The following is a 72089-nucleotide window of genomic DNA, read 5'->3' as shown; positions in this document are numbered from 1 at the left end:
AAGGGGGTGAGAACCATGAGACTCCTAGGTTTTGTATTTTTAGTAAATGTACCCAGAGGAGGATGGAAGCTAGCTGTCCTCCAGCTACACCATGGTGCTAGCCTATGGAGTGCTGTTGAGGCTACCAAAGACCATTGTAAAACAGTGTGTTTTAATCAATTATTTGGTGACGTGAAGAACTTTAGTATAGTTTTATCTAAAAACGATAACTTTTTAAATGTTTTACAATTTTTTATGAAATTCATTGAGGAGGTTGGGCCTCCCCATCTCCACTGCTCTGCACTGTTTTAAGAAAAAGTTGTTCACTGCAGCTGCATTGATGTGCTTTCCATGAAGATAGCCAGCTTTCCCTCCAGCTCCCAGGCATATGCAGGGTCCTAAAGTCAGCTCGCTAATACTGCTAAACTGCATTAGCCTTTTAATCGGGATTGGAATGATTTTATTAGCCTATTTTAAATGGTTGGTGTTGAGCTAGAGTATGACTGCCATACCCAATTGACGCCCCTGGGTACCTGAGTCAGCATAGGATCAGTCAGCTTAGGAATCTGTAGGACAGTGGGAGTGTCACTCAACGAAATATAAATACTAGTCACTGACAAAAAGTGGCATAATCTATCCTCCTAATGTGTTCAGAGTGATTTTGTTCTGTAACCTAATTGTGTTTAGACTGATTCATTTCACATAGCAAGACAGATGGAGTGAAGTTTGGCATGACCAACAAACTTCCCAATGTCTCAAGTTACTTCCATATTTTAAAATAGTACATTATTCTCTGTGGAAGCTATGATGGACAGAGTGGCATATCGCCTTGAGTGCACACCAGAATGCAGTATGCATTTAGAAATGTAGACCCCCCTTTAGTCGCTGAAACGGCGGGAAGGCTTGAGATATCACAATTATGGTGGAAAGTCTATTTTGCACTTCCACCTTCAAACAAATATCTGAATGCCAAAAATACAGTTGGAGTGTCAACTGAGACTGTGAGGATGTCAAGTCAGTTAGTGTTATGGTGGTGTGTTCAACGTTACTGTTAGTGTGACAGAGTTGTTTTACTTCCACCTGAGCAATGTTTGAAATGATTGACTTCTGCCGAACTTCAGTTCTTCCAATGGATCCTGTATGCAGGAGGCATAAGGAGTGCCAAATCAACCCCTAGATCCCTATGTATTTGTGGACATCGCAGAGGATTTGACAGGTGTAAGCTATATGCTAATAGCTCAAACTTGCCCTCTGATAGGCTAGGTGGAAGTTTCACTACATTGCTTCAATACCAATAAAATGGTACTAGATCTCCACAAATACATAGCGCATAGGGCCTAGTGGTTGATTTGGGATTGGGTGTAGAATAAGTAGCCTACACTTCCCAGTCCCTCCTGACCTCCATGCCACGACCTGTTGCAGGACAGGTTGTTACCGTGGATGGGAGCTCATCTTACGAAATATTTTAAGGCTAACATATTTGGACAACTGCACTTGTTGTAACCTCAATAGGCCCTATCTAATCATGGATAAGGGCACTACATAGTAATGGCTTCATTCTTGCCAGCTTTCTCTAACCTAAACAAACAGTGCAACACACCACTGGTACATAACTTAAATGATATACCAGTGGTACCCTATGCTTGTCTAGTATGTCTACTGCCATAAAGGCCATGTCTAGACTTGACAGTTCATGCAGCTTTAGTGTTCTGATCATGGAATTCCAAATATGTCATGCATCTACACCACAGTGTGTCTGGATTCCCTTTTCCTGCTCTATATTCAAATGCCAGTATGCATTCTACAAACGGTGGAATAGGCTAAATATGATAATAACACATCAACAACCTCTGTAGCTAGCCAGCAAGCTAGCAAGCAATGCTAAAGTGATTGCAAATGGATTAGCATAACTCTAGCCAAACATTTTTTTTCTTCTAAATATTAGTTAGCTGGCTAGATGGTAGACCACAGCAGGTACAGCTGGGTTCACAGTAAATGCCCACACCGGAAGTTGGACAGAATCTTCACAACATTCAAGTTTGCACTCAGCAGACCTTAAATTTGATCGTTGCCCCCAAAAAATTGAGGGAACATTGGTCTGGACCCATCTTTTCAATGCGATCTTCGTATTTTGATAGTAGAAATCACATGTAAATGTCAAGTGTAGAAACGACTAAAGACTGCCTGGTTTGGCATAACGCCAAGAGTATATTAATAGTAAATGATGAAGTGATAGTAAATCATGATACAAACAAATACTGAAATATGAATCTCATCATGGACATGGTATCTTGTATGTGGTTTGGAAACACAGCTCTGTCTGATTGACAGGAGAATCACAGTACCTGGGTAAAATTAGGTATTGGATGTGATTTTAATCTGTTCAATGGAAAGTTCCAAATGTAACAGGGATATTATGGACTTGTAGATATGTTTTCCACTTCAATTCCTTGAATTGACATTGGGCCAGTGTAAATAGATTTTCTAATCAACTCTAATATTAAAATGTTGTACGCCAAGTGATTATTCTGTGATCATGACAAAAATGTTGTTCATGATTTTCTTAACGTTTGTATTCATTCTTGACATTTTTTGTTATCCTAACAGGTACATACCAGGGGCAATGGACAGGAGGAATGCGACACGGATACGGTGTGAGACAAAGTGTGCCTTACGGGATGGCTACGGTTATTCGTTCCCCTCTCCGAACCTCGATGGCCTCGCTTCGCAGCGAACAGAGCAATGGCACCGTCCTCCATGCCAACCTTGACCTGTCAGACAGTCCAGCCGGCATTAGAGGAGGCTTTGTTCTCAACTTCCACAGTGAAGGCGAAGGTGAGAAGAAAAAGGGCCTGTTTCGTAGAGGGTCCCTGTTCGGAAGCCTCAGAAACCTCCGAAAGTCAGACTCCAGGTCGTCCATATCGAGCAAACGCAGCTCTGCCCCCAGTGATGCCGCCAGCTCCATCAGCCGAATCAGCTCCAGTGATGCCAACTCCACCATCAGCTTTGGAGATGGAGTTGATGAGTACATGCCCCTGGAGGACAATGTAGATGCCACCACCACAGAGTCCTACATGGGGGAGTGGAAGAACGACAAGCGGAACGGCTTTGGTGTCAGCGAGCGTACCAACGGGATGAAGTATGAGGGTGAGTGGATGAACAACAAACGCCATGGCTATGGATGCACAATGTTCCCAGACGGCATCAAAGAAGAGGGGAAGTATAAAAACAATGTGTTGGCGCGAGGCATCAAGAAGCAGCTCATTCCTCTCAAAAACACCAAAACTAAACAGAAAGTGGATCGGGCTGTGGAAGGAGCCATACGGGCAGCAGCTATTGCCAGAACAAAAGTAGAAATAGCCACATCAAGGTAATCAGTTTCTCAATGTGTATGGTTGCATCCAAATTGACACCATATTTCCTATACTGCTCTACCAAGCAAAAAGGCAGTAACTGCTCATTTGGTCGAAAATTAGTTAGTCATTTTTGCTACATTAAATACATGCTTTAATCATGTGGAAAAGTATCCTGCCTCTATTGTTTTGTGTTTTTGGAGAAAATGGGGGAAAATGGGGAAAAAGGTAATGTTAGCAGTAACTACATGAAGTTACTGTAAAACCAAGGTAAATAGAAGCCATTTTTCTCAGTTCCACGCTATGAGCAGTTACTGCCTTTTTGTTTGGTAGGGCAGTATATAGTTGATAACTTTTGACTAGAGCCTTGTTGGCCCTGGTCAAAAGTAGTGCACTATATGGGGAAGGTTAGTGCTATCTGGGATTCTTGGGACATACTTACCCTAAACCCTAGCCATAACCCTTCCCTAACCTTAATCCTTACCTTAACCGTTTTAAATGTCAACTTCAATGGGATGAAGGCAGAGTTGGGACATCCCAAGAATCCCTTTCAGACTTTTCCATATGGGGAATTGGATGCCATTTTGGACACCAATGTTGTGGTGTTGTTGGTGGTAAATAATCCTACTGCTGCATGGGTTTCCAGGTTAGGTCTGCTGATTGGGTTAAGTTGAATGGCTGACAGGTTGGAATTCTCAATGAGGGGTCAGGTTTTTATTGGTGTCACCTCATCCTACCTCTCCCATCTCTCTCCAACATTCTCCAACTCTTTCTCTCACTCACTCTTTCTCTGCCTCTCTCTCAAGCACACACACTAGAACCTAATTGTGTTTAGACTGATTAATTTCACATAGCAAGACAGATGGAGATATGTTTGGCTTGACCAACAAACTTCCAGATCAGATCTGCTGATTGGGTTCAATTTAACCCGATCAGCCAAATAATACACAAAATAATAACATTGGTCAGGAGCCCGTAAAACTGCCGCCAATCCCTCCAACGCCATTGTTTGCCCAATTACGCGCTGGTGAGGATATTTAAGACAACCCGAAAGCTGGTTTTTGCGATAACGCAGTTAACGCAGCATAGATTATGACAAAGGAAGCGCAGCCTATCCAGCCGTGAGGCACAGTGCCCATATGCACATAGAACAAGAGATATGTGCTTTTTGTGATTGTAAACCTCGTATTTAGAAACGTAAAAAAACTAATGTTTTTTTCCCCATTTCGTTTTATTTGATTAAAAACCAAGCATAGCCTATCCTAGCTGTTTTTTGTCATCCCCAATGCATTCGCCAAGTTGTCAAGACTATCGACAAATGGTTTGGTTTATGAGACCACTGAAATTAATTTTAATCACAAAAGTTTTATAAAAAGTTTGGCAGCAACAAAACAGTGAGCAATGAACCCTTTTTATCCATGTAGACTATTACATTTTTTGGGATGTACGTTAAAAAAAAAATCCATGTAGGCTATATGCCTATTATGGTATCTTTTGGTATCTTTCTTATCATGGCCATGCGTTAGCCAAGTAGCCTATTTATAAAAGGTTACTAAATGGTCTACTCTTGAGGCTTTTGCCGATATGCTTTTGCATTATTCACATTTCACATAGACCTGCCTGCAGTGCATACTCCATTCTGCTTGTAGCCATCCCCATTTCTAAAAACGCGCTCCTCCAAACATAAGCAAATACATTTTGTCAGTCCTATAACGCCATATAAACGGTAGGCCTAGGCTAGATCTTGCTTATTGAGAATGTGCCTCACACATACAATTGAATTTACGGGAGCCTAGTATTTTTTTATTTGAGAAGTGCGATGTGTAAAGGCGCATACTGGTTGAAGCCAATTACAACAATGTTTGTTGACTGTTAACTAGGGCTGACCCCAATTAGTTGACTAGTCGATTGTTTGGTTGTTAGGCTGTTGGTTGATCGAGAGTGTTTTAGTTGAGCACTAACAAATATATATACACTAATCAGGCCACTTACATACATATATATATATGCTCCCATCTCAGTGAACTAATAATTTCAGAGGCCTAGACTAAAGGCAAATTTATCCTTGATTCGAAAATGTGGTCGAAGGCTTTGCATGGAGTCATGCAGAGGCCACATCGAGCCCTGTACTGCACCGCCATGCGCCTCCCAAATGTTGTAACAATGCAGAGGGCTCTGTATAGCTCCGTATTGATATGATTGGTTGAGGGTAGGTGGGGGCGCTACATCCTATATAAACACAAACTCACTTTCTTGACAACAGCTCTGCACGTTCTGCGAAGCGCAAGAAGTATGAATGCCCTGACTTTTGCTGATTCCATTCTTGCCCTGACTTCTGCTGAGGCCATATCACCGTAAATGCTGCATGGCCAATGCAGAAGTCGGGTTGACCATTCGCCCAGACGCAAAATGCACTTCTCTCTCCAGAATGCGCTCTCTCTTGCCATTTTGTGCACATTCATTATTTCATAACTTCATTGTGTGAATTGCTTGCGTTTGATTGTTAGTATATATCAATTTTCCATTACATATATCACCAGTAGTACATTTACCGTTAATTCCTATCATTTCTAATCTACAATGTTTGTTACTTTGGTTACGGTCATTTCTATTAATACATTCAATATTATTATTCAAATCTTCCTGTTCTCATTGTCGAAGTGGACACATTGTTTGCAGTGCGCACAAACTATGCTACACTTGTGAGAAACAAGTTTTTGTTTATTTAATTCCATTTACGAGTTCTGTCAATTTAGTCATTGTCTTTTGTTTGGAGCGCTCCTGTCAATGTTGAGTAAGGAAGCGCAAGCATCGAAGTAGGCCTATAGGCTACCTGGTCTGCGCGCAAATATAAGCATATACATTTGCCCATTTGGATATCTGATATTATTTCCGATTGGCTTAACGCACTACCACTAGTGACCTGTGGAGCCAAAGTAATGTAATGTTTTCTTCACCTCAAATAGCAAGCAAACAAAGTCCGTTTTGTATGTATTTAAAAATCTTTCCAGCGCTATCCCTTTCGATAACCACTCAGCATGAAAGGGGAAAATGTCTTGCTCTGAACCAGTGGAAACGTCATAGAATAGGCTTCTTATCAGCGCTTGACTTGGACTAAAATAGGTTCCGGTACTCATTTTGGGTGCTGGTACTGTTTATATTTATTTAGGTGCAGGAGCTCCACAATACTTTTGAGCTAATATTCTATCAGAGGGAAAGGCCCCCAGCCGAATTGGAGTTGATGACAACGCAAAAGTCTTCGATAACCTACATAACTTGAGGAAAACCACATGCCGTATTTAGCCATGGAACACCTTGAGTGGCCAGCCCTACACCTACAACTTGTTTATTCATCAAAACCCAGGCCTTTAGAGCTATACCGCTAACTATTGCTCTCATTATAATGGCTGTGAACATAGCACAAATATTTCTGACACCCCTCCGGACCTATGGCACTACTGCCAGCGCTTAGATTTACCATTGCATTAGGTTTGTTAAAATAGAGCCCATGTCTAAAAAGTCGTCATGACATGCCGTGGACTTGGAATTATTCCAAATTAAATTAAAGTTGAATTCGACATAAAGACTCACTTGGAGAGAAAACAATCATATTGTTAGTAGCCTATCTTGTCTATCACTTGGACAACAGTAAATTATGTTTTCTTTCAACGCTACATTAAACAACAACATTGATTTACTGTTTTATTGTCCTTTTATAGCATGGGGGTTGCATTATTTTCCTATAACGCACGGTATATCAGCACGGTATAATTCAATGGCTAAGAAGTTCATTCTTACATGTTCTATTTTTGAGCTGCTTTTGAAAGTAAAGGTCGAATTAAAAACAGTATTGGCATTGTTGAATTCGATTTTCATAATAGCAAGCTAGGATGATGGTTTGGTTAGCTAAGCTGGCAAGTCTGGTTGGTTACCAAGGCAACTACTGTAGCTATCTAGCTAGATAGTAAGCTTAATTGCTACTTCAGTGGATGTTGTCAAATTTATACTGGCAAATTAATACATTTCTAGAGGCAAATATGTTAATTCATAGCCATGGTATAAAAGGGATAATCAACTCAGGGCTCCATGCATTCTCTGGAAAATAATACAACTCCATGGCATGGTGGAACACACCTTCCACATTGTGCATTATTTTCCTGAAAATACATAGCCCCTCGTCTCACTGAATGCAATGCACAGAGATTAAATTATATACTACCATGTAAAACACCCACCCATATATGTTTAAAGTATCAAAATAGAGACTTTATTGCGATATCATGCCCACCCATCCCCCTTTCCTCATAATCTTCTTCTCTGATGAGAACCACTCATTAGCATATTCTTTATCCTGATTTTCTGGCATCTGTATGAATTGTAATGAGGGCTCTCATATGTCACTACCACAACAACTCCTCCCATCATGAAATATAAATGTGTCAGAGGCAGAATGTCTAAAATTAAGGTTTCGGTCTTTGAAGACTGTGTCTGAGTTGATACGTGTGGTAAGAGCTTTGGAAAGTGCAGACTGGGTTCGGTTTGCGTCACTTTTCCCATCATCTGGGAGGAAGCCCAGGGGAGCCAAGAAGGGAGGGAGTAGAGAGAGAGATGGAGAGGGGGGTGAAGGAGGGCAAGCAGTTCCTAGACCAGACCGGACGGTGTGTACTAACTGTGCCCTGCTCACATGTGAGGCCAGCAGCCACTAGTGTGTCAGTCAGCACTGAGCTCTGACTAAATAAGGCAAGGCAGGACTTGGCTTATCAACAGTTTACAGGAATACAGCAGCAGCTGAGCTGATACATTAGCCCATCTCTGTCCTACCATTGACTATCATCTGTTGGACTAATCAGTATATCTGGTTGGGACTAGGTGTTGGAGAGTTTATCACTCACCTTTCCTCAGAACTCTCCTTACACTTGCTAACAAGCTTCCAGTAAAGTTTCTTAAACTTGGTTTAAGTCACCTTTTTTCAATGTGCCCTCGCTCGCTATATTTTCTCCCCAAGCCACGTGATGTAGTATAGCCTATGCTCACAGGCTTCAAAGCTTTAAAGAAGCCCACATTAAATCGTATCATGACTCCATGATGATAATGATATGAGTATGGGATAGTGGGGTAAGTTAAGCCTATTTTTACATTCAGCATCACAAAGGAAATATAGCATTCTTTCTGAAAAAGATACCTACATATATTTCAGAATGTTATGTATACCTGGAAAAAAACATCAGAATTCATGTAAACGTTACAGTTTTGAAAACATAGTTTGTTCAAAAAAAGTGATCTCTTGGCACAACTTACCCTGGGTATGGGGTTAGTTGTGCTGCGAGACAGGGTAAGTTAAGCCGCCTACACATTTCTTTAACTTAACACCAGGGCCTAGCCTATCTCATGTCCCAGAGATAATCCCTTGCATTACACCTGGGAAGAAAACACTTCAATTTGCTCAACTTACCCCAAGGCAAACATTTTGACTATATTAGCCCACACAGCTACAAGGATGCACTTTGATGCTAGGTTTAGGACCTCACATTGAAGTGTATAGAGATCCCAACTAACGTATAGAACAATCTTCAAATTATTTACTTTGGTTTAGATACAAGCATCATGAAACCTCTAACACAAATTCATTTGACTTGGTGATTTTTTTTGGTGGTGGGGGGGGGGACCTAAATTACTTAGGACTTTTCCCATGTGGTTTCTTCCTTCACAGACTATGAAATGATGACAGCTTCCTAAATATTTTGTCAAATTATCAATTTTGTGTATGATTTCCTAGAATCAAGGGTTTGCTCAATTTACCCCACTCTCCCTTACAACTGTTGTACTCCTCATTGTAACTATGTAAGTATTGGTACAATATAACATAGTTCTACCATGATTCATTCAACAGCACAACGACTCTATATGCATATGAAGTTCTCATTATTCACAATGATTCACTGTCTGCGAGACTGTCAGCTGTTTACAGGCAGCAAAGCCAATTGCACATACAGTAATAAAGACTCCTCAATGCACACTAAGGTTCATGTGCACCCTACATTTGGTGAAATGCACTTTCATAGTCAATAGTTGAAAAAGAGAAGATCCACAATCTTGAAGTCTTTGTGAGCTTCATCGGTGTCAAACATGTCTGAAGTAAAACTTTAAATTATATCCACCTTAATTCAAAAAGTGAACACCTCAAAGATGTTGAAAGGATACATTCAGTTCAAGAGACATAGTGTGAATCCTCCTGCGCTCTGTACTCAGAGGCCCTGAAGGACACTTATGCAAACAGATGTAAAACCAACTACCTCTTATTGAGCTGTTTATAAAGAAACACCATTGAACTAACCTTGAAGGTCTTGTATCACTGTACCATTGAAATAAATCATGATAAATATAAAGAAGTGTATTATGGTGTTCCGTATGTCATCGCATGTAAATGGTTTGTTTTGAAAAAACATTTACTTGAGAGAAAGTGAATGCAACACATACACTACATGACCAAAAGTATGTAGACACCTGCTCTCGAACATCTTATTCCAAAATCATGGGCATTAATATGGAGTTGGTCCCCCCCTTGCTGCAAAAACAGCCTCCACTCTTCTGGGAAGGCTTTCCACTAGTTGTTGGAACATTGCTGTGGGGACTTGCTTCCATTCAGCCACAAGAGCATTAGTGAGGTCAGACACTGATGTTGGGCAATTAGGTCTGTCATGCTGAAACAGGAAAGGGCCTTTCGCAAACTGTTGCAATAAAATGGAAGTATTTAATCGTCTAGAATGTTATTGTATGCTGCAGCATTAAGATTTCCTTTCACTGGAACTAAGGGTCCTGAACCATGAAAAACAGTCCCAGACCATTATTCCTCCTCCACCAAACTTTACAGTTGGCACTATGCATTCGGGTAGGTAGCATTCTCCTGGCATCCGCCAAACCCAGATTTGTCCGTCAGACTGCCAGATGGTGAAGCGTGATTCATCACTCCAGAGAACACATTTCCACTGCTCCAGAGTCCAATGGCGGTGAGCTTTACACCACTCCAGCCGGCACTTGGCATTGTGCATGGTGACCTTAGGCTTGTGTGCGGCTGCTCGGCCATGGAAACCCATTTCATGAAATCTCCCGACGAACAGTTCTTGTGCTGACGTTGCTTCCAGAGGCAGTTTGGAACTCGGTAGTGAGTGTTGCAACCGAGGGCGGACAATTTATAAGCACTATGCACTTCAGCACTCTGCGGTCCCATTCTGTGAGCTTGTGAGGCCTACCACTTCGCGGCTGAACCGTTGTTGCTCCTAGACATTTCCACTTCACAAAAACAGCACTTGCAGTTGACCGGGGAAGCTCTAGAGGGCAGAAATTTGACGAACTGACTTGGCATCCTATGACTGTGCCACATTGAAAGTCACTTAGCTTTTCAGTACGAGCTACTCTACTGCCAATGTTTGTATAAGGAGAATGCATGGCTGTGTGCTCGATTTTATACACGTCAGCAACGGTTGTGGCTGAAATAGCCGAATCCCCTAATTTGAAGGGGTGGTCACATACTTTTGTATATATAGTGTATACAGTGCCTTCGGAAAGTATTCAACCAAATCAAATCAAATCAAATCAAATTTATTTATATAGCCCTTCGTACATCAGCTGATATCTCAAAGTGCTGTACAGAAACCCAGCCTAAAACCCCAAACAGCAAGCAATGCAGGTGTAGAAGCACGGTGGCTAGGAAAAACTCCCTAGAAAGGCCAAAACCTAGGAAGAAACCTAGAGAGGAACCAGGCTATGTGGGGTGGCCAGTCCTCTTCTGGCTGTGCCGGGTGGAGATTATAACAGAACATGGCCAAGATGTTCAAATGTTCATAAATGACCAGCATGGTCGAATAATAATAAGGCAGAACAGTTGAAACTGGAGCAGCAGCACAGTCAGGTGGAAGTTGAAACTGGAGCAGCAGCATGGCCAGGTGGACTGGGGACAGCAAGGAGTCATCATGTCAGGTAGTCCTGGGGCATGGTCCTAGGGCTCAGGTCAGTTGAAACTGGAACAGCAGCATGGCCAGGTGGACTGGGGACAGCAAGGAGTCATCATGTCAGGTAGTCCTGGGGCATGGTCCTAGGGCTCAGGTCCTCCGAGAGAGAGAAAGAAAGAGAGAAGGAGAGAATTAGAGAATGCACACTTAGATTCACACAGGACACCGAATAGGACAGGAGAAGTACTCCAGATATAACAAACTGACCCCAGCCCCCGACACATAAACTACTGCAGCATAAATACTGGAGGCTGAGACAGGAGGGGTCAGGAGACACTGTGGCCCCATCCGAGGACACCCCGGACAGGGCCAAACAGGAAGGATATAACCCCACCCACTTTGCCAAAGCACAGCCCCCACACCACTAGAGGGATATCTTCAACCACCAACTTACCATCCTGAGACAAGGCTGAGTATAGCCCACAAAGATCTCCGCCACGGCACAACCCAAGGGGGGCGCCAACCCAGACAGGATGACCACAACAGTGAATCAACCCACTCAGGTGACGCACCCTCCAGGGACGGCATGAGAGAGCCCCAGTAAGCCAGTGACTCAGCCCCTGTAATAGGGTTAGAGGCAGAGAATCCCAGTGGAAAGAGGGGAACCGGCCAGGCAGAGACAGCAAGGGCGGTTCGTTGCTCCAGAGCCTTTCCGTTCACCTTCCCACTCCTGGGCCAGACTACACTCAATCATATGACCCACTGAAGAGATGAGTCTTCAGTAAAGACTTAAAGGTTGAGACCGAGTTTGCGTCTCTGACATGGGTAGGCAGACCGTTCCATAAAAATGGAGCTCTATAGGAGAAAGCCCTGCCTCCAGCTGTTTGCTTAGAAATTCTAGGGACAATTAGGAGGCCTGCGTCTTGTGACCGTAGCGTACGTGTAGGTATGTACGGCAGGACCAAATCAGAGAGATAGGTAGGAGCAAGCCCATGTAATGCTTTGTAGGTTAGCAGTAAAACCTTGAAATCAGCCCTTGCTTTGACAGGACGCCAGTGTAGAGAGGCTAGCACTGGAGTAATATGATCAAATTTTTTGGTTCTAGTCAGGATTCTAGCAGCCGTATTTAGCACTAACTGAAGTTTATTTAGTGCTTTATCTGGGTACCCGGAAAATAGAGCATTGCAGTAGTCTAACCTAGAAGTGACAAAAGCATGGATTAATTTTTCTGCATCATTTTTGGACAGAAAGTTTCTGATTTTTGCAATGTTACGTAGATGGAAAAAAGCTGTCCTCGAAATGGTCTTGATATGTTCTTCAAAAGAGAGATCAGGGTCCAGAGTAACGCCGAGGTCCTTCACAGTTTTATTTGAGACGACTGTACAACCATTAAGATTAATTGTCAGATTCAACAGAAGATCTCTTTGTTTCTTGGGACCTAGAACAAGCATCTCTGTTTTGTCCGAGTTTAATAGTAGAAAGTTTGCAGCCATCCACTTCCTTATGTCTGAAACACATGCTTCTAGCGAGGGCAATTTTGGGGCTTCACCATGTTTCATTGAAATGTACAGCTGTGTGTCATCCGCATAGCAGTGAAAGTTTACATTATGTTTTCGAATAACATCCCCAAGAGGTAAAATATATAGTGAAAACAATAGTGGTCCTAAAACGGAACCTTGAGGAACACCGAAATTTACAGTTGATTTGTCAGAGGACAAACCATTCACAGAGACAAACTGATATCTTTCCGACAGATAAGATCTAAACCAGGCCAGAACATGTCCGTGTAGACCAATTTGGGTTTCCAATCTCTCCAAAAGAATGTGGTGATCGATGGTATCAAAAGCAGCACTAAGGTCTAGGAGCACGAGGACAGATGCAGAGCCTCGGTCCGATGCCATTAAAATGTCATTTACCACCTTCACAAGTGCCGTCTCAGTGCTATGATGGGGTCTAAAACCAGACTGAAGCATTTCGTATACATTGTTTGTCTTCAGGAAGGCAGTGAGTTGCTGAGCAACAGCCTTCTCTAAAATTTTTGAGAGGAATGGAAGATTCGATATAGGCCGATAGTTTTTTATATTTTCTGGGTCAAGGTTTGGCTTTTTCAAGAGAGGCTTTATTACTGCCACTTTTAGTGAGTTTGGTACACATCCAGTGGATAGAGAGCCGTTTATTATGTTCAACATAGGAGGGCCAAGCACAGGAAGCAGCTCTTTCAGTAGTTTAGTTGGAATAGGGTCCAGTATGCAGCTTGAAGGTTTAGAGGCCATGATTATTTTCATCATTGTGTCAAGAGATATAGTACTAAAACACTTGAGCGTCTCTCTTGATCCTAGGTCCTGGCAGAGTTGTGCAGACTCAGGACAACTGAGGTTTGGAGGAATACGCAGGTTTAAAGAGGAGTCCGTAATTTGCTTTCTAATAATCATAATCTTTTCCTCAAAGAAGTTCATGAATTTATCACTGCTAAAGTGAAAGTCATCCTCTCTTGGGGAATGCTGCTTTTTAGTTAGCTTTGCGACAGAATCAAAAAGGAATTTCGGATTGTTCTTATTTTCCTCAATTAAGTTAGAAAAATAGGATGATCGAGCAGTAGTAAGGGCTCTTCGGTACTGCACGGTACCGTCCTTCCAAGCTAGTCGGAAGACTTCCAGTTTGGTGTGGCGCCATTTCCGTTCCAATTTTCTGGAAGCTTGCTTCAGAGCTCGGGTATTTTCTGTGTACCCCCTTGACTTTTTCCACATTTTGTTATGTTACAGCCTTATTCTAAAATTGACTAAATTCTTTGTATTCCCTCATCAATATACATTGCCATGCAAATGAACTGAATCCCCCAAAAAGATTTCATCTGCATTTCAGCCCTGCCACAAAAGGACCAGCTGACATCATATCAGTGATTCTCTCATTAACACTGGGCTGGAGATCACTCTGTCATGCCGATTGAGTTCGAATAACAGACTGGAAGCTTCAAAAGGAGGGTGGTGCTTGGAATCATTGTTTTTCCTCTGTCAACCATGGTTACCTGCAAGGAAACATGTGCAGTCATCATTGCTTTACACAAAAAGGGCTTCACAGGCATTGCTGCCAGTATGATTGCACCTAAATAATTTATTGGATCATCAAGAACTTCAAAGAGAGCGGTTCAATTGTTGTGAAGAAGGCTTCAGGGCGCCCAAGAAAGTCCAGCAAGTGCCAGGACCATCTCCTAAAGTTGATTCAGCTGCGGGATCGGGGCACCACCAGTAAAGAGCTTGCTCATGAATGGCAGCAGGCAGGTGTGAGTGCATCTGCATGCACAATGAGGTGAAAGACTTTTGGAGGATGGCCTGGTGTCAAGAAGGGCAGCAATGAAGCCATTTCTCTCCAGGAAGAACATCGGGGACAGACTGATATTCTGGTACAAGGATTGGACTGCTGAGGACTGGGGTAAAGTCATTTTCTCTGATGAATCCCCTTTCCGATTGTTTGGGGTATCCAGAAAAAAGCTTCTCTGGAGACGACAAGGTGAGCGCTACCATCAGTCCTATGTCATGCCAACACTAAAGTATCCTGAGACCATTCATGTGTGGGGTTGCTTCTCAGCCAAGGGAGTGGGCTCACTCACAATTTTGCCTAAGAACACAGCCATGAATAAAGAATGGTACCAACACATCCCCCGAGAGCAACTTATCCCAACCATCCAGGAACAGTTTGGTGACAAACAATGCCTTTTCCAGCATGATGGAGCACCTTGCCATAAGGAAAAAGTGATAACGAAGTGGCTCGGGCAACAAAACATCAATATTTTGGGTCCATGGCCAGGAAACTCTCCAGACCTTAATCCCATTGAGAACTTGTGGTCAATCCTCAAGAGGCGGGTAGAAAAACAAAACCCAACAAATTCTGACAAACTCCAAGCATTGATTATGCAAGAATGGGCTGCCATCAGTCAGGATGTGGCCCAGAAGTTAATTGACAGCATGCCAGGGTGGTTTGCAGAGGTCTTGAAAAAGAAGGGTCAACACTGCAAATATTGACTCTTTGCATCAACTTCATGTAATTGTCAATAAAAGCCTTTGACACTTATGAAATGCTTGTAATTATACTTCAGTATTCCATAGTAACATCTGACAAAATATCTAAAGACACTGAGGCAGCAGACTTTGTGAAAATTAATATTTGTGTCATTCTCAAAACCTTTGGCCACGACTGTACTTTGTTGAGCCACCTTTGGCAGCGATTACAGCCTAGAGCCTTTTGGGTATGACGCTACAAGCTTGGCACACCTGTATTTGGGGAGTTTCTCCTTTTCGTCTCTGCAGGCCCTCTCAAGCTCTGTCATATTGGATGGGGAGTGTTGCTGCACAGATATTTTCAGATCTCTCCAGAGATGCTCGATCGGGTTCAAGTCCGGGCTCTGTCTGGGCCACTGAAGGACATTCAGAGTCTTGTCCCGAAGCCACTCCTTGCTTTGTATTGGCTGTGTGCTTAGGGTCATTGTCTTGTTGGAAGGTGAACCTTCGCCCCAGTTTGAGGTCGTGAGCGCTCTGGAGCAGGTTTTCATCAAGGATCTCTCTGTACTTTGCTCCTTTCATCTTTCCCTCGATCCTGACTAGTCTCCCAGTCCCTGCCGCTGAAAAACATCCCACAGTATGATGCTGCCACCACCATGCTTCACCGTAGGGATGGTTCCCAGTTTTCACCAGACGTGACGCTTTGCATTCACGCCAAAGATAATCTTGTTTCTCATGCTTTGAGAGTCCTTTAGGTGCCTTTTGGCAAACCCCAAGTGGGCTGTCATGTGCCTTTTACTGAGAAGTGGCTTCTGTCTGGCCACTCTACCATAAAGGCCTGATTGGTGGAGTGCTGCAGAGACGGTTGTCCTTCTGCAAGGTTCTCCCATCTCCACAGAGAAACTCTGGAGCTCTGTCAGTGACCATTGGGTGCTGAGTCACCTCCCTGACCAAGGCCCTTCTCCCTCAATTTGTCAGTTTGGCTGGACGGCCAGCTATAGGAAGAGGTGGTTCTAAACTTCTTCCATTTAAGAATGATGGAGGCCACTGTGTTCTTGGGGACCTTCAATGCTGCAGATTTTTTTTGGAACCCTTCCGCAGGTCTGTGCCTCGACACAATACTGTCTCTGAGCTCTACGGAACTTCAACCTCATGCCTTGGCTTTTGCTCTGACATGCATCGTCAACTGTGGGACCTTATATAGACAGGTGTGTGCCTTTCCAAATCATGTCCAATCAATTGAATTTACCACAGGTGGACTCCAATAAAGTTGTAGAAACATCAAGGATGATCAATGGAAACAAGATGCACCTGAGCTCATTTTTGAGTCTCATAGCAAAGGGTCTGAATACTTTTATAAATAAGGTATCTGTTTTTAATTTTTAATAGATTTGCAAAAGAAAATCAAAAAACCTGTTTTCGCTTTGTCATAATGGGGTGTTTTAGAACATGGCTGTAATGTATCAAGATGTGGAAGTCACTGGGTCTTAATACTTTCCGAATGCACTGTATCGAAGTTGAAAAAAAAAGTTTAATCAGAAATGACAAAAATAATGGTTTTGATGAATGACAATGCTTTCTATAGAATATCACACAACAGATATGGCATGTCAAACTATTGTGTTTTCAATATTCGTTTTACTGCTAAGAGTGTGAGACTGTATGATAATGAAATAATTCAAGTGAATGGTTATCTAACTACTGCTAATATTATTTAATGTTGGAAAAAGCTGTTGCTCCAACAGGATTTATTGGGAACACTGTAGGATCACTGAGCTCTCCACCCTATAAGCTACTTAAGACAGTGTCTGTCTGGACGGGCCAGAGGCATGCAGTGCTTCTTCACCCTCTTAGACCTGCCTTCATGTAGAATTTGAAATATTTGTTATACTTTAGCTGTGTCTGATTGGGCTTGTCTGGAGCAATGAACCCAATAGAATAGTCCCAGAAGTGCAAACCCTGCAGATCTTGCACTCTCAAACAACATGCTCAAACAAACACTCAAAGTATGTAAAAGTAAACAAATCCTATTTGAACCTTGGTATGTACCCTTCCCAGTCTAACCAGCTCTTATTCTGCTTTGCATTCATCCAGAACAGCTCACGCCAGGACTAAAGGCGACGCTGCTGACCAGGCCGGTCAGTCAGCCAGTCAGGACTCCGACATCGCCAGGGCAGTGGCCAGGGAACTGTCCCCCAACTTCCATCAGCCAGGTAACCCAACATACTGTACCCAACTAGGCCCCAGCATCTATCTATCTCACAGCCCCTTGTTATAATCCCCTTTGTCCAATTTCCTTTGTGTCTGGGTTGTGGGTTTCTCTTTATTTTCTGTCTGGGGCAGATGTATATGCACATTTTAAAATGCTAATCTATTTAGGGAGGAACATATAATTACTATAATTTACCTTGGGGTCTTTTTTATCCTCAGAAAAAAATGACATTTTTTGGGGGGGACAGCAAGTGTCACAGATTTATGAGTACAATATTTTGTATTAGAGTGAACATGTTTCTGTGGCATCGATGTATGTATACGTACATACTGTACAGCATATTCTTCTACAAATGAATATCTTTTTTTCTGCAAGATAAGTATTTAAATATATAGATCGGTACTTTTGTCAGCCTGCTTAGTTTTATGAGAGGGTGGTTCTTCAGTGTTCATGTTACATTTTAATGCATGTTCAGCTCCTGTATGCATGAAGGTCAGTGGTCTTATATCATTATGCTTTTTGAGCATTCCTCTTTTTACCACATGGTCTTGCTCAGGTCTGGCCCATATAGCCTTGCTAAATCTGTGACACTTGACCTGACATCAGGATAGTGTAGATCACCGACTCCTAACAACCAGGTTCAATAGCCAGCCTGCCTGCTATCTGTAATCTATTTCATTTGAATGATGCCTTATAACTTTTTCTTAATGCCCCATAAATGTCTTAATTATTTACCGTTGTGCTTTTTATGAACAACTGCTGAGCTTGTAGAGATGTAGTGAGTGATCTTAGCACTTGCTATTAATAGTAGAACAAATGTAATATTATGAACGATGATTCCATTTGATAACACTACTTGCGTCAGAAAGGTGTTAACTTTGTTGACTTGAGAGCTCGTGTCAGCTGTGTTATAGCATTGGCCTCATCAGTGGTCAGGAGAATGTCGAGAATGCTTGGAACCTTTAATCGGTATCATAAACCAACTGGGACAGCTTTGAAACTCCATTAAGGAACAAATACTCAATATGTGAAATCATGGACGCAGAAAAGGCATCCTAACCATGAGCTAACTGACCATGAATAAATGTGAATTTATCATTCACCAAAAGCAACACAAAATAATATGTAGGTGTGTGTATCTCTGTATCTCAAATTAGGATTCAGCACTAAATACTTGAGTGTTTGTTGATAGTGATATAAACACACAGCATTCATTCAAACGTTGTGATATTAGGTCACTGTGTACATGCTACAAATTGACTAAGTATAGATAAAAGGACTGTGTGTCATGATAATAACGTCCTTCCATTTTCTAGGCCCTGATTATATAAAGCAGAGGTTCAACGAACCGATTGAACCTATTGTTCAAGAGGAGAAGAAAGAAAAGACCCCTTCAAGTAGCCCACATTTCTACCGTAAAGGGACAACCCCAGACAACTCTCCCACCGCGACTCCACAGGCCTCTCCCCCACCAACACCCCCGTCAACACATACCCCGGAGCCCAAGAAGAGCTTCTTCAGCAAGCTCGCCCCCAAGCCTGGGAAAGAGAACAAGACCCCTGCAGCAGAGAGCCAGCTCCCGGTCATCACAAAGGCAGTGTCTAAGACATCGTTGAAACAGGAAGTAAGACAGGAATTGCCTCAACCGAAACCGTTCAAAATGGAGGAGTCGGTCCCCGCCAGCCCTGGCAATGGACAGCTGCACACTGACACGGAGTACCACGGCTACGACGTGAAGGCAGACGTGAAGCTCCCTCAAGACGAACCTGAGGACATAGATGAGCATGTTACCCCGTCCGCCCTCACCCGGATGCCACCGCCAGCAAAACCTATGGCGCAGTACAGGGCACCCACCCCAAAACCTATAGCGCCAAAGTCAGTATCCAAAGAAAGCAAACCTGAATCAAGACTTAAGAAACAAGATTCGTATAAGCCAAGAAGTCTAGCAGAAACTAGGAAACAAGCCAGCTTGGAGATCACAACGGATTTCGTAGAGGAAGAGTCAGTAAGTAACCAAATACTGTATGATGATGAAAATGGGAAAACTGAAGCAAAGAGAAATAAATGTGTAATTTCAGAACTGTGAAACATCAAAGGTAGTCTAATATTTTCAGTGATAATGCCTAGCTAACTTTAAAAATGCCATTTTTGAAATGTTCTCCTGTATCTCTTTTCTACTTCACAGGGTCCAAACTCAATACTGGTTGCCCTTGTAATGCTGTTGAATATTGGTCTAGCAATTATTTTTGTCCATTTTTTAACCTGACGGAATCTGAACTGAGGTAAGGATCAGCTCAATAACATCTATTCAGATGTTATAAATTATAGAGCATTGTGATACAGTAATTTATGTTCCATGACATTTTTAAATGTAACATAAAGTAAAAGAAAAGTTTACCTAAAGAGTAAATTGCAAGTTTTACATTAAATATTAAGATACAGTAAGCCTGAATGTGATTCAACATAACTATTCACCCTCCTACTGTTTTCAATATTCAGGGAACTCATCAAAACTAGTGGCGCAGGCCCCTATCTCTGCAGTTGCGTCAATGGCCTTTAAAAAATGGCGCCGGTCAGGCACAGACACAGGCAAAGAAGGACTGGAAATAGAGTGAAACACCGGAGAAAGATGAGAACAGGACCATTCGGCCCCGACGCTGCCCCGTTTTGCTGGCGATGATTTGTGACACGCTTAGGTTCTGTGAAATCTGAAGCAAGCAGTCATTGCGAAAGCAAAAAGAAATATCTGCTGATCCAAGCTGTTACCAGTCAAGTGCGTTGCCTCTCCATCTGCCCTGTCAGGAGGAATGTGGAGGGGGGTGGGAGAGGGAGGGCTTGACAGGATATGTTCGGAGATGCACTTTTAGTTGACGGAAGATAACAGCTGCCTTACTATTTTACCATCTGACGTTTTAGTGGGTAGAGGCAGTGCACAAGGCTGCCAGAGGAATGTGTTTCGGCAGGCTTTGCTGCCGTGGGAGTGTGTCTCTGTATTTGCTATAATATTCACTTGGTACATAAGATTTTTTATTTATTTTTTAAGTCGCACTCACCAGTCTTATTCCATTCCCCAGCCTTATCTAACTTCTCCTTTTGGAACATGCTTGTGCGTGGGCCGTTTCAAGTGCATTTGTTTTGTGTATTTGTTAGTAACTGTTCGTTTTTTCATGTTTTTTCCTTTGTTTAACCTTAGGTATTACAAATTATTAAGAGAGCGTTTTATTTATTTAAGTCTAGTCCATGCATTTCTCAAACTTTTTAAAGATCCTTCAAATCCAAAAGGAATTTCCCTAACGCCTAGGCTACACAAACCAGTTCTCATTTGAAAGACATTGAAATGTTTAATTCCAGTAATTTCTACATTGTCAAATTTGAGAGTAATGTATATGAAATTGAAGCATCTTAGCAGTATACAAACACAGATTGTGCATTAACTTTTGACTAAAATGCTTGTTTTTTACTAACCAGCTATTTATTGGCTGGCTGCATGTAACACAAATGTATGAGGTTACATAGTTAATCAACACTGATTTGTGATTGAAAAAAATGGACATTTATTTAATTATTAAGGGCTAACTGGTGATATGGAATAACTTTCCTCCTGATTCAACTTGTATCTATCTTTAACCAGCCACTGATACGGTTTGTTAACATAGCTAGTCATTGTTATTTCTGCACACTGACCCTATATTGCATCAAATTAGTTGTTTGTAATTTTATTGATTTTAACATAAAAAGCAAAAGGGCTGTAGTTTTGGAAGTGGGTTGCACTTTGTTAGATATTTTTATTTTTTTCATTGTGCAATCAAGGATCAATGTCCCCAAAAAATTGTGGTCTAAATTGTTTTGTGAGATAAAGGCTTAATGGTTCATTTTGCAATTGTACATTGTCAAATGGAGGCATAATGACTTGACAACTTGACTTCTTCTTCTTTTGTTCAAATGTGTAGCAAATATGGCGTCCAACATTGATTTATTGCCACATGAATATGACATATACAGTAGGTTGGCGCAGGAAGAGAATACATTAGAATAACGTGATTAGTTTGGTTTGAAAATATGCAATTGTGTCTTGTAGAATATTGTTGAGGAGTTGTTTGATTTAGTCATATATGAGTAAACTATTTGTGCATGGGTTGGTTAGTTGATGAATGTCACATTTTTTTTGCTTAATAGTTGAGTCTTTAAATTTGGCCGAGCCAACACCCCACCAACACTCTGGACCTCATACTAACTAACTTGCACCGTTGTGAAAGCAGTTCAATGCTCAGAGCCCCTCTCTGCAATTACACCTTGTTATGTGTGTTGAATACATTCAGATAGAGTAAATGGTTGGCTAAATGTTGAGATGAGTATCTGTGAGGACTGTTAGAACATTAGAATGTTCCAGTTTACTTTGGGGAAGACAGAGGAGAGGGTCTTAAATATGAAAGTCTAATTACTGTATTTTGTCGTCAATATATTATTAATATTATTTTGTGCCTAGTTAGCTAAGCATGAAGATTTATTTTTATTTTTGGAATAATAAATGTAATTTTTTCTCAATTAAAGTTGAATAAATAGAATGAAATGTATTATATTTATAAAAGCGTACATTTTGGATAACATGTTGACAGGTGTAGGAGATGCATTTTCACTGGTTATGGTAACATTTTCATTGCAGCAATGCTAAGAGTATGGTATGAGGAGTTGAAGGATGTGTTAGTTGGATTTCAGGGCAGTAACATTGCGATGTTTTACAGAGGTTTGGTCATAGACTGCCACAGAGTGTATGTGAGATGGGAAGAAGAAAGCATCCGAAGGGAAAATGGCTCCAGATGTGTTTATTACTACTTCTCGGGATGTAAAGTCATAAAGAACATTTAGAGCACATCATTAAAGAGAACAGGCAACGTTCAAAGTTGAAAGTACCACGATGAATGATCAATAATGTATTTTTCTTGTCTAAACTGTATTTGCACACAGCTATGTATAAGGCTATTTTCTACTAATTATACCTGATGCTCCATACATTTTTTTTGCCCAAAATGACGAGCTGTTGTTGTTACTTTTTAAAGGCAAAGTAAGTATTTTTTAGGTGTGATTGTATTTTTCTAAAATGTGTTTTGGAAAACTAGTCTGTAAACTTTTGGAAAAATGTAACTTACCATTTGATAGATATTTTTAATTCGTGATTTTAATATCAATTCAATATTTATGAACTTTTGCCAGGCTTACAAAGAATATCACTGAGTATAAAATAAACAACAAGAAGCTATATTGGACGACGAGTTTTGATATTTATGATCTTCTGACTACAATGATTTTAATGGATTTTGGGGCACTTGTTCCCCCCCATTAAGAATTAAAATAACGTTTACATCATTTTTTTGTGTCTGTCCAATTTTGTGTGGGGGCAGCTTTCTTTTGTCCATCATCAGAAGTTGGATCAGTGAAGGCAAGGAGGCTATCTGAAAAGAGACATCATTTGACCATAGATATACAGATGTTAGTGTTCAATCAGCAACGATGTCCAACTCAGTTTCATGTTAACGTTGTATGTTTTATAATTGTAGTCTAAATTGTTTTGAGATAAAGGCTTACATTTTGCAACTGTACATTGTCAAATGGAGGCATGACTTGCCAACTTGATTTTTTCTTTTGTTCAAATTTATAGCAAATATGGCATCCGACATTGATTTATTGACACGTGAATATAACATATACAGTAGATTGGCGCATGAAGAGAATACATTAGAATAACGTGATTAGTTTGGTTTGATTTTAATTTGAAAATATGCAATTGTGTCTTGTAGAATATGCAATTGTGTCTTTTAGAAAATCGTTGAGGAGTTGTTTGATTTAGTCATATATGAGTAAACTATTTGTGCATGGGTTGGTTGATGAATGTCACATTTGTTGCTTAATATTTGAGTCTTTAATTTGGCTGAGCCAACACCCCAACAACACTGGACCTCATACTAACTAACTTGCACCGTTGTGAAAGCAGTTCAATGCTCAGAGCCCCTCTCTGCAATTACACCTTGTTATGTGTGTTGAATACATTCAGATAGAGTAAATGGTTGGCTAAATGTTGAGATGAGTATCTGTGAGGACTGTTAGAACATTAGAATGTTCCAGTTTACTTTGGGGAAGACAGAGGAGAGGGTCTTAAATATGAAAGTCTAATTACTGTATTTTGTCGTCAATATATTATTATTACTTTGTGCCTAGTTAGCTAAGCATGAATATTTATTTTTATTTTTGAAGAATAAATATATGTTCTGTTTTCTCAGCTAAAGTTGAATAAATAGAATGAAATGTTTCATATTTATAAACGCGTACATTTTGGTTAACTGTTGGCAGGTGTAGGAGATGCATTTTCACTGGTTATGGTAACATTTTCATTGCAGCAATGCTAAGAGTATGGTATGAGGAGTTGAAGGATGTGTTAGTTGGATTTCAGGGCAGTAACATTGCGATGTTTTACAGAGGTTTGGTCATAGACTGCCACAGAGTGTATGTGAGATGGGAAGAAGAAAGCATCCGAAGGGAAAATGGCTCCAGATGTGTTTATTACTACTTCTCGGGATGCAAAGTCATAAAGAACATTTAGAGCACATCATTAAAGAGAACAGGCAACGTTCAAAGTTGAAGGTACCACGATGAATGATCAATAATGTATTTTTCTTGTCTAAACTGTATTTGCACACAGCTATGTATAAGGCTATTTTCTACTAATTGTACCTGATGCTCCATAAAAAATGTTTTGCCCAAAATGACGAGCTGTTGTTACTTTTTAAAGGCAAAGTAAGAATTTTTAGGTGTGATTGTATTTTTCAAAATTGTGTTTTGGAAAACTAGTCTGTAAACCTTTGGAAAATGTAACTTACCATTTGATAGATATATTTTTAATTCGTGATTTTAAAATCAATTCAATAATAATGAACTTTTGCCAGGCTTACAAAGAACATTACTGAATACAAAAACAGCATGAAGCTATATTGGACAACAAGTTTTGATATTTATGATCTTCTGACTACAATGATTTTAATGGATTTTGGGGCAGTTGTCCCCCCCCCCCATTAAGAATTAAAAGAAAGTTTACATCATTTTTTTCTGTCTGTCCAATTTTGTGTGGGGGCAGCTTTCTTTATTCCATCAGAAGTTGGATCAGTGAAGGCAAGGAGGCTTTCTGAAAAGAGGCATCATTTGACCATATATATACAGGTGTTAGTGATATCCCACTCAGTTTCATGTTAACGTTGTATGTTTATTGTTCTCACTCCAAAACCCTGGATGTAGCGTTTTGAATTGCGGTCCATTGTTTTTACTCAAGCATACTGATGTACTACTTCAAATGATTTAACTTCTTATTAACGTTGGTGGCGAGAGGATAGGGGGAATTCCCCTTTGCTTAAGCTGGTACAGAAGGGGTACTATTTTATTAGGAGCAGTCTAACCCCCCACCCCAGAGTGAAAATTGGCCCTGGGCTCAGGGATTGCTGCGGTTATCCTGAGTCTAAAATAGCGTACAACAGCTGCTGCTGGGAGAGTGTCACATTTGAAGGCAATGGAAGAGGTTGCGGATTTCTTTCTGTATGTACTCTGCTCACATCGTAGTGTGTATCAGTGAATGGAAGGAAGGTCACTGACAAACTGTTTTTGTTCCATTCTCTTTGTGTTTCCAGACAACCACTGTAAATGACAGCGGTTCAGTGGAAACAGACCTATATAATGAATGTATTGCAGCCATGGCAACTCCTTATACTGTTCCTCTATGGGAGAAAGCCTCCTGAGAGTCCATAAGCTTTGAAGCACTATAACGTTTCACACTGAGTATTCTATTTTTGTCCCCACTGTCCTCAATTTTATCAACAATCATTACTCCACGCATAAGCCTGACTGACCATACTGAAATCACAACAGGAGTACGATTGACATGTCTTTAACAAATCCTGCATGCATGTACACTCCATCCCCTTGCTACACAAGGAACATGTGATGTGAAAAGTATACATGGAAACTGGAAAGAAGCAGCAGGACTCTTGATGATTCTGGCATTGCATTTATTAACTTATGCCAGAAACATAATTGCTCTTACACAGTTGGGAGACCTGTTTCAGACAATCCTACGCAGGTGTTATTTTATTTCCAAATGCCCTCCCATTCAACAATCTCTTAACTAATCTACTCCAAGTACTGTTCTCATCTGATCTTTGGTCTCGGCTGAAGTCTCGAACAAAAAGGGTTCGTAAGCATAGTCTGTGAGCAATTTCAGAGATCTTTTTGTGGGAATAGCCAAGGTCAAACAGCGTAAGTTACAGGCGTATTGCTGGCATGTGAATGGGAGACAGTGACAAACCCCAAACATCTCCAACTATACACACACACACACTTCATCACTTCTTGTGTGGGATACCAGACACATTTACTTTTCACCAAGTCAACGGTGTCAATTCTCATTGTACTCAAAGTTTAAAGCATTTGTTTATTTATTCAAGGTAATAGATACATTTAAATCATATTAAAAGTATAGAAAATAACACACATTTCACATGTATTCATTAGATGAAGGTGTTGAAAGTCGCATCACATTTAAAACTCAACTTCATAAAAAACATCCTTGGAAAAAGTTGCTTCTCCGCCCTGGTCAAAAAGGCAGCCGTTACAGCTGGTAATACATTCTGGGGGCCTGAGGAGGCTCCTTAATTAACCCTGCCCACTCCAGCCCATTCACCCCCCAACTCGCATGCTTGTTCTGCTCCATTAAACTTCAACCCCCCCTTTTCTCCAATAGAGCGAGATTGATAGGCCCTGGGGGTCAAAACTCTGAGGTCGTCCCGTCTGCACGGTGGCACCTGCTCTTCCCTGTCAGGAGCGCAACATTGCACCCACCCACTGGCTGCCGGCGGGGCTGCTAGCTACCACTTCAAATCCACTGTCAAGTTCCTCACAGCCATGGCAGGCTTCATATATAGTACCAGTCAAAAGATTGGACACACTTACTCATTCAAGAGTTTTTATTTTTTACATTGTAGAATAATAGTGAAGACATGAAAAACTATGAAATAACACATATGGAATCATGTAGTAATCAAAAGTGTTAAAAAGATGAGATTCTTCAAAGTAGCCACCCTTTGCCTTGATGACAGCTTTGCACACTCTTGGCATTCTCTCAACCAGCTTCACCTGGAATGCTTTTCCAACAGTCTTGAAGGAGTTCCCACATATGCTGAGCACTTGTTGGCTGCTTTTCCTTTACTCTGCGGTCCAACTCATCCCAAACCACCTCAATTGGGTTGCGTTCGGGTGATTGTGGAGGCCAGGTCATCTGACGCAGCACTCCATAACTCTCCTTATTGGTCAACTAGCCCTTACACAGCTTGGAGGTGTGGTGTTGGGTCATTGTCCTGCTGAAAAATAAATTATAGTCCTACAAAGCAAAAAAAAAAAAGATGGGATGGTGTATTGCTGCAGAATGCTGTGGTAGCCATGCTCGTTAAGTGTGCCTTGAATTCTAAATTAATTACCAACAGTGTCACCAGCAAAGCACACCATCACACCTCCACACTTCAAGGTGGGAACTACACATGTGGAGATCCTCCATTCACTTACTCTGCATCTCACAAAGACATGGCGGTTGGAACCAAAAATGTCAGATTTGGACTCATCAGACCAAAGGACAGATTTACACCGGTCTAATGTCCATTGCATGTGTTTCTTGGCCCAAGCATGTCTCTTATTAGCGGTTTCTTTGCAGCACTTCGACCACAAAGGCCCGATTCACGCAGTCTCCTCTGAACAGTTGATGTTGAGATGTGTCTGTTTCTTGAACTCTGAAGCATTTATTTGGGATGCTATTTCTGAGGCTGGTAACTCTAATGAACTTATCCTCTGCAGCAGAGGTAACTGTAAGTCTTCCTTTGCTGTGGCGGTCCTCATGAGAGCCAGTTTCATCATAGTGCTTGATGGTTTTAGCGACTGCAATTGAAGATACTTTCAAAGTTCTTGACATTTTCCGTAATTGAGTGACCTTCATGTCTTAAAGTAATGATGGACTGTTGTTTCTCTTTCCATATTTGAGCTGTTCTTGCCATAATATGGATTTGGTCTCAAACGCATTAAGGAGGAAAGCAATTCCACAAATTAACTGAAATGCATCCCAGGTGACTACCTCATGAAGCTGGTTGAGAGAACACCAAGAGTGTGCATCGTTGTCAAGGCAAAGGGTGGCTACTTTGAAGAATCGGAAAATGTAAATATATCTTTAACACTTTTTTTGGTTACTACATGATTACATATGTGTTATTTCATAGTTGATGTCTTCACTGTTATTCTACAATGTTGAAAATAGTCATATAAAGAAAAACCCTTGAATGAGTAGGTGTCCAAACTTTTGACTGGTACTGCATATATATATATATATCTCACATTGTTGGATTGCCCCAACCAAGTTTAACATTCAGTTACATATTACATATACGTATTCACCTGCCAGGCCAAGGCTCTAGCCCTCCAAAGGAAACTAAACACATGCTGAATATCATTATCATTTGTACTAACAAAGGAGCTGTAGCTACTGCTTAGTAAATCATGTCATAACAAGAGCAGGGATATGTTAGATCTCAAAAACATTGTTGAATTAAATAAATGACTCACATTTGTGGCAAGGCTCCCTAGCAATCACACACAGTATAACATACCAATCATTGCAGCAACATATGAACATCAAATTTAACTGATTACAATTGATTAGTTTATCAAAAAGGTCACAAACAGTGTGTGCTGGAGTTTAATATCTAAGTATTGCTCCTCCTTTGTTTGGTTAGAGCAGCGCATACAGAAATCAAATCTGTATCAGATCAGTTCCTCAATGAATGACACTACTCAGCAGCTGATAATGTGCATCCCCATGAGTCACAGTGGAGGACCAAAATGGCCAGCTGATGGGCTGGGAGTCAGGGAGGGGATAGTGGCTTTCCTTTCTGGCTGATCCTCACAGGCTGAAAATACTTCCACGTGTTCCTGCCAGTGCCTTCAACTGGTGTCATGAAAAGTCCCTTTCGTGGTATTTATTGATTTGTCCAAATAGCAAAGTATTTTTTATTTTTAAGAAACAAGACATTTTCTGAATGACTTACTTCTTAGCTACATACAAGATATGTTATTTGTTTCATGATTGTGGAATACCACACTGGCTTGTTCCTCTTTTCACTTGACTTACAGTGCACCCTAGTGGATGTAGTCAAAACATCCTTTATAGTACATTAGTGACTCAATATCCTGACTTGAATATAGTGTTCGTTGGCATGAAGGAGCTTTCAGAGCTTGAGTTACTTAGTTGTCTTGCATTTGTATTTATTATGGATCCCCATTAGCCAAGGTAGCAGCTACTTTTCCTGGTGTCCAGCAACATAAAACAATTACATACAGATTAAAATACTACAAGACATTACATCTCATAACAACTTACCTGACACATTCAGTGTGTTCCCTCAGGCCACTACTCCACCACCACATATTTACAATACAACATCCATGTGCACATGTGTGTCTTATTGTGGTCTCTGGCACATCAGGATTAGCATTGCAATAAACTAGTACTTTAACAACTTTGCTGGAAACATACACTTCTCAAAAAAATAAAGGGAACACTTAAACAACACAATGTAATTCCAAGTCAATCACACTACTGTGAAATCAAACTGTCCACTTAGGAAGCAACACTGATTGACAATAAATTTCACATGCTGTTGTGCAAATGGAATAGACAACAGGTGGAAATTATAGGCAATTAGCAAGACACCCCCAATAAAGGAGTGGTTCTGCAGGTGGTGACCACAGACCACTTCGCAGTTCCTATGCTTCCTGGCTGATGTTTTGGTCACTTTTGAATGCTGGCGGTTCTTTCACTCTAGTGGTAGCATGAGACGGAGTCTACAACCCACAAAAGTGGCTCAGGTAGTGCAGCTCATCCAGGATAGCACATCAATGCGAGCTGTGGCAAGAAGGTTTGCTGTGTCTGTCAGCGTAGTGTCCAGAGCATGGATGCGCTACCAGGAGACAGGCCAGTACATCAGGAGACGTGGAGGAGGCCGTAGGAGGGCAACAACCCAGCAGCAGCCTTTGTGCAAGGAGGAGCACTGCCAGAACCCTGCAAAATGACCTCCAGCAGGCCACAAATGTGCATGTGTCTGCTCAAACGGTCAGAAACAGACTCCACGAGGGTGGTATGAGGGCCCGACGTCCACAGGTGGGGGTTGTGCTTACAGGCCAACACCGTGCAGGACGTTTGGCATTTGCCAGAGAACACCAAGATTGGCAAATTCGCCACTGGCACCCTGTGCTCTTCAGATGAAAGCAGGTTCACACTGAGCACATGTGACAGACGTGACAGAGTCTGGAGATGCCGTGGAGAACGTTCTGCTGCCTGCAACATCCTCCAGCATGACCGGTTTGACGGTGGGTCAGTCATGGTGTGGGGTGGCATTTCTTTGGGGGGCCGCACAGCCCTCCATGTGCTCGCCAGAGGTAGCCTGACTACCATTACAGTGCCTTGTGAAAGTATTCGGCCCCCTTGAACTTTGCGACTTTTTGCCACATTTCAGGCTTCAAACATAAAGATATAAAACTGTATTTTTTTGTGAAGAATCAACAACAAGTGGGATACAATCATGAAGTGGAACGTCATTTATTGGATATTTCAAACTTTTTTAACAAATCAAAAACTGAAAAATTGGGCGTGCAAAATTATTCAGCCCCTTTACTTTCAGTGCAGCAAACTCTCCAGAAGTTCAGTGAGGATCTCTGAATGATCCAATGTTGACCTAAATGACTAATGATGATAAATACAATCCACCTGTGTGTAATCAAGTCTCCGTATAAATGCACCTGCACTGTGATAGTCTCAGAGGTCCGTTAAAAGCGCAGAGAGCATCATGAAGAACAAAGATCACACCAGGCAGGTCCGAGATACTGTTGTGAAGAAGTTTAAAGCCGGATTTGGATACAAAAAGATTTCCCAAGCTTTAAACATCCCAAGGAGCACTGTGCAAGCGATAATATTGAAATGGAAGGAGTATCAGACCACTGCAAATCTACCAAGACCTGGCCGTCCCTCTAAACTTTCAGCTCATACAAGGAGAAGACTGATCAGAGATGCAGCCAAGAGGCCCATGATCACTCTGGATGAACTGCAGAGATCTACAGCTGAGGTGGGAGACTCTGTCCATAGGACAACAATCAGTCGTATATTGCACAAATCTGGCCTTTATGGAAGAGTGGCAAGAAGAAAGCCATTTCTTAAAGATATCCATAAAAAGTGTTGTTTAAAGTTTGCCACAAGCCACCTGGGAGACACACCAAACATGTGGAAGAAGGTGCTCTGGTCAGATGAAACCAAAATTGAACTTTTTGGTAACAATGCAAAACGTTATGTTTGGCGTAAAAGCAACACACCTCATCACCCTGAACACACCATCTCCACTGTCAAACATGGTGGTGGCATCATCACGGTTTGGGCCTGCTTTTCTTCAGCAGGGACAGGGAAGATGGTTAAAATTGATGGGAAGATGGATGGAGCCAAATACAGGACCATTCTGGAAGAAAACCTGATGGAGTCTGCAAAAGACCTGAGACTGGGACGGAGATTTGTCTTCCAACAAGACAATGATCCAAAACATAAAGCAAAATCTACAATGGAATGGTTCAAAAATAAACATATCCAGGTGTTAGAATGGCCAAGTGAAAGTCCAGACCTGAATCCAATCGAGAATCTGTGGAAAGAACTGAAAACTGCTGTTCACAAATGCTCTCCATCCAACCTCACTGAGCTCGAGCTGTTTTGCAAGGAGGAATGGGAAAAAATGTCAGTCTCTCGATGTGCAAAACTGATAGAGACATACCCCAAGTGACTTACAGCTGTAATCGCAGCAAAAGGTGGCGCTACAAAGTATTAACTTAAGGGGGCTGAATAATATTGCACAATTTTTCAGTTTTTGATTTGTTAAAAAAGTTTGAAATATCCAATAAATGCCGTTCCACTTCATGATTGTGTCCCACTTCTTGTTGATTCTTCACAAAAAAATACAGGTTTATATCTTTATGTTTGAAGCCTGAAATGTGGCAAAAGGTCGCAAAGTTCAAGGGGGCCGAATATTTTCGCAAGGCACTGTAGGTACCGAGATGAGATCCTCAGACCCCTTGTGAGACCATATGCTGGTGCGGTTGGCCCTGGGTTCCTCCTAACGCAAGACAATGCTAGACCTCATGTGGCTGGAGTGTGTCAGCAGTTCCTTTAAGAGGAAGGCATTGATGCTATGGACTGGCCCACCCATTCCCCAGACCTGAATCCAATTGAGCACATCTGGGGCATCATGTCTCGCTCCATCCACCAACGCCACATTGCACCAGACTGTTCAGGAGTTGGCGGATGCTTTAGCCCAGGTCTGGGAGGAGATCCCTCAGGAGACCATCCGCCACCTCATCAGGAGCATGCCCAGGCGTTGTAGGGAGGTCATACAGGCACGTGGACGCCACACACACACTACTGAGCCTCATTTTGACTTGTTTTAAGGACATTACATCAAAGTTGGATCAGCCTGTAGTGTGGTTTTCCACTTTAATTTTGAGTGAGACTGCAAATCCAGACCTCCATGGGTTGATAAATTTGATTTCCATTGGTGTGATTTTGTTGTCAGCACATTCAACTATGTAAAGAAAAAGTATTTAATAAGAATATTTCATTCATTCAGATCTAGGATGTGTTATTTTAGTGTTCCCTTTATTTTTTTGAGCAGTGTATACCCATTTTACATTACACTACAGTTTAACAGTAACACCAATACATGCAAATCATGAGAATGTCACGCTCCACTCACATGCGTTTCCCCCTATTTCACTTCAGTTGTAACGTTCAACTTTCAATTTTTCCAGTTTGGCTGTCGTCTGAATTCCAGTTGAGACGAAGACCTCATAATTCCCCTGTAATGAGGCAAATAAAATGTACAACATGTTATTAAAACTCACATTCTTAATAATAACATATCTTAAAGCCCTTCACACGGAGGTGTACAATGTGAGGGTAAACTAACCATGGAGGCAAAGCTGTGTGTCTTTAAAATATGTATATTTTTAGAAGACAAAGAATCTAGTTTTCAACAGTAAGACTTGTACTCACTTTTGGCAACACATCATAGGCCCTGAGATAAAAGAGAACAGTATCATGTAGAGATTCTGCAAAGAGGATGACCATCTGTTAGTCACACCACCCACCAGAAGTGAAATTTAACAGCATTTAATTTCTGACAGTTGGAATGGTGGGTGAATATGAATATTTCTGGTACATTCCTCCTTTGAGATTACATATTTTCAGATCCGGGCAAAAGCAATCTTTCCGGGATAACTTGTTCTATTTACTTCCAATTTTTATACCAGACACATACCTCAAAACCATTGTGGCTCTATTGAAACACAGTTCAAATAAAGGACAAAAAGAAAAAAAGGTTGTAAGCTATGGGTTTGGTCCTAAACTGTTTTAACTGTCAAGAATGCAACACGACTAAAGAGAGGTGTTTAGCAAGAAACATTAAATTAGAGTATCAGAGGAAATATAAGTAATGACATTTCCAGACATCTAGTAGTTCTGGTACTTAATACGTAGTCACAGCGATATACTAGACAGTTATCTGAAATGTTCTGATTAAATTCAGTATATACGTTTTACATTCTTCTCTATATGATCACTAGACAAGTAAATAAAAAGGTCTTACCATGCCAAGTATACCAGGTTGACACTCTCTGAAGAGCAAAGTTATCTTTTCTGTCCAGAAGCAGCCAAAACACAACAAAATAGTACCCAGAATTTGAAACATCATGCTAAAGTTGATACTCTGCAATGGTTTGACTTACTGCCGGTCTCCTGTTTTCATGCAATCAACACTGTTTGATAGTGCCCAAGCTCTCAAAACATCAGAAGTAGCAACTTCTCATTTTGCCCACAGAATACTGGTAGTGTTTTTCTGAAGAGAGGCATTGTTTGAAGCAGAAGGAAGGGAAGTTACAATTGCAATCACAGTCATGTCACAAGGTGAATTTAGTTTATATTTAGTGATGAAATTAATCCATAAGCTTTGTTTAAACAAATTTTATTCATATACTCCATGTCTATACATTACCTCTTACTAGTGAAAGGAAGAAACCAACATCTCTCAAAGGTTCTCTTTGATATCATATAATTTATAGCCTACATTAACTACTAAGACGTACATACACACACACGTTCCATTCAACAGTTCAGACTGCAATTGGCATTATCTGTAGAATAATCCATTAACTCTTATTAGGTTTACCATTCAAGTCTTCCGTATCAAATGAAAAGGGCTGGTCGTAACCCATGAGGTGGTTATAGTCATGAGGAAGTGGGAACAGCATCGGATTCACAAGCATCGACTTCTTGTCGGCATAGAACGTGGTGAACATTTTGCTGACACCCGGTATCTTGACCTCACTCTGACGGAACACAGTCTTTTTCTCCATCAGAAGGACGTTGTAGGTGACAGCTGTGTACGTGTCAGTGTCATGGTTGTGGTACAGGCGAACCACATAGCCTTTGGTGATGATGTGGAGGAGGATGGGAGTCAGGAATGTGAAAAAACCAATGACACCACAGAAGGCCCCCTTCAGGACAAGACTCTGAACGCTGATGCCAGTCTTCAAAAGAATGTAGGGCATCATACACAGGCTGGCCCCGCTACTGGTGTAAGAGAACATCTTCACACCTGCAACAGACAAAAAATACAATTCGTGTTTAGGCCTAGTTATTCAATGATGATAACAATGTTGATGATGAGGAGACGATCATGAGAGATTGTTTATGGTGATTAAAGTAATACCTCGGACAGAATTGCCGAGGTTCCCTGAATAGATGAGCGTCCCCTCAGAGTGATTTGTGGAAGATGTAGAGAAGCAGCAGACCATCCGTAGTACAGAGGCTGGCTGTACCTGGGCAGAGACAGACAAATGAGAAACTAGGCCATTTCTTTCCATACAATGCCTTTAACTGCTACAATTAGACCAGAACAAATATATAATTTTTAAAAGAACTTGGTCCAATTCTTAATTACCTTTCAGATGAGATCTTACAGAGTGTGATCAAATATGTCATAACGCAATTTGCCATGGGGGTTGTAGAGATTAATTGAATCTAACGCACTTTCAAAAGTGAATGCACTTGCACAACCAGGCCAGTGCAGATCATGCCTGACCACACCGCTCGCATATTGATTTTGTCCACCCACACCAGTCAGGACACGCTGGTTGAAATATCAAAATGAACTCTGAACCAACTATATTAATTTGGGGACAGGTTGAAAAGCATTAAACATTTAAGGCAATTTAACTAGCTAGCTTGCTGTTGCTAGCTAATTTGTCCTGGGATAGAAACATTGAGTCGTTATTTTACCTGAAATGCACAAGGTCCTCTACTCCGACAATTAATCCACAACTAAAAGGGTAAACCTAGTTCATTTCTAGGAATCTCAACTCCTTCAGGATTCTTCTGACTTTATATGGCGGTTGGCAACCAACTTTAAGGTGCATTACCACCACCAACTGGCCTGGATGTGGACTTCAGTTCGCCTTTCAATCACCCGCGTGGGTATATGCTCCTAAAAACCAATGAGGAGATGGGAGAGGCCAGACTTGCTGTGCATCACATTGGCTTTTATGAAATAAGTGTTAATTCAGTATTGTAGTAATTATTATTACAAATATTTTTTCATTTTCTAAATCGGCCGATTAATCGGTATCGGCTTTTTAGGTCCGCCAATAATCGGTGTTGAAAAATCATAATCGGTCGACCTCTAGTTGTAATGCACCTTAAAGTTGGTTGCCAACCGCCAAATAAAGTCCAAAGTAAAAATAGAAGCCTGAGGAAGGAGGAGAGATGACGATAAAGGAATTCAATTTACCGTTTAATCTCTGGAATAATTGTCAGAGTAGAGGACCTTGTGCATTTCAGGTAAAATAACAACCCAATGTTTATATCCCAGGACAAATTTGCTAGCAAGCTAAATTGCCATCAAAGTTGAATGCTTTTCGACCTGTCCTCAAATTATTATAATTGGTTCAGAGTTTTGTTTGATATTTCAACATGCATGTGCTGATCGTGTCTGGTGTGGCTGTACAAAATCAACATGCGCGCGTCCGGTTTGGTCAGGAGCATGTAAATCATACATAGAACTATCGAACGCAGTGTCGAACTATCGAGTGTAGAACTATTGAACGCAGAGCCACTAGGCTAGCTAGTTAGCTAACATAGCTTTTTTCAGCCAAAAGAAACCTACGTAACTAGCATAATAGGGCATATATCCCAGGATTGGAAGTATAACTATCTACCAGACAAGTGAGGACAAAATAAAGCCAAATACCTTTTTAGCCGCATCATTGAGAAACGACCTTTTGGCAGCGTGATACAAATACCCTTCGGTCTTCATTGGCAGCCTTCTACACGCGTGAGTAGCAGGCCTCCCATTTCGGAGGGCAACAAATTGTATACTAAACGTTTGAGAAATAGCAGTACGTAATCCACGTGCAAAGTAATGCTGAAACATTATACAATCATAAATTTAAACCACTTTAGTAGCTTGTTTGCTAACAGCATGCACAACAGCACTGTTATTAACCCCCGCCCCTTTCTTCTTCTGTGGCAGTGGTACGCACAGGATTCTTCTTTGTAGGTTTATTGGCAGACTGCACTAATACGGTGTATTGCTGCCACCTACTGTACGGGTTAGAAAAAAATACTACAAAGCAAAATATGTTTTGGATGAACAAATTATAATTACACCCCCCCCCCCATTTTTTTTTTCTTTTTTCTCACAATTACTACCCTGAATTTTAAAAAAACGGTACTATTCAGATCCCTACACAGTCTCAACAACCTGGGAGGGGGGGACCTCTTCATTCAGTACTCCCTGTTACATTTCGCCTGTAAAGTCCTGGAGACCCAGAAATTGATTTGTTGCCTTCACAATGATGTCTAGCTTCTTTGGTGTTTTCTAAGTTTAACTAGTGCAATTTATCACTAGCGCTATGAACACAACAAAGTCCACCTTCTTCACTATTAGTGTGTTGGGATCAATCTCCTGCATGGCATTCACTGCAGACTGTGGGACATCCACTACCATCTCCTCTCTACTCACTCCTTCAGCTATTTTCACTGCCTCCACATAGAAGACCTGCTGGTTGGCCTGATCCTAGCTACTGCGACCTCCTCCATCCGTACAGGGAACACCGGGAACTCGGGAATGTGATTCCCATGACAATTACAACAACATGCTTCATCTGACTCTTCAACTACTACATCTTTTTTTCCTTCGACAAACACTTTCCACATGTCCAAACTTTTTACAATTTTAACACTGCAGCGGCTTCTGTACATACTGTCTCACCGCATAAATCAAATCAAATCAAATTGTATTTGTCACATGCGCCGAATTCAACAGGTGTAGTAGACCTTACAGTGAAATGCTTACTTACAAGCCCTTAACCAACAATGCAGCTTTAAGAAAAATACCTTTAAAAAAAAAAGTAACAAATAATTGAAGAGCAGCAGTAAAATATCAACATCAAGGCTAAATACAGGGGGTACTGGTCCAGAGTCAATGTGTGGGGGCACCGGTTAGTCGAGGTAATTGAGGTAATATGTACATGTAAGTAGAGTTGTTAAAGTGACTATGCATAGATAATAACAGAGAGTAGCAGCAGCGTAAAAGGGGGGGGGGGCAATGCAAATAATCTGGGTAGCTATTTTATTAGATGTTCAGGAGCCTTAAGGCTTGGGGGTATAAGCTGTTTAGAAGCCTCTTGGACCTAGACTTGGCACTCCGCTGCTGCTTGCCATGTGGTAGCAGAGAGAACAGTCTATGACTGGGGTGGCTGGAGTCTTTGACAATTATTAAGGCCTTCCTCTGACACCACCTGGTATAGAGGTCCTGGATGGAAGGAAGCTTGGCCCCAGTGATGTACTGGGCCGTATGCACTACCCTCTGTAGTGCCTTGCGGTCGGAGGCAGACCAACTGATGTAACCCATCAGGATGCTCTCGATGTTGCAGCTGTAGAACCGTTTGAGGATCTGAGGACCCATGCCAAATCTTTTCAGTCTCCTGAGGGGGAATAGGTTTTGTCGTGCCCGCCCTATTGACGACTGTCATGGTGTGCTTGGACCATGTTAGTTTGTTGGTGATGTGGACGCCAAGGAACTTGAAGCTCTCAACCTGCTCCACTACAGCCCCGTCGAAGAGAATGGGGGCATGCTCGGTCCTCCTTTTCCTGTAGTCCACAATTATCTCCTTTGTCTTGATCACGTTGAGGGAGAGGTTGTTGTTCTTGCACCACACGGTCAGGTCTCTGACCTCCTCCCTATAGGCTGTCTCATTGTTGTCAGTGATCAGGCAATGACTGATGACTGTTGTGTCATCGGCAAACTTAATGATGGTGTTGGAATCGTGCCTGGCCATTCAGTCATGAGTGAACAGGGAGTACAGGAAGGGACTGAGCATGCACCCCTGAGGGGCACCCGTGTTGAGGATCAGCATGGCGAATGTGTTGTTACCTTCCCTTACCACCTGGGGGCGGCATGTCAGGAAGTCCAGGATCCAGTTGCAGAGGGAGGTGTTTAGTCCCAGGGTCCTTAGCTTAGTGATGAGCTTTGAGGGCACTATGGTGTTGAGCGCTGAGCTGTAGTCAATGAATAGCATTCTCACATAGGTGTTCCTTTTGTCCAGGTGTGAAAGGGCAGTGTGGAGTGCAATAGAGATAGCATAATCTGTGGATCTGTTGGGGCGGTATGCGAATTGGAGTGGGTCTAGGGTTTCTGGGATAATGTTGTTGATGTGAGCCATGACTAGCCTTTCAAAGCATTTCATGGCCTCAGAGTGCTACAGTGCGGTAGTCATTTAGGCAGGCTTCCTGATTGAAACATGTTGGTATTACAGACTCATACAGGGAGAGGTTGAAAATGTCAGTGAAGACACTTGCCAGTTGGTCAGCACATCCATTATCTTTCGTCTCTCTGTGTTTCATAAATTTCCTTCAATTCGCTAGAGGCCGTCAGCAATAAGCATCTGAGCGAGCGAAACAGCGCCCATCTGTCTCTATGTGTAGGCCATCTGTCTGATGCTGTCTGGTCCAAACGAGTATGACATTGTTGCCGCATGTAGCATTGAAGGCAAGAGAAGCCAGCGAGCATCTGGCCTCCCTTGACAAAAAAATAATAATACAAATTTGCCAATCAGCGTTGACCTAAACTGAGCGAGATCAACTGTGAATGATCCTGGCGTACCAAAAAATGTGTCAAGGGAAGCCAGCTTGGATTTGGCATCACTCCTATCAAATCCCATTGAGTGCATAAGTCATTGACAGAAAAACTTTAATTGTTGCATCTCATTGTGCCGTTGTCCTCCGGTGGCTAGCTAGCCAGCTTGCTAAAATTGGCCCTTTCCTAAATTAGCCATGGAAGTAGATAGGGATTGTCAATTGTGGTTTTACTTAATTCTCCGCACTGGCAAATGATTATAACGGTGATGCTGATCCAACCATTAATTCATACATTGTTGTGCCCCTGGTCTGAGTGGATGTAAGTTCAATATGTAGCTAGATGTAGAAGGCTATTGTTAACTAGCTAACGTTGCTCATGAATGGAGGTTAGGCTAGTGAGCAAGCATTTAGCCAGGTAGCCTAGGACCACATAAAATAAAAGCTTGTACTGTATGACAGTGATAGACCGTTTCATCAACATGAAAGAGATGAGTATGGCATTGGCGTTTCTCTACAAGTAGGGTGAGTCAACATGTTTTTCAACCCGCACGCACGCACGCACGCACGCACGCACGCACGCACGCACGCACGCACACACACACACACACACACACACACACACACACACACACACACACACACACACACACACAAATCAGAACCATGGACAGCCACATCACTTTTATCTCACGTTGATTGGACTAAATTGTTTTGGTGATCTTTTGTTACTGTATTAGACTAAGCAGAGGTGACTTGATGATGTTGAAATGTTGAAGTTGAAAGGGTTTTGGAATAGTGGAGGCAGCTCCTGTTTTCTTTGCGACTTTCGGTAACTCTCTTCTCTCTCTTTTCCAAATCAATAGTTGTTTAGTGGTCCAAAAATGTCGTAAACATGAACTTTCTTGACCATGCGGTAGGTCATGTAACTGTCTCTTACTGTACATGCAATATGCTTTGTGAACTTCACTGGACAATGGCAGCTATCCGGTTTTGTGATAAAATAAAGGTGTGGTTGATTTTATTCTGCCACTGTGTCTTCTTATTGTCTCGGCCTTTAGGCCTCTATATCACAGTCTCAAGACATATGAATTAACTGGTTAGAGAGCAAACAACTCAATTATCACAATAAATAGGTTGTAATATGGAGGGGGGGGGCTTGGCTTTATCCCTAAACCTCACAGCCTTTATGTCCAGCGAGACACCGGAGGTTACACCTTTAACTGGTGCCCAACTTTGAAAATCATAGCTTTCCACATCTTACGTCAACATCTTGTTGAGCCACAGAGCTTTCTCCTTTTGCACTTTTGACACACACAAAAGCAACCTCATACTGCTGCTGGTCACTCTAACCAATTCCACTTTACCCAATTCCTCCTTCTCCATCTTCTTCGAGACTGCAAACAAGGCACCCAAAAAAACATCCTTGTTTACGCACAGGATTTCCTGTATGAAGCAGCAATATCAGAGATACTGGATATAATGACGAGATGCTTATGACTCCGCCCTAACAATATTCTTCTTCATTGTGTGCTTTTCCGACAGACTAGATGATTTGTTGCGAAGAGCAAACTGTTCGGGTGACTCTGTACTGGCCTACTACTCACGGGGATCCTCTCAGGCTCCCTCACCCTTTTCACACCATCCTCAACTTTCCTCACTGCCTCAGCATGACACTTTTCTCACTGCTTTCACCCTGAAAACTTCAACCTGTCTCACTCACACAGGACATTTCTGATCCCCAGCAACTAGGCCACCCCCACAATTGAAACACTACACTTCTTCCACCGAAACTATACACTTCTTTGTCCCATGCCCTCCTGCACACTTCTAACACAACAGAATCTCCCACCTACATATTTCTGCAAACATTTATGCATGACCATAAACTTGGCATCTGAAACACGGTAGTGGGTTCGGAACAAAAGCTCTCATGGGATAACTTATATACCATAGCATGACTTTATCCTGCAAAACTCAGGACAGACAGGGTCTCCTTAGTCTCCCATGCATCACAGACACCCGGGGATCCTAAACTTCAGTCGATCCACCTCAACTCAACGCCACCCCAGTTATTACTCCTTTCAGTGGCGCTTTGCTCCGGAGAGCAAAGCAAGACACCGCTCTCGGTCCGAGTCGCGAATTGCGTAGTGCTTTCTGCCTCAGGGCAGCAGACACACAAAAAATCTTGACAAGTCCACTTATGGGTACTTTGACAGAATTGACAGAATTCAACTCCTTCTTCACCCAGCCTGATACCACAGACGGAACCGACCAGAGTCATCTCAGGCATTTTCCTGATCATTGGGGTGAGGTTTGGAAGCCTTCAACTCACCTGACGACGCATGTTGGTATATAGCAGAGGTAAATCTGGGTCTTCCTTTCCTGTGGCGATCCTCATCATAGCGCTTGATGGTTTTTGCGACTGCACTTGAAGAAACTTTTAAAGTTCTTGAAATTTTCCACATTGACTGGCCTTCATGTCTTAAAGTAATGATGGACTGTTGTTTCTTTTTGCTTATTTGAGCTGCTCTTTCCATAATATGGACTTGGTCTTTTACCAAATAGGGCTTTCTTCTGTATACCACCCCTACAGTACCTTGTCACAACACAACTGATTGGCTCAAACGCATTAAGAAGGAAAGAAATTCCACAAATTTACTTTTAACAACACCTGTTAATTGAAATGCATTCCATGTGACTACCTCATGAATCTGGTTGAGAGAATACCAAGAGTGTGCAAAGCTGTCATCAAGGCAAAGGGTGGCCACTGAAGAATCTCAAATATAAAATATATTTTGATTTGTTGAACACTTTTTGGTTACTACATGATTCCATATATGTTATTGTATAGTTTTGATGTCTTTACTATTATTTTACAATGTAGAAAATAGTCAAAATAAAGTTACACCGATTCATTCCAGGGTTTAACTTTTGACTGTGTCATGACGTGGCCCTCTTTGGATATAGCAAGCACCAACTCTCTCTCACCACCTCTCTCTTCCCGCTACACCCAGGCTCTGTTATCTCAGGTTGTAAATTCCTGGAGGAGACTCTCTCCCTCATGCAGTATAGAGAGAGAGGGTTCACAGTAGAACAAAGGAACTTCTTCTACATCACAGAACTTGAGAACTGAACATTGTCCATGTTTTGTTAGAAGGCGTAAACGGTCGGTGGAGAATCCAGCTACGACCAGTCCATTTTGTTTTATGATGTGAACTCAGGAAAGACAATACAGCCACATTACCATAACTCTGCTTATACAGGAGCCTCCGTTCTGAGGCTTGCATCTAATTATTGTATAAAATGAATTAGTAAAGATGAAACTATTTGTGAAATTGTGCAATGTGATTTTAAACCGTTAATGTGAGAGAATTGTATTTCTATTTAAAGTTTCACTTTTTCTGCTGTCATTGGGCCACCCCCATGAGCACAGACATCAATCTGGCGTCATGGGACAGCCTTTTCTGCTGTTCCGAATCAAACCCCCACCTAGAGAAGCCCACTTCAGACCATGCGTACCTCGATTACCAAGAGGTCTAAGGTTTGAGTAGAGACCATGCAATCCTCGGTCATCTGAGGGAGCTAATGTTGTAACGATTGTTGAACCACGTGGAGCATTGGCTGCACTGGTGGAAATGGTTCAACTCTGAGACTATCGATACCGACAGAATAAGAGCAAATCTTCGATACTAATTACTAGTCTGCAGCTAGAATTTATGTTGACCTGGAATGCGAAGACCGACAGACAACCTGCCGAAACATCTATCTACAAGAACATTTCTGAATGGGACTCTGAAGTATCCATTCTAACCACAAAAGACTCCAGGGACGCAAAGAGAAGTTCAGATGAACTTTTCAACAGAAAGACTGATGATTCCAACAGAGATCACGACGACACACTGAGCGTAAATATATATATTGATTGCAATTATTCCCGAATGAGTGAGCGTTCATGTGCAAAGGATTGGCATTTCAATTAATATAATTATCAACTGTATAGTGTCTTTTGTCTATCGCGCCCTTCAGTCCCTTTGTCTACCAAGCCGTCATACCAGTTTAACCCACTAGGGCACATCCCCTATCATCCCCTACCTTGTAACCATATCTACTTTGTTTGTTTGTTTGTTATGCATTTCTGTGATTAGTTAGTAAATTAATTATTAAGAATGAGACTAACAAGAGGTAAAGAATGATTCATTAATTAGAAGACTAATTAATCAGATATTAAAACATCTGAAAAGTTATATTAGGAAAATTATAACTTTGTAATCTGAATATTTTCCTTGGTGCCCCGACTTCCTAGTTAATTACATTAACATGATTAGTTTAATCACGTAATAATAATTACAGAGAATTGATTTGATAAAATAAGTCTTCACTTTAATGATGCCAAAGACACGACAACTGGTATTGTCTAGTAGTAAAGGCCAAATTAAATATTTTATCCCCGAAAATATGTATTTATTTTTTTATACCTAAAGGGTTGTAATATTCATCATGAAATAGCTAAATTATCCATGGTATGACAATCCATAGCTTGGTACCATTTATGCAGCAAGACAATGATCCAAAACACACAATCAAGTCTACTGTACATGAAAATGGTTAAAAAGCAACACATTTTAAGTTTTGGAATAGCCTAGTCAAAGTCCAGACCTAATCCCAATTGAAATGTTGTGACAGGACTTGAACAGATAAAACAGTTCTGCATGCAAGAATGGTAACATTCAGTATCAAAAATATACAAAAATAGAGAAAATCTGAAAGTGGACAAATACTTTATTACGTATTTGTCACCAATTACTATTCAAAAATTCTTTATTCATAAAAAAAACAACAACATATCTTTCACCTAATGTTGGTGCTCAAAACATGCGCAAATTCCCATAGGAACCCAGCCCTAAAAGAGCAGGGCTTGTGCCTTTTATTTCTTTCTTACAGGAATGATATACATATGAGGAGAAAGCTGAAGTAACTTTTTCACTGATATAATCAGATCTCATGTCTGATTCCCAGCTTGTCCACTAGGTAGTACCTCACTGTGCGAAAATGGCTAAAATTAGTTTTAATTACTGAAATCTTAACTCGAGCTCTAGGGTCATTTTGTAATGTTTTTTGTTTGCGGGGGCATTCTTATGACATCGCCAGCAGTAAGACTTTAGCTCGATATGATATGTCACTTTCTATTTTCTGACTGAAATTGACAGAGTGAGTACTAGGAAAGCTCTGCGGGCCTGGGCCCAAAACAACGATCAGAATTTCATAGAAACATAATTACCATTTTTGTGATGGAAAATTATTTCACTCACATTGTAATTATTTATAGGTCATATTTCATAGAAATTTGGAAATACTGGACAGTTACTTTAAAGGCTGACTTTGGTCAAAATGCTAAAATAATGGCTTTAAACTGATCAATGCAACATCATACCAGGTAGTTGGTAGTTTAACCTTGTAGTGTTTTCAGTAGTTAAAAACTTTTTACCATGTAGCGGTGTAACTAACTACTAGAACTACACACTACTTTTCTTTGCGGAAATAAAACATGGGTGAAGCAGGCATTTTCAGATCTGCCCAATTCTCATTTGAAACATCGTTTTTGTGTTTAAAGGTGCTACATGTAGAATGTCTCACCCATGTGGAAGCTAGGTGAATTGCAACAACACTTAAAGCCGATTTATGGTCATTCTGGCATCTGCATTGGCCGTACAGCTTTTAGATATGGCCTCTGCAGAAGTTAGGTCATTCGTACTTGCGCTTCGCAGAGCTGTTGTGAATGAAGTTGTCAAGGAAGTGAGTTTGTGTTTACACAGAACATACAGCCCCCACCTACCATCAACCAATCATGTAAATGCGGAGCTATACGGAGCTATAAAGAGCCCCTCCGCATTGTTACAACATTTATGAGGTACACGGCGATGCGGTACAGAGTTCAATTTAGCCTCTGAAGGCTCCGCTATTGCATTACACCCTCGGTACGGAGCCGCTGGACCTCATTTCTGGAAACACGGGTGGAGAGGTTAGTGCTATTCGACTTCCCAAGGTTTCCAGATAGCATGGACCAATGGTGGTTATGTCCCAAGGATCCCGGAAATCATGGTGGAGACTATTTTACTTTCAGTTTCATCCACCAACTTCAAACAGCTGTAAAAATGATGTTTTTTTCATAGTAATTTAGATAGTACAATGATACCTTACACTATTCACCGGTCTGTTTTTTGTTGTCAAATAGAAAGTCTGCATTTTAAACTGCGGTTTTGTATTGGCCCAAAATACATTTTTTTGTGAAAAATATTGTGAACCAGTATCATTCCATTATTACTGCAGATATGCTATGAACATGTTCTGCAAATACAGTGCACAATTTCTAAATGTAGCTCCTTTAATAAGCTAAATTAGACATTCTGTTAACATATGACCCCAAAGTGATCTGTTCTTGCAATTTGTAGTCTAGGACATTTCATATTTACATATGATATTTTTTCACAAAGTAGTTTGGATGTAGTGAACTACTTTTTCAAAGTAACTTTAGTCATGTAAACTATATTTTTCTTAAGGGTAGTTCAGTTTAGCTTAACTTCTCCCAATGTGAAGTAATTGGTACCTTGGTAAACTATATTTTCTGTTCACTGTTCAATCATCACCAAAGGATCTCCCCTTAACCATATCCTTGGTTCATTGCTGTTTTATGAATTTGTGAATTTGATAACAGCCAGTGATTGATTGATTGATTATCACTGAATTGAGCGCTCGCCATGATGAATTTGGTTACACAGTTCCTAGATAGAGCCTACTACACAGTATCATTCGATAGGGAATGTAACACATTCCCCCCCCAATTTTTTATTTTATTTGTCCTCATACTGTATATGTCTAGTCTATTCACCTTATTATTGAAAATGTCCATGACATGTAAAGAGAGAATCTTGAGGACCACTCTGCAAGCAGACACATTACAAAGGCTCACATGAACAAATTTTATTTGTCTTGCATATGGTAATAAACCTATTGTAAAACAATAAGTTACTATTCATTCACTATCAAGTTATGTTGACTAACAATTAAGATGACTATGGTCACATACTGTTAAAACAACCAAAGTATATTGGGATGGAGGGAACATCAAAAAAAGCAGGCAGAAGAAAAATATCTGCGGAATTGACCCTAGAGTTACCTACAGTATATTGTGGTTGTAAGTATTGATTTGAGGATGTGAGTATGATCAAGCTAACTGTACAAAAGAATGTAAGATAATTACAACAAAAATACAAATAGTTGTACAGATGACTTGGTGGATAAGAGGTGGTGTCATACCAGGGTGTGTCAGTGCAGTAACTTTTCCTGTTTCCCCTGACATCTCAATAATGATCTAACATAAGCCTACTGCACTGTACTGTATTGTACTGTACTGTACTGTACATTACTGACAGCAAATGGTACTTTGAAAGGAGGAAGTAAGCCATGATATGATAAAGCTTTCAAGTTATACAAAACCCGAGAACTTGGTACAATAGCTATTTGCTTATCATCACCTCATATGTATCCCTACTAGAAATACATTATTTATAGATCTCTATGTACCAGCCAAATTATGTAGGTTTTCGCCTTCTCATAAATGTCTATTTATGAAAAGGCACACAATTCAAAAATGTACCAGGAAATATTACAATCCTGATCTATTTTATCTTAGAAAAATAGAATCAATCATACGAGTGAACCAACAAAACATAATATGGTAGCATAATCTACTTTAAATAGAATATAAGCACAGTAGTTTATATAGTTAATACACTGTAGTATTACTATTGTCCGCAGTAACCCTCGTGATTCAGTTCAGTCTTGTCGGCATCATTTAAAAAAAAGCTGCAACAGTTGTCTACCATTTACTGAGTAGACCAGCCATGCAAAACTTAAAATGCACAATGAATCAATAAAGATGTTACTTTGTTCAATATTAAGAGGAATTCCAACTAGAGATATGCATGAATTCTTGGATTAGTGTCTTAAAATCCTCCGTCTGTAGAGGGCAGTGTTATACTTTCTACCTGAGTACTGTACTGTATTGGACCTAGCAATCAGCCCCATACAATATAAATTCAACTTGACACATCAAACATCACATACACAGTATTTGTTCCAACTAGCATACATACATACCCAACACATGTGCTGCACTTCTCGAAGGTAGCATGATAACAACATGAATACAGTAAGGAATGTAACAACAGATTTCCTTTGATCAGAATGGAACTGGTACTCAGCAATAATGCATGTCCATTTTAGTGAAGAACTTGAATAACCATTCAGTTGATATGATCTGTATCTAAGTGAATGAAGTGCTGCTGTATGGTACTTTTTTTTCCCCTTAAGTATAATGGTTGTCATTATCTACTCACTTTTGCCATAGTGTAAATCCTTGAGGTTGCCATGCAATACTTATATGGCTTGTCCATTTCCCATTGCATGGATGAAGGGTTGCACAACAGCAGAGCTAAACACAGAAATTAGGGACGTAAGCTCATTCACGAACAGAATATAAAATAGTAGAATATAAAGTATTAGAACGCAATCATAGATAGTCATGTATAGGCTATTATTAAAACTGTCTTATTGGTCTATTTCCATATAGATTTGCTATATAATATGCTGCAATTTCTTTTTGCTTCCCTGAACTAAGAGACTGTTGCTTGTTCCATATATCTCTTGGTTGACTTGATTGAGAACAATGCAAAATCTAAACAGACACAATAACATGAAAAGTAAATTAAACTTAGCAATGGAATGCAAGTCATATCAAGTAACAGAATATGATATGACATTGCTACTGTTTCACAAATGATGAGCCCTTATATAAAAATCCCAAAGCCTTTCCTCATTTCTCTCTTCAGATGATGTCCTTGTCCCAACACACTAGCAAGCTAAAACAAAGAAACTTGCAATGAATAACTTGCTACGTAAAAAGTCCTGGACCATAATGTACAATTTGTTCATAAATGTCCTCATTCATACTAGGTTGTTTCTTTGCTCACATTGGAGCCTTATAGTAAAATCCACTGTTATAAGTTCCACGTCTGCAGCAAAAAGCAGTTCTCATAGGTCTTCAGAAACAGTGATGTTATCAGAAATAATACTTGTCAAGTCATGCAGACAACTTATTATTCACTACATTAGTGTGCTTCTTTTTCTTCTTCATACACAAACAGAGAGTCTGTTTCCTCTTTCCTTGACCTTCCACCTATACTAGTCACATGCTTGTTTCACAAGGTGGAGATAGACTTCCATCCAGAACTATGTGGTTTTCCTTTTGGCTGTTGCCTGTCTCTCTTTCCCCGTTGCCGGCGACGACCACTTCCTGAGTAGTGCAGTTGAGGGATTTAGGTGACAAAGGGCTGAAGACGGCGGCCCTGTCCATGTGATTCCCGCTATGGCTTAAAATGGAAGGCGGACCTTCTCCCTCTAAGCCCTGGGCTCCATCCTCTCTTTGGCCTGACTGTCCTGGAGACCATGGGCTGGTCACCGGGCCCTGGCCTGGGGGTGGGGAGGGCTGGTATCCTGGTGGAGACAGAGTTGCACTGAGAGACTGAGGGGACTTAGTGCTGGGAGGTGTTAATGGCACCTCTTCCTGAGATTCATTGAAATTGACTTTGAGAGATTTTGTCTTCTGTGGGTTGTTGCCTCTGAGAGAACTGCGGATGCTTTCGACGCTCATGTCAAAGCTTTGATTATCTTCCCCCTGTGAGGCCCCCTCTGGATTGCTTGAGACAAACTCATAAAGACCCTCCTTGATGATGGTGGCCGGCTGAACTTTGCCTGTGGTTTTTGGTTCCACAGAGGTGATCTGGCTGAGGTCGAGGGGATGAGGAGCTCTCCGTCCTGCTACGTTGGGGAGGAGGGAACTGCTCTCTGCCACAGTGAACTCCGTAGTGCAGCTGGCAAAGCTGTCCACACTGGATGGGCTCCTGAGGTCACCCATGGCTCGTTCCTTGATTGGGGGGGGCTTTAGTCCAGAAGACACTACCTTCATTTCCATTCGTTCCTCAAGCTTCTGTCCTTGTTCATGTGGAGCTCCAGAGCCAATATTGGCAGTGGTCGTCATCTTGTTGTACATCTCCTCCAATATCTGGGCGTTCAGGTGCTGTGGGCTGGTTCTTGGTGGATTGACCCTATCTGGAGATCCCAGTTGAGCAACCTCTTTATACCTCGCCTGGGATTTTGGACTAACCTCAGAGTTGCCGTGCCTACTACTCCACCTACTAGGCGAGAGATGGTTATCCATCGGCCGTTTCTCGTCACCTTTCTCCACCATAACATCCGTCAGCTCCATACTGCGAGCAAACGCATCCTTCAGATTCATAGAAACAATACTGCCATTCCTCTTGGCCCGCTCCAAGGCCTCTCTCCTCTTGATGGCTTTCTCCTGTCTCTTCTGCTCTCTGTAAAACTCTGAGAAGTTGTTCACAATGATGGGGATGGGCAATGCAATGACCAATACACCTGCAATACAGCAGAGCCCGCCGACTATTTTACCAAGAAGAGTTTGTGGATATATGTCCCCATAACCTACAGTTGTCATGGTAATGGTAGCCCACCAGAATGAAGCTGGAATACTAGTGAATTTTGTGGCATCTTCATCTTTTTCGGCAAAGAATACCAGGCTGGAGAAGATCATGATACCCATAGCCAGAAACAATATTAACAGACCCAATTCATTGTAACTGCGCCGAAGGGTGAACCCAAGGGACTGCAGTCCAGTGGAATGTCTGGCCAGTTTTAGAATTCTCAAGATTCTCATGATACGAAATATCTGGACCACTCGTCTGACATTCTGGAACTGCAGAACACTCTTGTTGGATTCGGTCAGGAAGAGAGTTACATAGTAGGGCAGGATAGCGAGTAAATCAATGACATTCAGTGGGCCTTTGCTGAACTGCCACTTGTCAGGAGAAGAGAGGAAGCGGAGGAGGTACTCCATCGTGAACCAGGCAATGCACACAGCTTCAACATGCGCTAGGCTGGGATTGTCATTGAACTGTCCAAACTCATCAACGACTTGTAGCTCCGGCAAGGTATTGAGTGATAATGAGATTGTTGATAGAACGATGAAGAATACGGAGACAAAGGCCAGGAACTGAAAGACAAAGAAACAATTTAATATTAGTCATGATGAGAGAGTTGAAACAACTCCTTTTACGTGTGTGCGTGTGTGTGTGTGTGTGTAGTGCACATGTATGTGTCATGCGACTAGAAAATGCCATAGTATGTGGTTGGATTGATTTCATCATCTCTTGTGTTTCATCCACTAAACAAGGGGGTACACAAAAGGTCCACTGAACATAGAAGAGATGAATGTTAACATCTGGAATAAGAATTTGAAATAAACAAGGTTCATATCAGCATGTCACGTTAGCATTGCTTGATATAAAGGATGACCAACTTTGGGAGGTAAAGCTACAATAACAATAACATTATGTCTTCTACATACATAGACAATCCACAAAGTGATGTCATATTTGTCGGAGGTTAACAGTTTTGATTAAGGAAACAAATAACTTCAGCATTTTGCAAGTGGTTCTTTCATGTTTCAATGTGTTCTCTTGATGAAAGAAAATATCCTCCATTCATTGAAAACAAATCATTGCGAAATGTCAAGGACCATGAATCAAACTGATTAGAGATTTCCTGTCTCTAAATCTCTGAAGACTTGATTTGGTATCAACATGTATACAAATGCATAATTTCCACCTGACATCGTCTTGCAAGCCTAAAAGAACATACTGGTTACTAATTCTAGTTAACTTGTTTCTCAGAACTAAGCCTTCCTTACTGAGGTACCTGGAAAACCTTCATTATGCCTTCAAGTGAGCAGATAGTGAGTGACTTCAATATTTGTTTACATTTAGCTTTGCCAGGAGGATCAATAAGAGCAGGTATAAGTATTTTAAAAATCAACCAGTAAGTTGACTGCTGACTTTGCTTAAGGTCTAATGATTTTCTATAAGTAAATCAACTACCACACCTCAGCTATAACTGTCTTCACAGGGTCTAGAATTGTTCTCCCAATGCAAACCCTTAACCCTACAGTGGGGTACTCCTATTGGTCTGGCAGAGGCAGAGCAGCCTCGTAAGGTGCCCTGACCTTAAGGGAGAGATTTGTTAGTGCATCCATCTAACTATAAAGTAATTTTTAGTTTTACTATGATATTACTGGTACGTTACTTAGTGACAGTATAGCGACCTATTTTTATTTATTTATTACACAACATCCTTTGGTTAGATGGAGCTGCCACTTAAACTTGTATATACTGTATAACCCAATGGGTATGATGATGTGAGCAATACCAGAAATGGTTGTGTAAGGCACAGATAACAGAGCAGAAGGCAATATTTCCTCCCATCCAGCTAAATGTGGCCGGTAGCAGAGGCTCGCTTATGGATTGATAATCAATGCTTAAAGCAGATATCCTGTCAACTTTCTGCAGCCCATAGGCCACTCTTTCCTTACCCCAAGAAACACTTAAATCAGGGATATCTGACTGATGGAGGAAACAAACAAATCACCACATCAGTTAACGCTAATTAACAGTATATAGATTTTTGTCTGCACTTTATTGTGTCACGGTTCTAAGAAGTCTTTGTCAATGGCTATCTTTCTCAGATTAAATAAGCACTAACATAAGCACATACCAAAGGTTGACAAAGGTCAAACCTGTGAGGTGTGTGTATGTTCACTTTGTCATCAAGACAAGGGCACAGGGTTAGTGCCCTGTGGAAATAGACGCTTATTATATCCCTCTTAGCTATACCTGGTCGGTCCAGCCTCCCTCCCTCCTTCCCTCCCCCTTGGCTTGGGTTCCCAAGGCCTGTGACACTGTCATCACATGGGCTTTACCTCCCTGAAACACTCTCTTAATCATGGCTTTAGAGGAGAATTAACCCCAGGTTACAAAGGACTCCGACACCGAAATAGATCTGTATCTCCAACGCCTCTGTAGAAAAAAAGTTAATTGTGATTAGCAGACAGAGACAAAAAAAAACTATGGCATAAAAGTATAGTTAGGGCTGCAAAGGGAGCGGATATTACTTGAAACTTTCAAAGTGTACCAGTAAACTACCAGAATGTTGGTATCTTTCAAGGATTTTATGTAATCTATGACAAGACATCTAGTCGCCCTTTTGGGTATTTAAAGATTATAGCCCTCTGGGGATTTATCAAATGTAAAATATATTAAATAATGAAATAAGATGATATTAAATTAAACGAAAAACGGAATGTCAAAGCTCTAAAACATTATGCTAAATATAAGCCATCAAATTAGTGAATACCAGGGTTTCAGCATGAAATATCCTTTTAACACACTTACAGTGCCTTCAGAAAGTATTTATAACCCTTGACTTATTACACATTTACAGCCTGAATTCAAAATTGATTAAATATATTTTTTTTCTCACCCATCTACACACAATACTTTTTAATGATTTGTTAAATTTTTTATTTACTGAAAATGAAACACAGAAATACCTCATTTGCATATATATTCACATCCATGAGTCAATAGTATGTAAAAACACCTTTGGCGGCGATTTCAGCTGTGAGTCTTTTTGGGTAAGTCTCTAAGAGTTTGCACACCTGGATTGCACAATATTTGCCCATTATTCTTGTGGTAAAACTTTTTTCAAGCTCATTGGTTATTGACCATTACTATTCATCCATTTTCAAGTCTTGCCATAGATTTTCAGGCCGATTTTAGTCAAAAATGTAACTAGGCCATTCAGGAGCATTCAATGTTTTCTTGGTAAGCATCTCCAGTGTAGATTTGGCCCTGTGTTTTAGGTTATTGTCCTGCTGAAAGGTGAATTCGTCTTCCAGTGTCTGTTTTAAAGCCGACTGAAGCAGGTTCTCATCTAGGATTTTGCCTGTGCTTATAGCTGTATTCAGTTTATTTTTATCCCCCCCAAAAACTCCATAGTCCTTGCCGATGACAAGCATACCCATAACATGATGCAGCCACCAGCATGCTTGAAATATGAAGAGTGGTACTGATATTTTGTGTTGGATTTGGCCCAAACATAACGCTTTGTATTCAGGACACATTTTGTGCAGTAATACTGAAGTGCCTTCATGCAAACAGTATGCATGTTTTGGAGTATTTTTATTCTGTAGAGGCTTCCTTCTTTTAATTTAGGTTAGCATTGTGGAGTGACTGGGTGTTTTGATACACCATCCAAAGCCAAATGAATAACTTCACCATGTTCAAAGGGATATTCTGTGTCTGCTTTTTATTTATTTTTTTACACATCTACCAATCGCTGCCCTTCTTTGCAAGGCATTGAAAAACCTTCATGGTCTTTGTGGTTCAATCTCTGCTTGAAATTCACTACTCGATTGAGGGACCTTACAGATAATTGTATGTGTGGGGTAAAGATATGGGGTAGTCATTCAAAAATTATTTTAACCACTATTATATAACATGGAATGAGTGCATGCAACTTATACGATTTATTAAGCACATTTTTACTCCTGAATGTATTTAGGCATGACATAACAAAGGGGTTGAATACTTATTGACTCAAGACATTTCAGCTTTTAATTTTTTATTAATTCCTTGTGTAGATCAGTGACACAAAATCTTAATTTAATCCATTTTAAATTCAGGCTGTAACTCAACAAAATGTGGAAAAATTCAAGAGTGCGACTACTTTCACAATGGCACTGTATATATTTCACAATGTCAATATGTATTTGTTCTCAATGTTTTGGTGTCAAACTGGTGGCAGTTGAGAAGAAAAGTCAATAGTTGCAGAGTTAATAGAAAATAATACCATTATTGATTAGATGCTATTTTCTCTTAAACCATATGGTCTATCTACTAGAAACTCATGGACACAGACATATTTTTATATACATATATGATTACATCTTTTTACAAGTTATTCAAGTATAAATTACCAAAATTACGATAGATTGCCATAGATTTTCTGTTAATTACCAAAAATACTGAAGATTCCAGTAACTTTGGTAAATTACAGGAGCTTTGCAACCCTAAATACAGTATTGTCTGTTGGAGATTCAGTCACACAGACAGTTGCCAATTTAATTTCAACTCATCTAAAAGATGCACAGGTGTTGGAATGGGAGAACTAATGACGTAAAAAGACAGATCCCACATTGCAGATAATGCAGTTAGGAATTAGCAGTAACATTTCCTAGCAGAACACCCCCCCCCCCTTTTCCCTCAAGGTGTCAAAATCATTTCTATAGGGATACTGGCCCATGTTGACTCGAATGCTTCCCACAGTTGTGTCAAGTTGGCTGAATGTCCTTTGGGTGGTGGACCATTGTTGATGAACACGGGAAACTGTTGAGCGTGAAAAACCCAGCAGCATTGCAGTTCTTGACACAAACCGGTGCACCTGTGCCTGACACCTACTACCATACCCTGTTCAAAGGCAATCTTGTGTCTTGCCCATTCACCCTCTGAATGGCACACATACACAATCCATGTCTCAATTGTCTCAAGGCTTAAAGATGTATTTCTAACCTGACTCCTCCCCTTCATCTACACTGATTGAAGTGGATTTAACAAGTGCCATCAATAAGGGATCATAGCTTTCACCTGGATTCACCTGGTCAGTCTATGTCATGGAAAGAGATTAATGTTCTTAATGTTTTGTATGGTCAGTGTATATTGGTATATCCCAAACAGGCCAGGCCATACTGTAGTATTTAGCACTGAAAGATTTTGGGGGGAGAGCTATTGACTGGCTTGGAGACTTAACGATGGGACTCTTGGCCTTGTGAGAGATGGTTACACAGAAAAATCCCTTTCTGGAGGGGTTTCCCTCATCCCATGAAGCAAATGCAATTATAGACTTTATTAACTGTCATGTATTCTTTCTCATTTGAAACATAAATATTATATGTATAGGCTAATGCATGCTAACTTTGAGTCTCTACTCATAGCCCATAGCCATACAACCATACTGTATGGATCACAATGAGTTTCATTAATCAATTATTATACACAATCACCTATCTATACACAATATACTGTCTGGCTGGCATTTTTCAATGACAGTTTCCATGGGGGTGTTTAGAATTACAACGTTGACTGAAGAAGTATCAGATTATTGGTTGATTCTTCCTGTTGAGGAAAGAATGAGTAACCATTTCTAACCTCTCTCTATCCTTACTATAGATAGCCACCAAATCCTATTATAATTATCCTTAAATGTCCTCCTCACAGAGACAAGACAACGCAAGCACATGCAGGAAGCTCCTATACTTATGGCCCTCTGGAGGACAGGGGGTGTTATATTGACTTATTATACCTGCATCTACATATAAAGTGATAAAAAATATATAATAAAAGTAAAAAATGTCCAGGAGAGCACATAAGGTGATTTACAGTGGAGAGTGGCCATAGCTGTGACAGCCTGTCGATGCCACGTGAGTTGCTGACAACCGCCTGCATCTGCTGCCAGCTACTTCTGAGAAAGCCTCCTGCCAAGACGAGGCAAAACATAAATGAGCCACAACTGGTGGTAAAACATAATATATATGTTGGTTCCACTTATAAAGTACCATGATCCATACAAGTATTGGTAATGTTTATTTTTATTTTACAGTGCTGTTTTAGATGGTATTTGACAGATTATTACTACGAAATTATGTGGTAAGTAGAAATGGGTTGGCCTACTGTACTTCCAGGTGTTTACCTGTTATTTACTTAATGAAAATAATGTATAATTCAACACAATCAGTAGCTACCTACAATTAGTATCAATGATATTTGGACTTGGTTTTAATATTAATAAGGTGGAAAAAGTCAATATGCTAGAACAATGTAACAACTATGTTACTACATAAGTAAATCCCAAATCATTGGAAAGATATCAGATGTAAGAACATTTCAAAACTTTAAAAAAATATACAAATGTTCAACTGAGAACACATTAAAGAAAGGTGGCTTTCTATAGAGCTTTACAGAGAGAGACGTAGAGAGAGTCTGTCATTATGTGATGCAGTGGTACACTCTTAGAAAAAAAGGTTCCATAAGGGTTCTTCGGCTGTCCCCATAGGAGAACCCTTTTTGGTTCCAGGTAGAACCCTTTTGGGTTCCATGTAGAACCCTCTGTAGAGACGGTTCTAAATGGATCCCTGCAATCAAAACCTGTAACCAAAAAGGCTTCTTCAAGGGGTTTTCCTATGGGGACAGGCAAATAACCTTTCAATTTTACTGCAGTCGGCTAAATCAGGGTCACACAGAGTGTTTCTTGGTAGTCTTAAACAAATCTACTTTGAAACTAAAGTACACACCTCACACACATGGTTTTGGGTTTAAGAAAAAGAAGGCACCTGTAACATGTCAGATATAGAGTTTAAATGTATTCAATTGTGAGTTTGCATCCCAATATTACACTTTATATACATATAAATATCACAGAAGACTGAAAAATAACAACTGTTTGACATAGAAACATTGAATTTTCAGCGTTTATAAAAAAAAGTGTATTAATTACGAATTTATGACAAATACTATATTAACCTTTTCACGTGTGAATTCCAAATATCTCTAACATGCTGACCACACCGGCAGTGTTGTGTGCGCGAGAATTGAAAAATAAATGTACACATCCATGTTATTCAATCATTTCAACCAAACTGCTCACGAGCATCTGCATAGACATGCACTAAAATAGAATGCTTTGCTTGGTTCTATTCTAGATGTTTGACGCGCTGGAAGTCCTGCCTCTCCCATCTGCTCATTGTATTTTAGGAGCACATACCCATGTGGGTGATTGAAAGATGGAGGTCCACACTCCATTCCAGTTGGTTGCAGTAATGCATCTTAAAGTTGGTTGCCAATGCCATATAAAATTCACAGAAGAAGATTGAACTAGGACAGATTATTAGATTTAAATGTGGATTAATTGTCGGAGTAGAGCTAAATGTCCATGAATGTTTCATATGTATTTCGACCTGTCCCCAAATTAATCAGTTGGCTCAGAGTTCTTTTTGATATTTCAACCTGCGTGTCCTGATCGCATCTGGTGTGGATGGACAAAATCAAGAAGCCCACGTGGAGACGCGCGTTGCCGATGTTGTCATCATGTAATGGTCGCCCTAGCATGAGATTTTTTTTAATGCAGGTGATGTCAGAATCCACTCATTGTTTCAAAATGTGATCGTTAAGCAACAGGACAGTTAACCCGCGCTGCCCTCTAACCAAGGCACGCTGCTTGCTAATTATCTATAGGCTGTTTCAATTAGTCAATTTCAAATTATTTTCTAACAGGTTTTACTTTGCAACAACAGTTTGAATTGAGGTGTGTTCAGCCTCCTCATTAATTCACATAAGAATTAATGAGGAGTCACCCATGTCACTGTTGCGAACAATTTATGTTTGAGGATTTACTGAGCCGGACAAACTTCTCTCTTCAAAGAGTGCCCAAGTACTTCTCTCGTGTTTCCCGAGATCAAGTATGCAGACATTTGCGCATCTATAGTCAGAACAGGCCTTACAAACTTTTCCCCCCTGGCACATTTTCTGGCTGGTGCCCGCATTGCCTTCATTCTTGTTTTCCTTACAAATAATAACTTTGGACATGCGTGTGCGTTCCTATCAAAGTAAGTGCCTTATTTTCTGTAAATTGTTTTGTTGTTTCTACTGCAGCATACCACATGTATGAATGGAGCATAATGTATTTACTGTTTTACTCATGTTTTCAAGTAATGGTGACAGATCATGTATTCCAATTCTTGCATAGATTGTAATGGTGGGGTAAAATATTTTTATGAAAGTTGTACTGATTATGATGAGCTACTGCTAAGCTATTTGCCAGCTCAAATCAAATTTTATTGGTCACATACACATGGATAGCAGATGTTATTGCGAGTGTTGCGAAATGCTTATGCTTCTAGATCTAACAGTGCAGCAGTATCTAACAGGTAACATCTAACAATTCCGCAACCTAACCTAATACACACAATATAGTAAAGGTATGGAATGAGAATATATAAGTATAAAATATATGGATGAGCAGTGACAGAGTGGCTAAGATGCAATAGATGGTAAAGAATAGATAGTGAAGTTTACAGTATACAGTATATACATTAAAGATGAGTAATGCGAGCTATGTAAACATTATTATAGTGGCATTATTTAAAGGGACTAGTGATCCATTTTTTTAAGTGGCCAATGATTTGAGTATGTATGCAGGCAGCAGCCTCTCTGTGTTAGTGATGGCTGTTTAACAATCTGATGGCCTTGAGATAGAAGCTGTTTTTCAATCTCTCTGTCCCAGCTTTGATGCACGTGTACTGACCTCGCCTTCTGGATGGAAGCGGGGATGAACCGGTAGTGGCTTGGGTGGTTATTGTCCTTGATGATCTTTTTTGCCTTCCTGTGACATCAGGTGTTGTAGGTGTCCCGGAGGCCAGGTAGTTTGCCCCCGATGATGCGTTGTACAGACCGCACCACCCTCTGGAGAGCCCTGCGGTTGTGGGCAGGGTTTTCGGTGACAAGCCAAAGTTTTTTAGCCCCCTGAGATTGAAGAGGTGCTGTTGCACCTTATTCACTTAAAAAAGGTATTCATATAAAGTGTTGTGCTACATACTGTGTCGGCTGATGAAATAACCTTGACCGTCTTCCGGGTAACGCCCTCAAAACAAAAAAGAGGCGCTGTTGCACCTTCTTCAACACACTATTTGTATGCATGGACCATTTCAGTTTGTCGGTGATATGTACATAGAGGAACTTAAAACTTTCCACATTTTACACTGCTATCCCTTCGATGTGGATAGGGTGCAACAGCTTCCTCTGCTGTTTCCTGAAGTCTACAATCATCTCTTTTGTTTTGTTGACATTGAGTGAGTGGTTATTTTCCTGACACCACACTCCGAGAGCCCTCACCTCCTCCCTGTAGGCTGTCTCGTCGTTGTTGGTAATCAAGCCTACCACTGTAGTGTCGTTTGCAAACTTGATGATTGAGTTGGAGGCGTGCATGAACACGTAGTCGTGTGTGAACAGGGAGTACAGGAGAGGGCTGAGAAGGCACCCTTGTAGGGCCCCAGTGTTAAGGATCAGCAGAGTGGAGATGTTGTTGCCTACCACCTGGGGGCGGACCGTCAAGAAGTCCAGGAACCATTTGCACAGGGTGCATCGTCTGTGGACCTATTGGGGCGGTAAGCAAATTGGTAGTGGGTCTAGGGTGACAGGTAGGGTGGAGGTGATATGATCCTTGACTAGTCTCTCAAAGCACTTCATGATGACAGAAGTGAGTGCTACAGGGCGATAGTCATTTATGTCAGTTACCTTAGCTTTCTTGGGAACAGAAACAATGGTGGCCATCTTGAAGCATGTGGGGACAGCAGACTGGGATAGGGATTGATTGAATATGTCCGTAAACACACTAGCCAGCTGGTCTGCGCATGCTCTGAGGACGTGGCAAGGGATGCCGTCTGGGCCATCAGCCTTGCGAGGGTGAACACGTTGAAATTTTTTACTCGCGTCGGCCACGGAGAAGGAGAGCCCACAGTCTTTGGAGTGGGCCGTGTAGCCAGTATTGTAATGTCTTCAAAGCGCGCAAAGAAGTTGTTTAATTTGTCTAGGAGCAAGATGTCAGTGTCCGCAACGGGGCTGGTTTTCTTTTTGTAATCCATGTTTGTCTGTAGACCTTGCCACATATGTCTCGTGTTTGAGCCATTGAATTGCAACTCCACTTTGTCTCTATACTGATGCTTTGCTTGTTTGATTGCCATACGGAGGGAATAACTACACTGTTTGTATTTGGGCATGTTTCCAGTCGCCTTGGCATGATTAAATCGGTGGTAAGCGCTTTCAGTTTTGCGCGAATGCGGCCATCAATCCACAGTTTCTGGTTAAGGAAGGTTTTAATAGTCACAGTGGATAAAACATCTCCTATACACTTCCTTATAAACTCGCTCACCGAGTCAGCGTATTCTGTATGTCAATGTTATTGTCAGAGGCTACCCGAAACATAGCTATGTGTAGAACCATGTTTTTGACATCATACAACGTGTCTGTCAGACCAAAGATGTTATAACACAACAAGGTGAAGAGATGGTTCAATTGACTGACTTATGGTGCTTTCAAGACAACTGGGAACTCTGAAGAATATGAGGTCAAATCATGACGTCAGTGATCTTCAGGTCGGAATGTCTAGAAAGAGGCCAGAGTTCCCGAGTTGGAATTCTGAGTTGGATGACCGTTCAAAAAGTGGCCAAACTAAGTTCATATATTTCGGGCAATGGGTGAAGCCATCTTTGACTTTGACTAGTCTATTTGGGTCTTATAGTGAATGACATTCTGGGATTAGGGAGTTTTCTCTTGTCAAACATGGCTGCCATCATAAAGAATTTAGCTGCTGTTAGCTTCGCTGATACGTGTCTCTTTTCTAAACAATATTACATTTCTCCCTTGTGCTCACCAGATATGTGGTACATTGTTAACAAGTCTAACTGTTAGGTCGCTAACTTAAGTTTTGTATTTTTGTCAACGTAACCTGTTATTTAGATTGGTTTATGGAATGAGTTTGGCTGTGGATGTGTTCCGTATGATGCTTGGATGATGTTTGCATTTATCTTTTACAATAAATGGTGAAATTGAGGAATAGAGTTGTGAAGACACAAATATGTGACCATACGCATCCAAGGGTTAATAACATTCCACCCATGAGGCCACTAGAGGGAGATTTGGTCATTTGACTGCAGGAAAGGGCACGGTTCTATATAGCACCTTTTATTCTAAGAGTGTAGGGAGGGATAAGACAAAGCCTCTGAAAAGCCTTGGCTGTAGGAATTGCGTGACGCAGGGATTGTCTCGGGCATGTCAGGATGAACAACCCATCAGGCTACAGTCATGGTTGCTGAGGTCAAGTCAATGATCATCCAGCATTATGCCTATTGGGTGTGATGGCAGAGCTTCTTGAGGTCTCATTGGTCAACTGTGACCTGAATTATCACCCACCAGGTGGATCAAAGTGCAAGTGCAACATCCACTAAAGTGGCATAATAGTTGCCAAATGGTTTGACCTTTGCATCTTTCCACTTTGGTCTAATCTAAATTCATGCTGCTTCACGTAGAAATTTCACAGGGAAATTAGTGATAGCTTTGAGTGACTTGAGTTGCTCTGTACATGAAGAAACAACACAATGGCAAAGACTACGCTGAAAAGTTGGACTTTTTCACAGGCAGGACACTGAAGTCAGTATTCAACATTATACACTTACACAACTTTTCTGTGAAAACCACACTAGTGGGCCACTACCATGTGTCTTTATCTTGTCTATGACACCACATGGCATTTACACCATTCATTGAGACCACTGTGCCTTGTTCAGCAAACGCTCTATAGATTCTACCCTCACATTGCTGTGTGATATACTACCCAAGCACTTAATACAGAGTAATTCACTCACGGGCCTTGTGCGCGTGTGGTGCATATAGATATAGTCCAGGTAGACAGACATCACTGGTGAGGGTGTGGGGGTGGAAGGAGCAGGATTAGCTTCCTCCTGACCTTATCTTTAGATCTGCACCAACTTAATTACATGAACAGTGATCTGGATACAGAGAAATAGCTAGCCTACGTCTTGAGATCATTCCAGGGCAGGGCATGCGTGTACACACAGGGAGGGAAAGCCAACGGATCATCAGATACTCAGCCACAAGAATGCACCTTCATGGCTAAGGTGTAAGAGTCTTCTTTGATACGCTGTGTAATAGTCATAAAACACCCGTATTGTTCTTCTCCTGCAAAACATATGTTGTATTTTTATTGAATATGTAAAAAGGAAATAATAAGGTGAATCAATAGACAATGTACAGTATGTCACCTTCATTACTTTCTCAAGACGGATATCGCTATGGGTATCTACAAGAGTTATTGTAGAGTATTTCAGGATTCATCTGTAGTCTACAGGAAATATATTTTTCACAGCAATAACAATTGATTATTTTCCATATAGATCACATATTTTCATATAAACTACAGATTTTAAAAAACAAGTTCCCTCTAGACCTATTTGGTAAAAGACAAAGTCCATATTATGGCAAGAACAGCTCAAATAAGCAAAGAGAACGGATAGTCCATCCTTACTTTAAGACATGATGGTCAGTCAATGCGGAAAATGTCAAGAACTTTGACCGTTTCTTCCTGTGCAGTCTGATGAGTCCAAATTTGAGATTTTTGGTTCCAACCACTGTGTCTTTGTGAGACACAGAGTGAACGGATTATCTCTGTATATGTGGTTCCCACCGTGAAGCATGGAGGAGGTGTGATGGTGTGGGGGTGCTTTGCTGGTGACACTGTCTGATTTATTTAGAATTCAAGGCACACTTAACCAGCATGGCTCCACAGCATTTTGCAGCGATACACCATCCCATCTGGTTTGCGCTTAGTGGGACTATAATTTATTTTTCATCAGGAAAATGACCCAACACTCCTCCAGGCTGTGTAAGGGCTATTTGACCAAGAAGGAGAGTGATGGAGGGCTGCATCAGATGACCTGGCCTCCACAATCACCCGACCTCAACCCAATTGAGCTAGTTTGGGATGAGTTGGACCGTGTAGTGAAGGAAAAGCAGCCAAAAAGTGCTCAGCATATGTGGGAACTCCTTCAAGACTGTTGGAAAAGCATTCCAGGTGAAGCTGGTTGAGAGAATGCCAAGAGTGTGCAAAGTTGTCATCAAGGCAAAGGGTGGCTACTTTGAAGAATCAAAAATATTTTTTTGATTTGTTTAACACTTTTTGGGTTACTAAATGATTCCATATGTGTTATTTCATAGTTTTGTTGTCTTCACTATTATTCTACAATGTTGAAAATAGTACAAATAAAGAAAAACCCTTGAATGAGTAGGTGTGTACAAACTTTTGACTGGTATTGTAGATATGGGTATGTTCTGTATTTAGAAAATGCCCTTTGGCGATTTTAAAATCCAACAAGGGAATCCATTCGGGAGACCCAGTCTAAGAGCTTTGAGTATTATACCCTGCTAATCCACATTTTCATTATAATATGCTTTGACAATAAAGCCCTTTATTCATACACAGAAATCCCTCAAAACATAACCCTGAGCATGATGCTCTATGGTTATGAGTGGCGGAGATATCCAATACAGTACGTGAGAGGTGGGACCGCTGGACAATGGGGCTAGTACGCTGGTTGAGCTGCCTCAGCTGTGTTTCTCTCTGTCCCCACCAGGCTGCATGCATGTGTGACCTGGACCGGCATGGTGCAGTCCTTGAGAACATCTGGCTACTGAGAGGTAAGCAGATTAATTGAAAGATCTGGATTTCCCTCATTAAGCCCTGGCCAGTGCCTTCCTCCCACTCAGTTACGTTTAGCTCTTGGGTTGCTGCTAAACTTAAAACAAAGGCTCCCAGGAAATGCACAAAACATTGTCCCGGGAAGATTGTTTGTAGAGGTTCAATCTGGCAGAACACAGGGATTTGTTCCAGCTATAATCTGCGACAGGAGTTTGGATTTACAGCGACATCGGAGAGGAAATGAAGACGTGTGGAAGGCAGAGAACTGTGGCTTAACACAGCTGTTAGAGGGGAATCTTCATCAAAATAATGACTGTATCACAAGTGTTATGGTTATGACATAAAAGAGAAACACCACTTGTAAAATTTCATGTAAAAATGATGTGCAAATAACAGTAAATCCATCAGTCAAACAGTATTACAGTTCCACAATCACCTCAAACCGACTTCACCTCCAAGTCCAGTAGCAATATTGTGATCATAACTGCCAAAGGCAAAATGTAATTTACTAAAATAATTAATTGATATGAAAGTATGCCTGTAAAATGTATGCCAGTATACAGCCAGCAAAAATGAATCCTACAGTATATAAAATATATATTCTGAGCCAATAACAAAATGGCTGACATACAGAGCCTACTTCCTCTGGGGTATACTTGTCATACAGCAAAGAGCTCACAGTTTATAAATCTGATGGACAACAAGACAAAAAGCAGCAAGACAAACAAGAAACCCCCCTTCCTCCTATACCATCTCAATGCATAGGATGTAAGGACTGAAGGTTAGATTTCCTCTGACAAATGTCTCGGAGGGGAAACAAACTGAGCACGGAAACTCAAGAACATATTGATCAATGTCAGGGGGTATTTATGGGAAAGTGATGTAGGATATATTGGATTAGCAGTGTTTTTATAGGTGAGATGTAGCTGGAGCCAACCCACCACATTTGTCACGGAGATTCTGCTGAGTAAGGGGCACAGCGGAGGAGTGGCATTTCAGGACATAGTACAACAATAGCAACTGGAAAATGGTTATATAGCCTACATAAGACCATAACTTAACCAATATCAAGCCTTGTGTGTTTGTGTATATATGTGTGTGTACATATTCACTATTGATGAGGGATATAGCACTGGATTGGAAACCAAATATATCAGTGTTTCTTAGCAATGCAATGACTCAATTATCAATATACAGTGAAAATGCATATAGACTCTCAAAAATGTATCAATATAACATTGCAGTATGAAGGGAATTTGCATAGATTTCACAGTTCATTACTATGGTCAAAGACACCATGCTATTACCCCACAAAATAGGTTTTATTTAGACCATGTTGGCTCAGGCGATGGTCCCTGGCTGTGATCTATGTAGACCAAAACCCACTGGATTGAGTTCAGTTTGTTGGTGAGGGTGTGATGGTGTCTCTTTGTGTAAGGGGAGAAGGGAGAAGGCCACGATTATAGTAATTAGTCAAATACGTGTGCCTGATTGGTCTGCACGATATACAGGCCAACCAAAAGCTTGGTTATTTAGGTGACATGAACATGTGACATAGATTCAGACGACGTGATGAGTGGCAACCTGTACTTCAACACAGCATGTAAACTGAACTGATATTTATGTCCAAGATATTCTGTTTTAGGGACAAACATTGGATGTTGCAATGGCCACGTGCTCACCGCACAGTATTGCATTGAATGGAGAAGAGCAGAATGCCACAGCATACTTATACATCACAACAAAAAAACAACATGCGTATGTCATCTGCTAATGCAGAACTAATTTGCATATTACTACGTATTCGATTGCCACCCACTCCATAAATACTCCTCAACTCAGGGCAATGATTTCCAACTATAGTAGAGTGCCCAGTTCCTTTCATGTGCCATTGTGCTGTAGGCCTACAGCCTGCCAACTGCAGTCAAATAAATCATATCACACTCACCACCCTCAAGCCACGCAATCAATTGTATGATTTCTCAAATAAGAATGACAAATAAGCAAAAAAGATTACATTTAAAGTACGTTTATCGATCGCATGATCTTGACTTTCAAGTGTTTATTGAAGAGGATCAACAGACTCATTCAATCTGTACACCTCCAAAAATGAGGAAAAACAAAACTACAAACATTTCACCTTTAAGACTAACCTGAGAGAGAAGACACTGTTTGGCAACTGAGTAATATTGAACAACCTCAGTGTCACTGATGATTAAGTCTAGCTCTAAAAAGGTCCAGATGGACCCTCTGCCATAATGGAATGAAATTCTCTCAAAGTTGATATAAATCTAAGATAAAAATGGGAGTAATTATTTGAAAGGTTTAACCAGCAGTTTCTAAAAAGTAAAAGGACGGCTCATGCTTTGAATTTTAACAACTGGCTACTATAGTGGAATGTGAAGGCCATTTTAAATTAAATGACTTAGCAACACAATGCATATATGAAGTCAGGGCCGGGGAAAGATCTTTTGGGGGGCAGGTGCAACATTTGATTAGTAATGTTTAAGGCTTGTTGAGCAGTTATGACTTTCATCATTAAGTTACATAAAAGCAATAGATGGCCATATCTTAATGGCTAATTAAATGTAATATATTTAACACACATATTTACGACAACTTGCAGTTAGTGGGATCAGAACAACAGCAACAAAAGGACCCTTCAGAGACAGGAAGGGAAAAGGTGCTGTGCTCTGCACAGGTAGAGCCCGATCTGTGCATGTGCCTGTATAAAGTGACACAGGATGAGAATTGATGGGCTTATTTTTTCCTGTTTATAGCTTTTAATATTGAGGTAGTTGCAGATAGAGGGGAGGAGGCATGAGACAAGTAGTTATATAAAGGGTGGCACATTACCACGCAGATGCAATTGACATTTTCCTGCGCTTCGCACTGCCATGCTTATACAAACTGAACTGCCATGCTTATACGAACTGAACTGCCATGCTTATATGAACTGAACTGCCATGCTTATACGAACTGAACTGCCATGCTTATATGAACTGAAGGCAAAATGGATTATGCTGAGAGATGCAGTTTACTTGCCAAGACTCAAAATCCCTCATCCCATATATCAATAATAGGATAACATCCTTGGTATAATAATGATTCAACTTTGCCTGTGTGAATATACTCCCATGGCTGCTGAATACATAAAGAGCGCTTAATTAAATGCTCTGAGTTGATCAGGTCCCCATGTCAAAATTGTGACCTTTCTATCCAGTGGGTAAATTGAGGTGGATTGAAAGACATCTCTCAAAAAAGCTAAAACGTTGGAATACAGTTTTACCATGCACAAAATTCCAATCTAGCCAAGGCTAAGATAACCCTGTACTACTATAGTGCATGTTCCAGACCACAGCAATTGAGCCACATGGGCTAGTGAAAAACCTGTACTTTTCTTTGAGAACAATGCCATATGACCCATATGACATTATCAGCTCCAATTGAAGGTCAATCGATGTAAATGGGTGAAATATTTTTTTTTTCAATTCAACAACACAATTGGGAAAAACAATTCTGCTATTCAAGCATTCTGTCTAACCTGCCAAATGGACAAATTTAACTAACTCAAGCTTTTTAAGCATTCTTCAAGAGTAAATTGAGTGTGATAAGGAAACAGGCTTCTGCCATCTGCACAATCTCACAGTCATTAACTCAAATTCACCAGGGGACCCTCAACCTGTATCTACTCAACTGAAGGAACTCATCATGAAGCGAGAAGGAGAATACCTGTACTTCATTTGTTAATCTTATAGCAGCAGCAAACCCAACTCCAGTAATTGATTAACAGCTCTACCGCACACGTGACCTCTGCCCGGGCCGACCGGCATATTGCAAACCTAGCTCACTGTGAGCCAGACGGTGTGCAGCCTTCGCAACAGTCTATTTGCAGAAGCAGCCAGGGTAAAACCCCCAAAGAAGATTAAGTCTCACTTCCATCACTCCCTACAGTACTGAGCCGTACAACCAGGCCTCAGCAAAACTAGGGACACATACCATTATGTAGTAGGCCTACCTGTATGATTTCCTGATGGCTTTTATAGCATATAAAAGTATGTTAAAACTGACAGATATTTAAGAACGGTGTGTAGAATGAAGGAGTTGATGACCAGTATGCCCAGGACACAGCAAGCTGTAAGCACTCACATAGAAGTTTCACATGTTCTGTGTCAAGAAGTTACTCATATTCACAAAAGTTTTGAATGTTTGGTTGTATCATTGAAAATCACACAATACATTTTTGACACCCGTGGTAAAGTTTTTTCCAATCATTTCTTAATACAAATGTAGATTTGATAAATATACCAAATCAAATACTGTACTATAAGTAATAAACTGGAATAACATTTTACACTAATGAACATCCATTGAAGCCTCACAAAATTATGACTTCTAGAGTAGTCCGTGAGGTAATTTGATATGGTCAATGCAAGGCCCCTTTCCATTCCTGTCAGCAGTTGTGGGTGATGTAATGACAAGCGCTTGAGTGGATACTGTGTCATTGTGCTGACTCACAAAATATGATTGACTGGGAGCCAAACATAACATACTGCACTGTTGTGACAGGCCAGGTACAACCCATTGCCGCTCCTCCAGTATATCACACCTAGAAGGAGTTGGCGGTGCACCCAGCCTCTGTGCCTTTTGCTTTTCCATGTCTTTCTCAGGTCAAAGGGGGCAGCACACCCTGGGATCACCTCTGTGCTTTTAAGCACTCCCTAATCCCCATGTGCTAGCTAATGCTAACCCCATGCTTCCTTCTGCAAGCCAAGTGCCTATCAAGGGGAGGGGGGGGGTAAGGGATGCCCTTTCTTACTTCACTGTTCACTCTATCATTAGAAATCACCAAGCTAATTAACAAACACATTTGGAGTTGGTGCTACTATACCCATCTCTGGATAGTCAGGTTTCAATGTAAATATAGTACAGGTATGTGAAGGAGGACATGTTTCAGGGTTTGGAGCCCATCAGCTTGAATTACATGATGTTCATAGTGGCTCAAATATTGCACAGGGACAAAGTGAAATCAAAAGGATTTCCCAATTGGCAGTCTGTTGAGTGTCCTGCCAGTTTAGTGAGGCAGGTTAATGGGGACTGACCAGTACGTGTGTGAGCCAACAGTGGGTTCCCTTGACCATCTGTCCTCTTACCTTCACTACCTCCTCCTAAAACGCTTTCCTATCAGGCCTACTCCTATAAGACCTATCTGCACCTCCTCCAGAATTAGGTGACTAAATGTTATTGATTAAATTAAAAAATTGCACACTGCGCTTGACGGTATCACTTGTGTTTTTTAGCAAAACTAAATGTTCTGCTTATCCCTCCCAACTACTCTCCATAAAACTCCAGCATGGTCCTTCAGAAAACCTCCTGTACTGTATATACCATTTGAGGTTAGCATCTGTGTGAACCATTAGATGTTTTAGATTCTGCCCATAGAGAGGACAAATGTGCAATTGTGGGAATACAATGCATTACACTTCCCCACTCTAGAAAAGAAAAAGATAAAAGCATGCACATTAAAGCTGTTACTAATGGGTTGACTACTTTCCTTGGCCTGAATTCTGGGAAGCCCAGTACACATGGTATACCATTGGGAGTGTGTACGCAAGACAAGGAATTAAGTTGCTGTCTGCAAAATAATATTTCACATTAGACAGATTCATATAAGAGCCTAGTCCTGGAGACATAGTTATTTGATTTAACTTGAACATGAATACCAAACCATAATACCTAACCTAACACTAGGCATTTAGTGCCCTAGTTCATATTCACCCCTTATTAAGCAACTGATCACCCTATACTGAAATGAACTAAATGTATTTAAGGATGAAAAATACTGTGTATCAATATGTGTGATATTATTAATATATATTTTTAAGTGTATCATATCATCTGTACAATACACAGAGCAGTATGCACTAATCACACATGCACCATAATCTTCTGGGTTCTTTCTTATCTGATTACTTCATAGGTTAAAGGAGGATTAAGCTGCTGAGGGCCCAATACTCTCCTCCTGAGTTGGAAGGAAGGAGGTATCTAAAGAAAAACTCAATGTGGAACACAAGATCTGTGAATAAAACTAACTGATCAAATTCCATATATCAAATCCCTAATATATTGAGATCTACTTCATTCAGAGTTTTTCCAGCAGCTGAGCTGGAGTTGAAAAGGGGTTAAGAGCATAGGCTCTATAGTACACAACTACTTCACAGTAGCCACTTTAGGATGTTTGCCATGAAGCAAATCCAAGATCATAAATTATGTTTAAATCGATAAATTAGAGAAATTCCTGCATCAGCTATGACACCATGGGATGGGATGGATTTGGACTGACCCACAGTCAGTAGGCCTAAACTTAACCCAGGTCAATGCTTTGGTCTTACCTTAGCAGCAAGAGAAGAGCTAGGCTTCTCAAGGAGGTCCCACAGCTTCTGTCTCTTGTCTGGACAGCAGCCTTCTTCCGGCTCCTCCCCATCCTTTTCTCTGAGCGACTCAGCCTCCCTCCTCAACTCCTCGTTCATTTGCTCCTTCTTCTGGTGGTACCTGGCCTGGCAGCAGGACTCCAGGTAGATCTCATCTATACCCCAGTAGTCAAGCTCCTGGCCGAAGGACAGGGCGCACATCTCCTCCATCATGTGCAGCTTCCCTGTTCTGTAAAAGTTCAGAATGGAGGAGAACGCTCCTGGGTGCCTATCGAAGAAGTACTCGTTATCAGTCAAGCTGTAATCATCGCAGATCTCCATTAAGGTTTCGTGGGTATTGCAGTCTCTGAGTTTACCCAGCCTGGTCCTGGGGAGACGGTCCAGTGTCCTCCATAGGACCTCGTGGACAAGACCCCCAACATTGATGCGGACTCTTCTGGATCGGGCCTTGGTACGGATGATATCGATAGGCTCTGGTGGGAGTGAGCCTACAGGACGTAAGTTGCTTTTGGGGATCCCAAAGCCAGCTCTCTCCGCCATGATGGTCACAGTTCAGGTGTTCTGATAGGTCAGGAGAGGTCAGGTCAAATCCACTGACCCCTCAGTTAGGAATGGGCACACCAACTTTGAATGTGAGATCAACTTCAAACCGGTTGCCCCATGGCTTCAACTGAGAAAAAAAAACAGGAACACTAATTTACCCATTAGTTGATGACAAATGTGCACCTGGATGCATTATCCTGATCGTGGGGACCCACAGGGTGTGCAGGCTTGTTTCAGCCCAGTTGGCCTCAACTAATCATCACGCCCTTGACTATTTCTATCAGGTCTCTTAGTATAGCAAGAAAATACAGACTGAATTCAACTCCTTATCGGGCTACTGGAAAAAAATCCTACACACCCTGTGGTCCAAGACCAGGATTGAAGAACAGTATAGCCAATCCAATTAAATAAATGGGATGTGAGCTCAAGGTATTGCAGAACTACCCTAAAAAGTTATTCTTTATAAAATAAAAAACGATTTTGTTGCACTACAGCATTGAAGGCAATAGGCCTACACTTTAACGTGATTGTGTAGGCTAAAGTCAACCACAAATCCCACTGCAAGTATGCTAGCCTATTACACTTAGCTAGGCTACTGTACATGACTGGATAATAGCCTCCAGGCTATTTATACAAGAAGCTCTAGGGCACTCAGTTGCACAAACTTACAGTAGATGTATCACATGGAGGGCAAATGGTACCCAACCTCATCGTGATACTGTAGGTCTTGATAAGGCTGTGGATGTGATTGATGATCATAGCCTAGGGTAAATCCTGATAGAGGTCACATAATTGTACTTTATCACCCCAAGGTTACTTATGTAATACACTGCTTTGAAGATCAAATGGAACCAATATATGATTGGTTATATTACACAATATACCATATTAATTCAGTAAGCTTAACTTTTCAAGCATCTTATCAATAATCACATCCTGACTGATCCTGTATTTCACTGTAATCAAGCAATCTATTTCACATTTAGGCTATTATTAACATGTTTTCTTTTGATTTTACACAACCTATCATTAAATAATAGATCTGTAGATACGTTTAAAAATAATATATCATATTTTAGCCTTTCAGAAAAACGTGAAAAGTGAACATTTCAGATTTTTTTCAAACAGTATAATATAGGCTAATAACAATCCGTCTCCTACCTTTTTGTATCACTTTACCTTTCAAACCAAACTCCTCTCCCCCGAAAATAATTGAAGAGGCAGGTTATTCGTGTTTAGGCTACCCTCCCATCAGACTAGTACCGCAAGCCGTCTGTAACTGGAGTCTTCCACATATCTTGATCAATTTTTGAAATAAACAGAGAAATATCGTCCTCGAGGAGAGGAAATACTACTACCAGTAGTAAAACTACAGATCACACACTCCATGGGGATATGGTAAAAGAGGCAACCTATCCTCGGATATCGAACATGTAGAAATAAACGGATGAGCGCACCATGGGGCTATCTGCATAGCAAGACACACATGATCGACTAAAAGGGTTGAGCGTTCTTTCCACCCGCTGGCTGCAACACAGCCCAGAGGTGAAAGCTAATTGGATTGAGTTGTACATCACCAAGGACAGCTCCAGATCAACGAGAACAAGCCCTCTACGAACTCTACTCAGTGCGAGACATTTGTCAACGAGGAAGACTGCATGTTGTAATGTTCTACTCTAATGTCAAGTCACATCTGCTAGTCAAGCATGCAACGTTTTTCTGAAAAGACTTCGATAAGAAAAAATAAAAGAACATTGTGATTGAATGAAAATGTGTGTCTGTGTTAGAAATGTCGACTTTTTTAATAGAATGCAACAGAAAATAATATATTTCCGTTCCCCATGTAGTTAATTAAGTAATAAGGGTCGAGGAGGTCTGGTAAGGCCAATAATACAATACCAAGGCTAACGGCTGTCCTTATGCACGACGACGACGCAATTTGGGAGTGCCTGGTGTTTCGTACCTAGATACAGCCCTTAGCCTTGGTATATTGGCAATATACCGCAAACCCCCGAGGTGCCTTATAGCTATTTTA

General features: G+C 41.0%; 3 protein-coding genes and 1 long non-coding RNA gene across 7 annotated transcripts in view; 1 reads left to right on the top strand and 3 right to left on the bottom strand.

Moving 5' to 3' along the window:
* LOC112260508 (junctophilin-1) overlaps nt 1–22852 on the top strand; it is a 27959-nt gene extending 5107 nt beyond the window's left edge. Inside the window, exons 2-6 of one of the 2 annotated variants that reach the window (XM_024435669.2) lie at nt 2587–3349; nt 17371–17489; nt 18805–19493; nt 19674–19770; nt 19988–22852. In XM_024435669.2, the coding sequence (XP_024291437.1) occupies nt 2587–3349; nt 17371–17489; nt 18805–19493; nt 19674–19754 (1652 nt within the window). In that variant the 3' untranslated portion in view covers nt 19755–19770; nt 19988–22852. Of the gene's footprint in view, nt 1–2586; nt 3350–17370; nt 17490–18804; nt 19494–19673; nt 19771–19987 lie in introns of those variants that run through there. The other variant, XM_024435670.2, reaches the window with a different exon arrangement.
* Nucleotides 22853–27862: 5010 nt separating this feature from the next.
* LOC121847479 lies at nt 27863–33231 on the bottom strand. The gene is made up of 3 exons (XR_006084333.1): nt 32649–33231; nt 32350–32452; nt 27863–28869 (listed from the first exon to the last, which is right to left on the bottom strand). It is a non-coding gene; the product is annotated as an uncharacterized LOC121847479 (long non-coding RNA).
* A 368-nt stretch (nt 33232–33599) lies between these two features.
* LOC112260506 (transmembrane protein 70, mitochondrial) lies at nt 33600–36189 on the bottom strand. The gene is made up of 3 exons (XM_024435668.1): nt 35899–36189; nt 34363–34471; nt 33600–34248 (listed from the first exon to the last, which is right to left on the bottom strand). The coding sequence occupies exons 1-3, from the start codon at nt 36079–36081 to the stop codon at nt 33800–33802; spliced, it is 741 nt and encodes a 246-aa protein (XP_024291436.1). The 5' UTR covers nt 36082–36189; the 3' UTR covers nt 33600–33799.
* Nucleotides 36190–45752: 9563 nt separating this feature from the next.
* LOC112260505 (potassium voltage-gated channel subfamily B member 2-like) lies at nt 45753–71586 on the bottom strand. 3 transcript variants are annotated; one of them, XM_024435666.2, is made up of 3 exons: nt 71216–71586; nt 69473–70181; nt 45753–49917 (listed from the first exon to the last, which is right to left on the bottom strand). In XM_024435666.2, exons 2-3 carry the CDS (start codon nt 70049–70051, stop codon nt 48034–48036), a joined length of 2463 nt encoding a protein of 820 aa, XP_024291434.1. In that variant the 5' UTR covers nt 70052–70181; nt 71216–71586; the 3' UTR covers nt 45753–48033. The 3 variants fall into 3 exon arrangements, with proteins under 3 accessions (XP_024291434.1, XP_024291433.1, XP_024291435.1); XM_024435665.2 differs by having other exon boundaries at nt 71234–71586; XM_024435667.2 differs by lacking the exon at nt 71216–71586 and adding an exon at nt 70724–71202.
* Nucleotides 71587–72089: the final 503 nt, after the last annotated feature.

This window comes from Oncorhynchus tshawytscha, linkage group LG10 (genome assembly GCF_018296145.1).
Source record: "Oncorhynchus tshawytscha isolate Ot180627B linkage group LG10, Otsh_v2.0, whole genome shotgun sequence".
Lineage (NCBI taxonomy): Eukaryota > Metazoa > Chordata > Actinopteri > Salmoniformes > Salmonidae > Oncorhynchus > Oncorhynchus tshawytscha.
This window is presented reverse-complemented; position numbering and strand designations above follow the sequence as displayed.

Bases quoted from the DNA above. Each gene is read 5' to 3' on its own strand.
- LOC112260506 (XM_024435668.1), bottom strand. From the start codon at position 36,081: ATGTTTCAGCATTACTTTGCACGTGGATTACGTACTGCTATTTCTCAA. The intron at 34,472-35,898 runs GTATTTGGCTTT...GTCTCTGCCCAG, and splicing joins TCAATGATGCGGCTAAAAAG to GTACAGCCAGCCTCTGTACT. The intron at 34,249-34,362 runs GTATTACTTTAA...TGTCTGTTGCAG, and splicing joins CCTCGGCAATTCTGTCCGAG to GTGTGAAGATGTTCTCTTAC.
- LOC112260505 (XM_024435666.2), bottom strand. From the start codon at position 70,051: ATGGCGGAGAGAGCTGGCTTTGGGATCCCCAAAAGCAACTTACGTCCT. The intron at 49,918-69,472 runs GTAAGACCAAAG...TTTGTCTTTCAG, and splicing joins GCTCTTCTCTTGCTGCTAAG to TTCCTGGCCTTTGTCTCCGT.